The 72089-nt window shown below is 41.0% G+C and overlaps 5 protein-coding genes and 3 pseudogenes across 5 annotated transcripts; 6 read left to right on the top strand and 2 right to left on the bottom strand.

The window, feature by feature from the left end:
- Positions 1-3004: 3004 nt before the first annotated feature.
- LOC101836898 (interferon alpha-12-like) lies at positions 3005-3791 on the top strand. Its single transcript, XM_005074336.2, has one exon. The coding sequence runs from the start codon at positions 3043-3045 to the stop codon at positions 3613-3615; it is 573 nt and encodes a 190-aa protein (XP_005074393.2). The 5' UTR covers positions 3005-3042; the 3' UTR covers positions 3616-3791.
- A 6210-nt stretch (positions 3792-10001) lies between these two features.
- LOC121144098 (interferon alpha-12-like) lies at positions 10002-10786 on the top strand. The gene has a single exon (XM_040757441.1). The coding sequence runs from the start codon at positions 10037-10039 to the stop codon at positions 10607-10609; it is 573 nt and encodes a 190-aa protein (XP_040613375.1). The 5' UTR covers positions 10002-10036; the 3' UTR covers positions 10610-10786.
- A 2626-nt stretch (positions 10787-13412) lies between these two features.
- LOC121144124 lies at positions 13413-17250 on the bottom strand (annotated as a pseudogene).
- Positions 17251-18809: 1559 nt separating this feature from the next.
- LOC121144097 (interferon alpha-12-like) lies at positions 18810-19576 on the top strand. Its single transcript, XM_040757440.1, has one exon. It carries the CDS (start codon positions 18857-18859, stop codon positions 19427-19429), a length of 573 nt encoding a protein of 190 aa, XP_040613374.1. The 5' UTR covers positions 18810-18856; the 3' UTR covers positions 19430-19576.
- A 5204-nt stretch (positions 19577-24780) lies between these two features.
- On the top strand, positions 24781-25353 carry LOC121144096 (annotated as a pseudogene).
- A 2246-nt stretch (positions 25354-27599) lies between these two features.
- LOC101837159 lies at positions 27600-28318 on the top strand (annotated as a pseudogene).
- Positions 28319-35098: 6780 nt separating this feature from the next.
- Positions 35099-35671, bottom strand: LOC121144095 (interferon alpha-12-like). The gene has a single exon (XM_040757439.1). It carries the CDS (start codon positions 35669-35671, stop codon positions 35099-35101), a length of 573 nt encoding a protein of 190 aa, XP_040613373.1.
- A 3214-nt stretch (positions 35672-38885) lies between these two features.
- Positions 38886-39605, top strand: LOC121144094 (interferon alpha-12-like). The gene has a single exon (XM_040757438.1). It carries the CDS (start codon positions 38900-38902, stop codon positions 39470-39472), a length of 573 nt encoding a protein of 190 aa, XP_040613372.1. The 5' UTR covers positions 38886-38899; the 3' UTR covers positions 39473-39605.
- The last annotated feature ends 32484 nt before the right edge of the window (positions 39606-72089 follow it).

Raw genomic sequence — 72089 nt, 5'->3', positions numbered from 1 at the left:
ACTCACCTGTCCTGTAGGTGGAGAATAGGACTTGGATGCTGGCAGTCTCTGGGCATGGACACACTGCCATCTAGTGGAACATGGGAAACCTCTCAGGAATCCTTTGACTAAGGATAACTGAATCTCCCTCTTCCAACAGACATCAGTTGCAAATAGTTCCTCAGCTAGGGGTGGATTTCCTAACATCCTCCCTGCTTTAAACAGCGATTTTGTCTGTCTTGATCATATTCAGACTTTGTACCTGCAGTTACAGTTGCTGTCAACACATACATAAAACTTCTTTATTGAGTCCAAAACTACTGTTTCCTACAGTCATAAACTGTCTCTGGACATTGCGATCTTCCTGAGACCACGTGTGTTATGATCGCTGAACCTGGGAGCCAGGAAATGCAGATTTATCATATTCAGTCACCAATTCTCTGCACATTGACCGTGTCCAGCCATCTACTGCTAGAAGGAGCTTCTCTGAGGACTGAGAGATGCACTCACCCTCAGTGAGAAGCAGTGTGTAATATAAAATTCAGTCATTGTGACACAATCACCATTGCTCTTATTCTTTATAGTCCTGCTCTCTAGCAGCTTCCTGTTTCCATGATCACGTTATATTGATGCTGTTTGGAAGACATTTATTGAGGTTTTGACTGGAATTGCATTGAATATCTAGATTACTATCAAAATTGCCCACAGTTTTTATGTAATATCATTTTATTTCATGGACATTGAACTCTTAATTTGAACATTTCTAACACTGTTGTTATTGCTTCCCAATTTGATGAAATCACTTCCTTTCTTTTGCTTTCATTTCAAGTGACATCACAACTCAAGTCAATACCACAAAGCAATATCAGAATCTTCTCTAAGAAACTGGAAACAAGAAATAAAATTTCAATGCAATGAAAATTCAAAGGAAAGGGCATCCATGATGAAGCCAACATCATAGTAGTAAAATTGTACACATTGGCAGAACTAAAACTATTCTATCTGATAGAATACCTCAAGGCTCTTCACTGTTCAATGGACAAAGGAAGAGTGTTTATGATCGACTTCTAAAGTAAAACTGGACAAATACCTGTACGTGAAATATGGATAATTAATGGCCAGTGTGCTGTCAGTGTGTCTTGTGGTCTGTATTTCCATCTAATAACTCCAGGGACTGTAATCACTCAGTGATTAAGTATCAATCACAAAAGTAGTATTTGGAAAAACAGCAAATACGTATGTCAGGGCAAACCGGAATGTTTGCATATCACTACAGACCACAGAGTCTTCTGCTATTAACGACTTGGTACTCTCATCCATGTCAATGTGGTCACTGCTGAAAAAAAGAAACACTTCTAACTAAGCCATTAAAATCATAGCAGGGATCTTCTAGGATTTATGATGCTGAAAACCAAGCAAACACCACATTATGTATGAGCGCTGAAGTCATCAACGTGGTGAGCATACTCAGCAAGTGGGGACAAAAGGAGGGTTCAGGACATTGTGTCACTGTGCAGTAGAGAGTTTAAGTAGCCCCAAATACCACTGAATGAGTCACAGCACACTTGGAGAAATACCAGCAACCTGAGATCACAGTTTCTAAACTCATACACACCCAGAAAGAACCTGCATTCAGTGTTGGTGTAATTGTTATCTGTCAAAGAATGCTCACTGCAATAATGGTGGACAGAAAGGGAGATGTCTACACTGATCCTGACTTAAGGCATTGTGAAGCACAATCCCATGCCCTACAAAACTGGTTCATGGAGAGAGAAATATCAGAGATGCTCTGTGAACTGCGTAAGTCACAATTGACAATAATACTAAAAATCCCCATATGTCTTTCATTCTGATGAATGCTTTTCTGAAGAACAAAATGGTTAAAGAAACCCACAGGCCCAGACAGTATCCCTTTAAAACTTAACAGCAAAGGAAACAACAGTGCAAAGAGCAAGACTGGAACTTTTAGAACAAAGCTGTATCTGATGAAATTTATGACAGTTTGTATATATAGATGTCTGATGTGTGTGAGTGTGTGTGTGAAAGAGAGAGTGTTGTGAGTGAGTGTGTGTGTGTGTGTGAAGGTGAGTATGAGTGTGCTAGCAAGTTCTTACCATGGCAAGCATGTGGTGTCAGAGGAAACCTTACAGGATCCCAACATGGTCAAGGGATCAACATCAATTTGTCAAACTTCATCAGGAAGCTCTTTACCGATTGTGTCATAATGACCCTCAGACAATCATTAAATAAGCACCTAATATACACTAAAAATAAAAATTAGTCTTTCAATTCTTTCAATTAATTCAATATTCATATAAATTAATGCAACTAGAATAAAGTAATGAAACTTTTATAACTATTAATTTATTTTTATACACAGGTACACTTTATCCTCACTTGTCTCCTCCCAGCCGCTGCACCTCAACTCCCTTTGAACACACTATCCTCTCTCTCCTCACTTTCTATTCAAGAAACAGCAGGCCTCACATGCATATAGCAAAACATGATGCATGATTCATTTTTTAAAACTTAAATAAACATATATGAGATGTTGACATGTACCATTGGATCAATTATTATTAGTATACACTTAGAAAAACAATTTGAAACAAAATTTACAGTACATTTTCAGTAACTATACATAAAAAATACATCTGACCCAGAAATTCAATTCCACCATTAAATTCAAGAGCATTTCAGTACAATTATTACATGAAAGTTTTCATTTTTTACATATGAGTAATTTCACACATGTAAGGGATATCTGTGATAAAAAACAACGATAATTTATAAATAAAATCCAAAGAAGCCTTTCTGAAGGCAGCAGTAAAAGTTGAAGTAATAAGGAAAACAAAAATGATTAAAAAGAATTACAAACATTAGCAGAGATTGACTAAAGAATGTGAAAAGGATGTGGGAAACTAATGGGAGGGCATTCAGAAAATGGAAACTAGGGCTTTCTCTTATTTAAGATAGATGGTCACAGCATGGTCTTCAGAGAACCTGTAGGGGAAGGTCAGGACTACATAGCCAAAGGGACCAGCAGCATCTGCAACATTCACAATGGCCAGGCCCTGTGTTTTGCTGTTGATCCTAGTGGTGATGAGCTACTGGTCAACTTGCTCTCTGGGATGTGACCTGCCTCAGACTCATAACCTCAGGAACAAGAGAGCCTTGACACTCCTGACACAAATGAGGAGACTCTCTCCTCTCTCCTGCCTGAAGGACAGAAAGGACTTTGCATTTCCTCTGGAGAAGGTGGATGTCCAGCATATCCAGAAGGCTCAAGCCATCCCTGTCCTGCAGGAGCTGACCCAGCACGTCCTGATCCTCTTCAGCTCACAGGACTCATCTGTTCCTTGGGAGACAGCCCTCCTAGACACATTCTGCACTGACCTCTACCAGCAACTCAGTGACCTGCAAGCCTGTCTGATGCAGCAGGTGGGGGAGCAGGAACCTGCCCTGAGCCAGGAAGACTCCCTGGTGGCAGTGAGGAAATACTTCCAGAGGATCACTGTGTACCTGAGAGAGAAGAACCACAGCCTCTGTGCCTGGGAGGTGGTCAGAGCAGAAGTCTGGAGAGCCCTGTCTTCCTCAGCCAACTTGCTGGCAAGATTGAGTGAGGAGGAGGAGTAAGTCCTGAGCAAAGTGGAGAGGACTCTCCTGGACTAGGACACTGCACCTCACTGCTCACATTCTGCAGTCTCAAAATTCTCACTCATTTTGTCATGGACTCAATCAACCTGCCTAGATGTTTCAGCAGCTTTGAGCAATGTTCCTATCCACCTGTGAAGTCACTTGTTCTCCATTCAATCGGATTCATTCATTCATTCATTCATTCATTTATTTATGCAATGTAATATATTTTGATATGTTATATATGTAATATGATATTGATTAGTATTTTATATAAAGTATTTCAAAATCAATCTTATTTTATTTGTTAATTTTTTACTTCTTTTCAAATTGTTAATATTTAAACTGGTATTCTGCAGAAAATATTATATACATAATCAGGGTACAAGGTATTCTTTGTTCAGGTGATACTACATCATCTTCAGACAAGTGTATAAACCCATCTCATACTTCTAATACATTGCTTGTAAAATCCTGTCTTTCCATTTCTCATGCTTTATTGCTTCTGTATGTACACTCACCATGCTGTTCAGCAGTGAGCCAGATTGTCCTGTTCCTGTCAAATTGTGAGTCCTCTTTGACCAAGTTACTCTAGTACCTAGCAATCTTCCCTCAACTCTAGGAGTTTGAATATTTACAGAAACAAATATTAGTTGAGTTGTGTACCATGAAAATAGTGCACACTGCAATAACTACCCACCCCATGTACCACTGACAAATGCCCTGAGAAGAGGTTTGGCAATCAACCCATTCATAATAGTCTCAGGAAATATCCCTGAAACAAACTTAGCCAGAGATTTGCAATGTGTATAAAGAGAATGCTTTAGAACCCCACTATTGCCTCCTAGTTTTATGTGCTATCTTCTTATTAAAAATATTTTTCATAGTTGTTGAATATCCAAGTTTTGTACTTTTTTAAGTGAGAAGTTTTATTAGACAGGGAGGGAAGGGGAAGGAAAGAGAAAAGAGATAAAGAGACACAGAGACAGAGAGAGGACAGAAGAGAAGAGGGAGACAGGAAAAGTCCTGTCTGCCCCAGGGGAAGGACAGGAAAGACCAAGTTTTGTACTTTAAAATTTTTAAATCTTTCACAAATAAACATAAAAATGCAAGGAGGCCATTTTGATTGTGATACATTGACTCTCAAAAGCATAATCAGTTTTATATCATATTAATTATATTTCTAAGACTATTTAACTTCAAATTCAAGCATTACTATCATTATTGCTATAGTCTCCCCATTCGAATGACAGGTCATTTTTTTGGTTTCATTTCAAGTGGAATCATACTTTTTGGCTCACACCAACATTAGGAATTGCTTTCTAGGAAAGTAGAAAAGAGGAACAAAACTTAGGAAGTGAAGAAGAATTAGATGGGAATGATGTGATCTTCTGTGTTTTTGTTTGTTTCATTCCCTCTCTCTTTCTTCACTGTGTAATAAAGATGATGAGAGGGTCAAAAAGCAGGCATCCATCATTATAGTACCTCCTCAGTAGTAAAGTTAAATGAAAAAATGATACACAGTTGAAGAACGGAAATCTCTTCTTTCTGACAGAGTAGCCTGAACATCTCTACCACCAACTTTTTCATTTAGACTAAAACACAAGTGGATTGACATCCATCAGGGAAGTTTACCAGGTAACTGATAACCAAGCAAGAGTACACATCAGTGTGTCCTGTATGTTCACCTAGTAATTCATGCATAGCAACCACTCATTAAGTGCTGATACTAAAATACTAGTTGGTTAAAAAGCAAGTATATCAACTAAATTGATGTTAAGACAAACTACATATTTCCATCAATATAGACAACCCAGTTTTTTCTATTAACATCTGGGACTCCTCGACACTCTGATACCTGCTCATGTGAATTATGTCTGAAAACAAAACCCTGTTACATGATCAACTAGAGATAGAAGCAGTACTCTTCTAGGATTTATGAAACTTAAAACAAGAGGATCTGACTTATTGTTTGTGTTCTGATGTCATTCTTGTAAGGCTTCTCTCATGGAGTAAGGTTCAAGAAGGAGGGCAGAGAATGTGATTTCACTGTGCAGCAGAGAGTGTTAATGAATTTGAGAGCTACTGAGTAAGTCCTATGGTACTGGAGAAGTAATACCATCCTGGGTTCAGACTCTGCACACACATACACATCAAGGAGGAACCAGCAGGGAGGATCTGGCTGATTGTCACAGGTTGAAGAACACTGCAGTCTTCACTACAAAGGTGGTGGGTAAAAGGGGGGATGTCTATACTGATCCTCACTTTGAGGGATCAGGGAAGCACAGAAAGGTGGCCCACAGGAATTTGTTATGGAGAGGGAGAAAGTCAGAGAACCCCTTTGGCTATAATAATTAAATAACTCTGTGTGTGTGTGTGTGTGTGTGTGTGTGTGTGTGTGTGTTGCAGCTACAAGGTACAATGCACATGGAAAAGTCAGATGACACAGCTATCTCATCGCTCTTGCTTATTGATGGTAAAATTTACTTCTCTCCTTTATATAGAACGCCTCTGTATGTATAGCTAGCATGCTTTGCACAAAGAAGGCACAGCATCTTGCTTGTGTCACATTGTGGCTTATTCCATTTGACCAATTATTCCCAGACTGCACTGCCCTCTGACTTCTCTGACCTGTGTAACTAACATTTCACACTCAAATTCTAGCACATGAAAAAATTTGGGTTCCAAAGGTGAGTTATAAGATCATAGAACAAGAATAAAATTTGACACACACAAATGAGGACCTTCCTACATTCAGGTGTGAAACAGGAGAAAATAGGGGAATCAGCCCAGTCTTGATGATGGTTCCTATTGGTGTGACAAAGTATCATTTTGGGGTAGATATGTTTTGTTTTAGTTTAAAAATGCACAGAATGTTCCATTCCTGAGAGAAGGTTGGGCAGGAATCTGATGGCAGGGAGTGACGTAGAGGTCATGGAGGAGCCCTGTCCACTGTTTTAATGGCTCATGGTCTGCTCAGCCTGCTTTCTGTGCTGTTCAGGACCAACTGCCCAGGGCTGGGGTCACCTGCAGTGAGCTGGGCACTCATGCAGCATCATCAGTTATTAAAATGATTGAGAGACTTGTCTACAGGGCGATTCTGTAGAGGCATCTTCCCTGATGAGATCCCTTCTTCCCACATGACCCTAGCTGCTGTCAGGCTGACATTAAAATTATCTGCGAATTCCCATCCTCCTCCTGCCTCTTGTGTAATGATCGATGACCTTTGGGAGTCAGGAAAGCAAGATTGATCATGTTCACTCATCTACTGTTAGAAGGAGCTTCTCTGAGAAGGACTGAGAGATTTGCTTACCCTCTATGGGATGTAGAGGGTACTGAAAAAAATCAAGCATTGTGAGACCATGGCCATTGTTCTTATTCTTACTGTGTTTCTATCTAGCAGTTTCTGTCTCCATAGGTGTGTTAAAAATAGATGCTGCTGGAAAGAATGTTATTGAAGTTTTGACTGGAATTGACTTCACTCTTCAGATCACTTTAGAAAATGCACTCCATTTTATGGAATATTATTTCATTTAATGAGCATTGAACTGTTAATTTGAATATTACTAACACTCATTGCTTCTCCATTTGGTTGACATCACTTCCTTTATTTTCTTTAATTTCAAGTGACATCACAACTTCAGTATAATTTCATGTAGTACTGTCAATATCTTCCTTCTATGAAAGTGGAGAAAAGAAATAAAACATTCAGTGCAATGAAGATTCAAAATAAATGACATCCACCATGAAGCTACTATCACAAATTAAAAAATCGAATGAAAAACTATACACATTTGAATTACTGAAACTGTTCAATCTGATAGAATACCATTTGAAAACTGCTCTCCACTGTGAAGTTTTCAAATGGACAAAGACAGAGTGTGTCATGATCCACCACTAAAATGGAACTGGATAAATATCTGTAGATCAAAATTTCTGGATGAATATTGCCAAGCATAGACAATGCTATCAGTGTGTCTTGTGGTCTGTATTTCAACCTAAAAACTTTAAGCACAGAAAAACTCCATTATTAAATATTGATCACAAAAATAATTTCTAGAAAAACAACAAATACTTACCTATTACAAGTGTCCTCAGGACAAACTGGAATGTTTGCACATCACTACAGACCACAGAGTTTTATGCTATTAACATCTGGGGATTCTTTTATTATTATTTTTTATTTTGGTTAGAAATAATATTGTTTCACATGTCAATCCCAGCTCCCTCTCCCTCTCCTCCTCCCCTGCCCTCCCCACCAGGTCCCCCAGCCCCCCACCCAATCTCCACTCTGATCCTCAAAGAGGACGAGTCCCTCCATGGTGGATCTCCCAAGAGTCCTGGCTGAGAGAGCCTCCCATATTGTGGCATGGGCACTCAAAATCTATTTGTACACCAGGGATAAATACTACCCAAGACCCCATAGATTACCTAGGCCTCCTCACTGACACCCACATTCAGGGGATCTAGGTCAGTCCCATGCTTTCCACACAGCCATCAATCTGCAGCCCAAGAGCTTCCCCTTGTTCAGGTCAACTGTTTCTATGGGTTAAACCAGCCCAGAGTTAACTCCTTTGCCCATCAATTCTCTCTTTCTGACACTGGATTCCAGGAGTTCAGTTTAGTGTTTGTCTGTGGGTATCTGTCTCTGCTTTCATCAGTTGCTGAATGAAGGTTCTGTTTCCTAGGGATTCTTGATACTCTGATTTATGGCAATGTGATCACTGCTGAAGACAAAGGAGTTTGTAAGGAAGTCACTAAACTCAGAGCATCGATCATCTAGGCTATAAGATGCTGAAAACCAAGCAAACACCGCATTGCTGAAGTCATCATGATATGACGAGCACACTCAGTGAGTAGATGACAAGAGGAGAGCTGAGAACATTGTGTCACTGTGCAATAGAGAGTTTGAGTGGATCCAAACACCACTGAATAAGTCACAGGATACTTAGAGAAATATCAGCATCTAGAGATCACAGTCTCTGCAAACTCAAACACACCCACACAGAACCTGCATTCAGTGTTGGTGTAACTGTTATCTATCCATGAACACTCAGTGAAAAGCAAGGAAGATGTCTACACTGATCCTGATTGTGAAGGACAATCCCACAGCCTATAAAACTGTTTCATGTAAGTGTGTGTGTGTGTGTGTGTGAGAGAGAGAGAGAGAGAGAGAGAGAGAAAGGAAGGAAAGTGTGTGTGTGTGTGTGTGTGTGTGTGTGTGTGTGTGTATGTGTGTGTGAACGATCTTGCCACAGGAAGCATGTAGAGTGAGATGATACTTTCAGGATTTGGTTTTCCACTCCCAATATGGGTTCCAGGGATCAACATCATCATGTCAACTTTCATCAGGAAGATCTATTGATTCTGCCACAATGACCTCTGGACAATCATTAAATAAATAACTAATATAGACTAAGAACAAAATTTAGTCTCACATAAAAATTAATATTAAGCTAAGTTAAGACAACTATAACAAATGACTCAGCTTTTAAGACTATTTTACATCCACATTGCAATTCCCTCCATTCCTCTTCTCCCAGTCCCCACTCAACTCCCTTCATCCTAACCCTATGTCCAATATTCCTCCCTTTAAGTTCAGAAAATGGCAAGCCACCCATGGCTATAAACAGAACACGACATAGGACTTATATATTTTTATATAATATTTTTAAACTTTTTATACATGTTACTCTCACTTACCTCTGCCTCCCCTCCTTCCCCGGTCCCCCATTTCTCCCAACCCTCCACCCCACTTCATCCCCCTCCACTCCCCAGGGAGGTTAAGGACTTCCATGAGGGATTTTCAGAATCTGTCATATAATTGTGGACAAGGCCTAGACCTTCCCCCATGTGTCCAGGATGAGAGAGCATATATTTTTAAGTTTAATTAGCATATATAAGATTTTGTTCTGTACCATTGTTTCAAATATAATTAAGGTAAACTTAAAAATAATTTGCAACAAAATTTACATTACAATTTAAATAATTGTCTTAAGAAATAAATAGGACCCACAAAATTAAGTTGCTACATGAAATTCCAGAACATTTTAGTACTGTTATTAGATGAAAGTTTTCACCACAGAGTAGTTTCACTCATATAAGGTATACTTGTGCTATGGAAATCAATGAAACTTTCTTGTAGGAATAAAATTTATAGAACTTTTTTTAGGTGAGCAGTGAAAGTGGAAGCAATAATGGAAACAAAAATAAAAATGGCTGGAAAAAGGACAGACACTAGCTGAAAATGACTAAAAGAGAGTAGAAAGTACATGGGAAAGTGATGGGAGGGCATTCAGAAAATGGAAACTAGTTCTTTCTCTTATTTAAGACAATGTACATAGGATGATCTTGAGAGAACTTAGAGGGGAAGGTTGAGTGCCAACAGCCCAGAGGACCAGTAGGATCTGCAGCATCCACAATGGCCAGGATCTGTGCTTTCCTGATGGCCCTGGTGGTGATGAGCTACTGGTCAACCTGCTCTCTGGGATGTGACCTGCCTCAGACTCATAACCTCAGGAACAAGAGAGCTTTGACACTCCTGAAAGAAATGAGGAGACTCTCTCCTCTCTCCTGCCTGAAGGACAGAAAGGACTTTGCATTCCCTCTGGAGAAGGTGGATGCCCAGCACATGCAGAAGGCTCAAGCCATCCCTGTCCTGCAGGAGCTGACCCAGCAGGTCCTGATCCTCTGCAGCTCAAAGGACTCATCTGCTGCTTGGGAGACAGCCCTCCTAGACACATTCTGCACTGACCTCTACCAGCAACTCAGTGACCTGCAAGCCTGTCTGATGCAGCAGGTGGGGGAGCAGGAACCTGCCCTGAGCCAGGAAGACTCCCTGGTGGCAGTGAGGAAATACTTCCAGAGGATCACTGTGTACCTGAGAGAGAAGAACCACAGCCCCTGTGCCTGGGAGGTGGTCAGAGCAGAAGTCTGGAGAGCCCTGTCTTCCTCAGCCAACTTTCTGGCAAGATTGAGTGAGGAGAAGGAGTAAGTCCTGAGCAAAGTGGAGAGAACTTTACTGGACTAGGACAGTACACCCTACTGTTCTGATTCTGCAGTCTCAAAATTCTCACTCATTTTGTCTTGGACTCAATCAGCCTGCCTAGATATTTCAGCAGCTTTGAGCAATGTTCCTGTCCACCTGTGAAGTCACTTGTTCTCCATCCATTCGAAGTTATTTATTTATTAACTATTTATGAATTGTAACATATTTTGTGGTATATATTGATAAGGATTTGTATTTTGTATAAAGTGTTTCTGAACCAATGTTTTTATGTCTCATTATTTCTTTTCATAATTTTTATGTTGAAACTGGCATTCTGCAGTAAATATTATATACATGATAAGGGTACAAACTATTGTGGGTGCATGTGACTTTATATAGGGTTCAAATAAGTAAATAAGCTCATCTCATGCTTCTTATTCATGACTGGTAAAATTCTGTCTTTCTATTTCTCCTGCTTATCTCATGCTCTTGTAGGTACAGTCATCACGCTGTGCAGCAATAAGCCAGAATGTCTCCTTCCTATCAAATTGTGGCCTAGTCCTCCTTGATCAACTATTCCCCAGATTTTACCACCCTCTGATTTCCCTGACTCTGAAACTTAGTATTCTTCTCTCTTTAAACACTGAAGGAAACTAATATCAGCGAAATTATATACCACAGCATAATAACAGTACACTATAATAACTACCCATCCTGTATACCACTGACAAATGCCCTGATAAGAAATCTTGCCATCAAACCATTCATCGTAGCCTTAAAAAACATACCTTGGAATACATCTTGGCAGGGATTTGAAATGTGTAAAAAAAAAAACCAAATCATTTAAAACCCCATTCTTGCCTTCCAATGTCATTGTCATCCTGTTTGTAAAATTGATTTGTATGGTTGCTGAACACACAGTTTTTGTACTGTGAAACACATAGCAATATTTTCACAAATAAATGTAAAAATGCAAAAAAGCCTTTACGTTCTCTACCTCTAAACATTCTTTTAGTAATCAGTTGTAAACTCAGGGAGACAATCCTGAATGGTTTGATTTTATCATACATATACTCATCCATCATCTCTCATCAACACTTTTACCTTAAGTGAGAGGCTGGGGAAAGTAGGATACACACATTAGCTTCCAATGTAAGGTTACCATGATCTTAAGAAAATTATTTGCTTTTCTGCTTAGTTTAACAGTATTTGTAAAGAACAATGCTTTCATGTCAAATCTTGTGTGCAGAATTAAGGTGAAACTGTCACAACAAATATATCCATCTGCGCAGGTAGGCAGCACTGAATTTAACATCCAATTTCCCTCTATTTCAGTGAGACAGACATCATCATGTTAACCTGAGAATGCACTGCAAAAATCTGTCTTAAGTTTTAGACTAGGATATTTTATGCTGAGACTATGATTGAGAGAATCCTTCACATTGTGTCTGATCCAGAGAAAGGATTTGCACATGTTTATAACCACTCAGTGTAAATGTATGAACCCACCAGTCAAATGCATCTGTGAAAATAATCTTTGTATGTGCATAGGGTTTCATACAAATATTGACCCACACACTGCTTCTCACGAACTCCAAAATTCATTTTCTACACGGTGACCAGCCTGGCATCTCTTAGTTTATAGTCAGCTAATGAAAAAAGAAGATTCTCTGATGAAGTTGGGAGATGCAATAATCCATCAGAAGTACACCTGTGATTTGAAGTCAGGTGTTAAAAACCTCCACTATGACTCGTCTTTTCCATTGTGTTTCTGCTATTTACAACTTCCTGTTCCATAACTGTTTTGATACTGACATTGTTGGAGTAGCATTACTGAAATTTTGGTTGTGAGCAAGTTGACTTTGTAGATGACTTTCAAAAACATAATTAGTTTCATATCATATTAATTATATGTCTAAGGACTGTAGGATTTCAAATACAAACATTGCTATCAGTATTGCTATTGTTTCCCCCACTTGAATGACAGGTCACTTTTCTTGGTTTCACTCAAGTGGGATCATATTTTTTGATTCACTGCCACACACCAACATTAAAAATTCCTTTCTAGGAAAGTAGAAAAGAGAAGCAAAACTTTGAAAGTAAAGAAAAAGTATATGAGAATGACATTACCTTCTTGTTTTACTCTCTCTCTCTTCACTGTGAAGTAAATATGATGAAAGGATTAAGTGTTAGGCATCCACCATTATACTACCACCTCAATAGTAAAGTTAAAAGAAAAATGATACACAGTTTAAGAGTGGAAATTTCTTCTTTCTGACAGAGTAACCTGAACATATCTGCCACTCATTTTTGCATTTAGACAAAGGAAGAAGGGAAGGGAAAATTACTAAAATCAAGTTTACCAGATGACTAAAAAACAAGCAAGGGTATGCATCAGTGTGTCCTGTATATTCACCTAATAATTCATGTGTAGCAACCACTCAATGATTAAATGTGGATAGTATTTGGTTAAAGAGGACATAATTCTCAACTAAAAATTATATTCAGACAAACTACATTTCCCCATCAATATAGAAAACCCAATGCTTTTTTATAGTATCTGGGACTCCTTGACACTCTAATACCTGACAAGGTGAATCACATCTGAAAACAAAACCCTGTCACATGATCAACTAGAGATAGAAGCAGTATTCTTCTAGGATTTATGAAACTTAAAACAAGAGGATCTGACTTATTGTTTGTGTTCTGATGTCATTCTTGTAAGGCTTCTCTCATGGAGTAAGGTTCAAGAAGGAGGGCAGAGAATGTGATTTCACTGTGCAGCAGAGAGTGTTAATGAATTTGAGAGCTACTGAGTAAGTCCTATGGTACTGGAGAAGTAATACCATCCTGGGTTCAGACTCTGCACACACATACACATCAAGGAGGAACCAGCAGGGAGGATCTGGCTGATTGTCACAGGTTGAAGAACACTGCAGTCTTCACTACAAAGGTGGTGGGTAAAAGGGGGATGTCTATACTGATCCTCACTTTGAGGGATCAGGGAAGCACAGAAAGGTGGCCCACAGGAATTTGTTATGGAGAGGGAGAAAGTCAGAGAACCCTTTTGGCTGTAATGATTCACCTAGGAGAATAAAAAGAAAGCACACCGTCTGCTTCTCCATTCTGAAGAGAATGTGCTATGAAGGTTCTGTGCAATATCTGCCCAATTATGGAAGCCCAAGGGGCCATGAAGCATCATTTTCCACTTAAAGTAAGCAAGTAAGCTAGATTCTAACTGTTGTCCCTTGAAGAGAAATGCTGATACATGTTAAATGAATTAAATAGCTATCTGTGTGTGCTTTCATGCATGCCACATGTGGGTGCAAGTGTGTGTGTGTGTGTGTGTGTGTGTGTGTGTGTGTTTTGCAGACACAATGCACATGGGGAAGTCAGATGACAATTATCAGGCATCAGTTAATCTCCTTCCATCGTGGTTCCAGGAAGAAAATCAGTTCATATTTCAACCCACCAAACCATTGTGATACTGCAAAATGGAAATCTTTGCATGAACCACTCAAACAAAATGCAGATATGGTATCTAATATATAAATAAAGCCAATTTGAAGAAATTAAATTTTAATTTTGAGATACTTGAAAGATTTTAAAACATACCATTTTACTGGTTTTCTTTTTTTAAAATTATTTCCTCATGTAATACATCCTATACTTCTCCTATCCCCTCCCTCATATTGACTCTCCTCCTTTTCTCTTCAGAAAATGGAAGTCCTTCCAGGGATATCAACCAGAGCAGGGCATAACAAGTTACAATAAGGCTAGGCACAAATCCCCATATGAGGGCTGAGCAAGGCAATGAGGTAAGAGGGAAAAGGTTCCAAGAACAGACAAAAGAATCAGAGACAATACCCATTCCAATTGTTAAGAGTCCTCCCAAAAAACCAAGCTAACAAGAATAACATATTTGCAGAGGAATTTGTAAAGACCCATCAAGGCCCTGCAATTGCCATTACAATCTCTGTGAGCTCCCATGAGACCTGTATAGTTTATTGTGTGTGCTGTCTTCTCCTGTTATCCTTGACCTCTCTGGATCTTACAATCCTTCTTCCCCTTCTTCTGAGGGGTTACCTAGTGTTTTCAACTTCTATTAAAAATTTGAATCTTAATTCACCTAATAATATTAATAAAATGAATATCACCTGAAAATTTTAATCCTAAAATTAAATCTGGAAGCAGTTAATGTAATATTTTGAAATAGTTGCTGAAAATTAATTTAGGAAAGAACTCAAATAGCTTTCATGTCTCCTTGGACAAATTAAAAAGATTGCGAATCATACTTTAGCCACATGTTATAGGTAGGCATGTTAAAAGTATTCAGTTATAGGAGAAACAGTCTTTAATAGAGTATAGAAGTTAAACTTTATTTATATATTTTCATGACTTTTTAGTGTGCCGCATTGGAGAGATTTAAATATTAATATATAATGTATTTACATTTACACTTCAATATACAGATCAATCTTTAAAGGCACAAGTTACCATTGATCTTTTTTTTTTAATTTATAAAACAAAGTCTTTCTAAGTAGCACTGGCTGTCTTGGACCTCACTACACACAAAAGATATTCTCAAGATTCCTCATTTTGCAGTCCTTTTACAAAGTTTCTCATGTCGGGGTGAACCACAACCATGAAATACTTTATTGGTTTTTCATAACTGTAATTTCTGTACTGATATGAATCATAATGTAAATATATAACATGCAGGGGAGGTTCCCGCTGCATCAGACAGGCTTACAGGTCATTGAGCTGCGGGTGGAGGCTAGTGCAGAATGTGTCTAGGAAGGCTGTCTCCCAAGCAGCAGATGAGTCCTTGGAGCTGAAGAGGATCAGGACCTGCTGGGTCAGCTCCTGCAGGACAGGGATGGCTTGAGCCTTCTGGATCTGCTGGGCATCCACCTTCTCCAGAGGGAATGCAAAGTTCTTTCTGTCCTTCAGGCAGGAGAGAGGGGAGAGTCTCCTCATTTGTGTCAGGAGTGTCAAGGCTCTCTTGTTCCTGAGGTTATGAGTCTGAAGCAGGTCACATCCTAGAGAGCAGGTTGATAACTCATCCCCACCAGGACTGTCAATAAGTACAGGCCCTGGCTATTGTGAATTTTCCAGGTGTTGCTTGGTCCTCTAGGTCCTGTGGTCCTGAATTTCTTAATCTTGGTTCCTTCAAGGTCATCTTGTGTGAATATGTCATAAATAGGGAAAACACTAATTTCCATTTTAATGCCTATAACATGTTTCCTAATTCTCTTGTCTTTCTCACATTAATTCTCTGTCTCTGGGCATTTTTTCAATCATTTTTGCTGTTTTATGTTTACAGTTGATATGAGTGTTCATGAGTTTTAAGTCAGATGTCAATGGCCAGTTACTATCTCAGTCACTCCCTCCTTTACTTCTGTGACTGGTTCTCTCATTTAATCTAGGGTTTATCATTGCAGTTAGGTAGACTGACCATGAGGCACTAGAAGCCTGTTGGTGTCTCCTCCCAAATTTAGAGTACAAGCAGGTGCTTCTATGCCGGCTTTTACATGAGTGCTGAGAAACTCAAGCCTGTGCTGACATGACATGACACCACTTCCTTCCTTTCACTTTCAAGTGGCATCACAATTTCAGTTCAATACCACAAAGCAATGTCAGTATCTTCTCTCTAGGAAAGAGGAAAATGGAAATAAAACGTTCAATTCAATGAAAATTCAAAAGAAAGGCCATCCACCATGAAGCTACCATACCAATAGAATAATGAAATGAAAAATTATGCACAATGGATGTACTGAAATTCTTCTATCTGATACCCCAAGGCTCTCCACTATTCAGGTTTCAACTGAACAAAGGCAGAGTGGGTGTCTTTTTATTTTAGTGCTAAAGCAAAAATGGATAAATATCTGAAGGTGAAAATTTCTAGATAACGAATAGCCAATTGGAGGTACTGCTATCAGTGTCTCTTGTGTTTTGTATTTCTACCTAAAAACTTTAGGGGCAGCAAGCAGTCAGTGATTAAACATTGATCACAAAAACATTTTTTGCAAACACAACAAATGCATTTCTATTACAAGTGTCCTCAGGACAAACTGGAATGTTTACATCACTACAGACCTAAGAGTCTTCTGCAATTAACATCTTGGTAACTAGACACTTGATCCATGGTAATGTAGTCACTGCTGAGAACAAAATCCTTTCCAATGAAGCCACTAAAATTAGAGCAGCAATCTTCTAGGATTTTTGATGCTGAAAACAAGCAAACACCATATCATGTGTTAGTGAGTGTTGAAGCCATCAAGATACGGTGAGCACACTCAGCGAGTGGGGACAAGAGGAGGACCAAGGACATTGTGTCACTATACAGCAAAGATGGCAAGTAGACTCAAACACCAATGACTAAGTCACAGGACCCTTGGAGAAATGCTAGCAACTAAAGTTCAGAGTCTCTAAACTCATCCCCACCCAGAAAAATCTGCCTTCTGTGTTTGTGTAATTGTTATCTGTCCACAAACACCACTGATTGTGGACAGAAAGGGAGATGTCTACACTGATGTCGTGACTTTAAATATTTTTAAATTAATTTTATTTAAGTTAAAAACAATCTTACTTTACATATCAATCCCAGTTCCCTCTCCCGCCCATCCTCTCATTACCTCCACCATTTCCCCATCTCACTTCCCATCCATTCCTCAGGGAAGGTGGGGCATTCCACAGAGGAATCATCAAAGTCTGTCACATCATTTGGGGCAGGGCCTAAGCCCTCCCCCATATATCTAGGCTGAGAGATATCCCTCCATAGAGATTGGATCCCAAAACCCATTCATGCACTAGGGATAAATACTGGTTCCATGGCCAGCAGCCCCACAGACTGCACAGGCCTCCTAACTGATGCTCACGCTCAGGGGGCCTGGTTTGGTCATATGCAGATTCTGTGAGATCCCACTTGGTCAGATCAGCTGTTTCTGTGGGTTTCCCCAGCGTGATCTTGACCCTTTTGTTCATCACTCTTCCCTCTCTACAACTGGATTCCAGGAGTTCAGCTCGTGCTTAACTGTGGATCTCTGCTTCTGCTTCCATCAGCTGTTGAATTGAAGGCCATACTTTCAGGGATCATTTCTACAGTTCCTTTAAGGGCAGAAGAAATAACAGGGCAAAGTGTAAAACTGAAACTTTCAGAAGAAAGCTGTACTTGATAAAGTTTATGGCAGTTTATACACATATATGTGTGTGTTTGCATGTGTGTGTAAAGGAGAGAGAAAGAGAAAGCATGTATTGTGTTTGTGCGAGTGTGAGTCTGACACCAAGTTCTTTCCATAGCAAGCATGAGGTATGAGAGGACACCTCACAGAAATCAGTTTTACACACACCACGGGTTCAGGGGATCAATACCAATTTGACAACCTTCATTAGGAAACTATACAGATTGTGCCATAATGACCCATGGACAATCATTAAATAAATACCTAATACACACTGTAAACAAAATTTGATTTTTCATATAATTTAACATTAGTCCAATTTTTGACAACTAGAATAAACTTGCTAAACTTTTAAAACTATATATTTATTTTACATCCAGATTACAGGATCCCCTCACTTATCGCTTGTCAAGTCCTTCCCAGCAACTCCCTTTGAACCCATCCCCAAATCCTACTCTTCCCTTTCTATTTACCAAAAGGCAAGCCTCCCATAGATAGAAACAAGAAATGGCACATAATTCATTTTACTTAAATGAACAGATACATGATTCTGACTTGTACCTTTGCATCAAATATCATTAGTGTACACTTAGAAAACATAATTTGCAACAAAATTTACATTACAATTTCACTAACTATATGAAGAAATAAATACAACCCATAAAATTCCATTGCACCATTAATTTAAAATAACTCTTCAGTAAAGTTTTTAGATGAAAGCTTTCATTCTTTACATATGAGTAATTTCACAAAATGTAAGGTGTATCTGTGCTATAATACTCAGTGATAATCTGTCAATAAAATAAAATCTAGAGAAGCTCTGCTAAGGGAAGCAGTGAAATTAGAGAAATCATGAAAACAAAAATGGCTGAAAAAAAGACAGGCACTAGCAGAGAATGACTAAAAGAAAGTGAAAGGGACATGGGAAAGTAATGGGAGGAAAATTAGAAAATGGAAACTGGTGCTTTCTACTATTTAAGACATGCTCACAGCATGGTCTTCAGAAACGCTAAAGAGGAAGGTTCAGGACCAACAGCCCATAGGACAAGCAGCATCTCCACCATCCCCAATGTCAAGGCCCTGTGCTTTCCTGATGGCCCTGGTGGTGATGAGCTACTGGTCAACCTGCTCTCTGGGATGTGACTTCCCTCAGACTCATAACCTCAGGAACAAGAGAGCCTTGACACTCCTGACACAAATGAGGAGACTCTCCCCTCTCTCCTGCCTGAAGGACAGAAAGGACTTTGCATTCCCTCTGGAGAAGGTGGATGCCCAGCAGATCCAGAAGGCTCAAGCCATCCCTGTCCTGCAGGAGCTGACCCAGCAGGTCCTGATCCTCTTCAGCTCCAAGGACTCATCTGCTGCTTGGGAGACAGCCCTCCTAGACACATTCTGCAGTGGCCTGCACCAGCAGCTCAGTGACCTGCAAGCCTGTCTGATGCAGCAGGTGGGGGAGCAGGAACCTGCCCTGAGCCAGGAAGACTCCCTGGTGGCAGTGAGGAAATACTTCCAGAGGATCACTGTGTACCTGAGAGAGAAGAACCACAGCCCCTGTGCCTGGGAGGTGGTCAGAGCAGAAGTCTGGAGAGCCCTGTCTTCCTCAGCCAACTTGCTGGCAAGATTGAGTGAGGAGGAGGAGTAAGTCCTGATCAAAGTGGAGAGGACTCTCCTGGACTAGGACACTGCACCTCACTGCTCAGATCCTGCTCTGTCAAGGATGTCACTCATTTTGACATCAATCAAATATTTCATCAGTTATGTATTGTATAGACATTATCTTCTAGATTCATGGAGTTTTTATTTATGTGTATAAATATTTATTTAAGTATAAATATTTAAGTATAAAATTTAAGTTGTAATACCATGTGAAAATTACATTTTGCTTAATATAATAAACCTGTATTCTATATATAATAAAATTATTTTTCTATGTCACTAAGTATTACATCAATTTTGTATGTGTCCATTGTTTTTATACTTTCAGTACTCTAAATTTCATTAAAACTGACACATAGAAATTGAACACTATAGGGCACATTTTGTGCTGATTAGTTTTATGTCTTCTAAATGCAAGGTAACCTCATTCGAGTGGAGTGAGTATCCTTTAAGCAATGCCTCCATGTGATGCATAGTCAATAAACCCTATAGGACATTTTGTTAACTAATGCTTGAAGGGGAAAGCCCTGGCCCATTGTGGGAGCGTCCATCCCTGAGCTGATGGTCCTAATCTGTACGAAAGCCGGCTGAGCCATCCATGAGGAGCAAGCAGCACCTTTCCATGGCTTCCACATCAGGTCCTGCCCTTTCTGAGTTTTTGTTCTGCCCTCCTTTGACGATAAACACTGCTGTGGAAGAACGTGTAAGCCAGATTGGTTTAACTAAGTTGTAAGTTGGTACCAAGATTATGGGGGTAACTCTGTGGCAGACCTGACCACATGTTTAGGGAAGGACTGTGCAAAGACTTTGGAGCATTGGGCAAGAAAAGCCCTTGAATGTTCATAGCTTGGTGATCTGTTCCATGGGAGCTTGGAAGATAAGAATGTTGAGAGCAAACACACAGGCAATATAGGCCTAATTGAAAGATTTCAGAGGGAAGTTTGAGAATCTGCTAATGACTCCATCAGAGCCTTTAGCTATGTGATTAAGGAGAGTAAAAAAAGGTCACGTGTGCCCCCCAACAATAAAAAAGAAAGGAAGAAAAGAAGAAAGGAAGGGAGGAAGGAAGGAAGGAAAAAGAGCGAACCAGGTGCCCTCTGGGAGGCGGCCTGACAGGTAACAGGGCCAGCACAAGGAGGCAAGCATGCTCAGCTGCCCAGACTCACTCAGCCTTAGAGGAAACAAACCCGTGTCAGCACCTAGCCACAGGAACAATAAGAACAGATTGCAAAACTGGATTATGATAACAGTTCAGCGGTGATTAATTCACAGACCACAGGGACATTATGGAAGTCAGGACCCGCTAAATGTCCCAAAATTTGTCCCAGTGAACAAGAGAACCGAACATCAAAGGAAAATTGGTTGACCTCATAACCTTGAGAGGATCAAGAACGAGGTGGACAAGCAGGAAAGACACACAGCCTCCTTTCAGGCAAAGACCCCCAGAGGCCGTGAGCCCTGGATGGAAGGACACTTGGAGAAAAAGTCTGACCCTACAAGGAACCTGGGACTGTCAGGCAAAGAGGCCAGAATCAGAGAGGCCACCGCTGCTGGGGACCGCTTCTGGGGACCCAGGGTGGTATAAGAAGGACTTGAGCCACCACCACCCCTCCATTTGACCCATGCAGCATGCATAGTAGACACCAAAGTACCTGTTAGTCTGCTGCTGCAATCTCTTACACAGAGACCGTTCTCAAACACAACACCCTCTCCAGGACACACACGCCAACTTGCCTGGAGTCTGGCCACTCTGGCCGGCTGATGACAGGCAATTCGCAGCCCTTGTCAGCGAGCTCCGGGAGACCAGGCGTGTTGTAGAAAATTGCTACCGCTAGGTGTCGCCCAACAACCCTTTTGATCCCATCGTCCAAGGAACCAACACAGATTGCACAGGCGGCTCCCGCACTCCAGTGGGCTCCCCGCTCAGGAGGATCCTCCCATGCAGGGGTGGGGACACAAATGCACAAAAGGGCTGGGTACTCACCCCCTCGCCCGAGTGGCACAAACGCTGGCTCTTACCATGCTGGGGCTTAGTAAACTCGAGCTGCACTCGGCCGGCCTACCCCCCTCAACTGAAGCAAAAGTATGACGGGAAGCTATGAAAACTGGCAAGTCACTCTTAGAGGGAGGCTCAGGTCAAAGAGTGTCACTGACTATTCGGTTACAAAACTATGTGCAGCCAGGGGCTGGCACAATTAAGGGATGTGAGATTCGGTGAGAGGGAGGGAGGCGGTGATGGAGTTTGTGCCATTTAGAGCCATTCAGGTAGAGTGTAGCTGTGTGTCTCATCCCTGGGCAAACTGTTCCTTTGCACTGTTCCTCATATCTCTTTTTGTGTTAGTGTCCTGCTGTTTTGATTACTATAACTCTGTAGAGTATGCATTCAGGTGTTGTAATAACGCCACAACTGCACTTTGTGCTTCCATGTAATCTGATGATTTTCATTTCTAGTTCTGAGTGCAATGTTGCTAAATTTTCATCGGAACTCCATTAAACATTAGGTCTCTTTTGATATGCAGTCATTTACATGTTATAAACTCTTTTATTTCATGAGGGTAGGATTTCCCGAGTACTATACTGAATGATACTAACATTACTGCTATTGCTTCCCATCTAATAGCAAAAGTCACTTCCTCTCTTTTTGCTTTCGTAACAGTTGATGTCACGACTGGGTTTTGCATTCTAGGAAAGTAGAAACTACAAAAGTAAATAAGTAAGAAAGCAGTTAAGTAAGCAAACAAATAAATGGTAAACGTCATAAAAATTAAACAGAACTGATGCTATCCAATTGTGTCATTTTACTGCATAACTTCATTAGGGAGTAAATACAAGGAAATGCAGGCAGAATCCACCGTTAAGTGAACATCTCCAAAATACAGTAAAATTAAAGTGAAAATTTATGAATAATTTGAGGACATAAATCTCTTCTTCTCTGATCTCTACCATGCAGTTTTGAGTTGAATGGAGATGGGGATGCAAAGACTCTTAATTACTTACTGTATTCAAACTGGATAAACAACTTTAGGTTTGGTACCCACATAACTGTAACCAAATGCTCAGCCATCAGTGTCTTGTAGTTCAATCTAGTCATTTCAAACACTCAAGTACTCAATGATTAAGTGTCCATCATAGAAAAGTATTTGACAGTAATTATCTACTATGAATGAAATTAAGACAAACAAAAAAATCTTCAGTATAGGCAGCTCAAGTTATTGCTGTCAATATTGCTGGGAATACTTAGTACTCTGATCCCTAGAAATGTGAGTCATGACTGAAAACCAAAGCCCTTCACATGAACACACTAAGAGAAGTAACCGTCTAGCATTTAGAATGGTGAAAAACCAAGCAAACACCATATCCAGTATGAGAGCTGAAGTCATCAGGATGTGGTGAGCACACTCTCAAGGGCTGTGGGACAAGAGAAGGATGGAAGGTATTGTGTCACTGTGCAGCAGAGAGTGTGGGTATACTCAAAAGCCACTGAGTGAGTCACATGGTACTTGGAAAATGACATCACATTGGCATTAGACTGTCCACACACAGACCAAGAAGAAACCAGCATTCAGGGTAGGGGTACTTGTTACAGGTTGAAGAACACTGTAGACCTTGGTGCTCAAATGGCAGACAGAAAGGGAGATACCTGCATTAGTCCTGACTTTGAGGAGCAGTGAGGCACAACCCCACGGCCTTCAAGAATCGGTTCCTGAGAGAGAGAATTATTAGCGAAGCTCTGTCTACTGCAATGAGTCACCCATGGGAATAATCGGAAAAAGATCATCTGCATCTTCATTCCGAAGAGCCTTTATGCTATGAAGGCTCTGCTCGGTCTCTATGAAGTAAAGGAAACTCATAGAGGTGAGAGAGCATCATGTCCAGTAAGCAAGGGAAACTACAGGGTGTGGAATGCAGCTAAAAATTCCGTTATTCAGTGTATTTTTTCATACGTGTATGCACTTTGACATCCTACCACAGATCTTTCTCATTGGAACAAAGCTTTCTATTTATATTTAATGTACTTACTGGGAAATTAACATTTTATTTCAAACAATATCCGAGTCTTGTGTTTCAGGCCACAGAAAGAACACACAAATGAATCATTAAAAACACTATGGAGAAAAGTTGTGAAAACGAAAATGTTTGAAATAGTCTTTCTGACTGCTTTGTCATCTCAAATATTTCCATGCGTCTATGGTCACTTTGAAAAGATGCTGGTTCCTACTTCAGAGACATTTCTTTAGGAACAGAGAGCACGTAATTTAACCTCATGATGCTTGTGGATGTTAAATGCATTCATCTATGGGAGCAACAGACTTAACAGAGGACAGGCTTTATACTTCAGCTATTTCTTTGTTTATATATTTCCTATACTGTTAATGTACAATATCTGTAACATTTGTGTGTTTAGCTATAATGTACTCATCTTTACATTTCAATAAATGTAAATGTAATGTGTTTGAGCATTCTTTTCTTTTCTTTTTTACTATTTTGGAAAGTTTCTCTACATGTCTATTGCTGTCCTCGAACAAAACATGTAGACCATGTCTACTTTCAACACAGAAATCAGTGTTCCTCTGTCTCCCAAATGTTAAGAAAAAAGATATGGGTAATTACACCTGACCTGATTTATATTTTTTGTTACTGTGTGTTTGGTGGAAGATATACAGATGTTTGTGTGTTTGCATTTGCGTGTCCATTTTCATACATGTTGAAGAAATGTCAATATCCAGTTGCTAACTCAGTCACTGCCTGCCTTGGTTTCTGTGAGAGGTTCTCTCCCTTAAGCTAGGGATCCACATTGCAGTTAGATTGGGTGAGCTAGGATCTCGAGGGACATGTCTGTGCCACATCCCAATTTTCAGGAGTCCAGGTATGTGCTATAATGACTGAATTTTCAAGGGTGCTATGAAACCAAACTCATAATCATACTTGTGCTGTAAGAGTGTTGATGACTGAGTCATTCATCACATTTTAAGTGAACATTTTTCATGAAATTCTTTTTATTCTTTAAATTAGGTGAGTAAATTTCATATATTAGATGTACTGTATATACTAAAAATAATGAAAATCATTTAGGAGAACTCTAAAATGGTTAGTTGAGGGGAGCAGGAAAAGTTGATACAACAATGAAAACAAAAATGGTTGAGAAAAATGTCCAGACCCAACAAGTGAATGATGCAAATGAAAAGAGAATGGGGAAGTAAGAGTAGACTTCAGAAAATGGAAACTAGTTCTTTCTCTTAATTTAGACACATGTACACAGCATGGTCTTCAGAGACCCTAGATGAATGTTTCAGAACTACACAGCCCAGAGGACCAGGAGCAGCTGCAGCATCCACAATGACTAGACCCTGTGCTTTCCTGATGGCCCTGGTGGTGATGAGCTACTGGTCAACCTACTCTCTGGGATGTGACCTGCCTCAGACTCATAACCTCAGGAACAAGAGAGCCTTGACAATCCTGTCACAAATGAGAAGACTCTCCCCTCTCTCCTGACTGAAGGATAGAAAGGACTTTGCATTCCCTCTGGAGAAGGTGGATGCCCAGCAGATCCAGAAGGCTCAAGCCATCCCTGTCCTGCAGGAACTGACCCAGCAGATCCTGATCCTCTTCAGCTCAAAGGACTCATCTGCTGCTTGGGAGACAGCCCTCTTAGACACATTCTGCAGTGGCCTGCACCAGCAGCTCAGTGACCTGCAAACCTGTCTGATGCAGCAGGTTGGGGAGCAGGAACCTGCCCTGAGCCAGGAAGACTCCCTGATGGCAGTGAGGAAATACTTCCACAGGATCACTGTGTACCTGAGAGAGAAGAACCACAGCCCTTGTGCCTGGGAGGTGGTCAGAGCAGACGTCTGGAGAGCCCTGTCTTCCTCAGCCAACTTGCTGGCAAGATTGAGTGAGGAGGAGGAGTAAATCCTGAGCAAAGTGGAGAGGACTCTCCTGGACTAGGACACTATATCTCACTGCATAAATTCTCCTATAAAACCTGTCATTTATTTTGCATTAATTCAATCAACCTGTCTTGACATTTCAGCAAAACTGAACAAATTTTTTCTATATGTAAAGGCATTTATTCCTGTATCCATTAGGGTGTATTTATGAGTGTATTATTTATTTTAATATTTATATATTTAAGTTAAGTTAAATCTTGTAGTATATCTTTTACTTTCCTTAATGTAGTAAACCATCATATACTGAATTAAATTATTTTGTATTCTACTAAATTTTGCTGAATATAATACTTTTGATTTGTTAAGTCTGTATTTTTTCAAAAAATTTTCCAGGCTTTTCAAATTGATACTCTGCACCATATAAATTATATAAATGAACACAGTGTTGAAAAATTACCCTGGAGACATATGTATTCTACATAGTGTTCAGACAAACCCCAAATCTGTTGCTTACTTCTCTCCAGTATATAGTCTTCTGGATGTGCCACCAGCATGCTGAGCAGTGGAAAGCCAGAGACTCTTGCTCCTGTCACATTGTGACTTAGTCCTCTTTGACCTAATCATCCCCAGAGACCTCCTCCCTCTGGTCTCCTTGACTCTGGTACTTCTCACCTACTCTCAACTCCTGTGAGTTTAACAGTTTGGGGTTCCAAATACTAGTGGGATGACATACAGTGTTTAAAGTTAGATCACAGAAAATTGACTATCCTGCCTGAATACCACAGACAAACGTACCAGGAAAAAGTCAGGAAATCAACCCCATTCGTGATGCCCTCATGAAATATATCTTGAAATAAAGCACACCGGGCAGTGAAATCCTCTAAAAGCCAATCATTCGAAACAGCACTATTCCTTCTCAATTGCATGGATTTTCTCCTCCTCCTCCTCCTCCTCCTCCTCCTCCTCCTCCTCCTCCTTTTTTTTCCTTCTCTGTCTTAGTCCTTCTAGTTGTGCATGGATACAGGGCCATCTCCTGCAGCTTGCCTAGCCCCTCTCAGGGGCCCCAACCCTGATGATAACTGAATATCTCTCTCCCAGCAGCCGCCAGTTCTCATAGTTCCTCAGCGAGAGGTGTATTTGCCTCCTTTTCCCCATTGGGATTTTGTGTGGCGTGGTCTTGTTCATTCAGTCACAGTCTCTCTCAGTTCATTTATGCAGCTGCCCTGTTGGGTCCAAGACCCCTGCTCTGCTGCAGTCATCCACTGCCTCTGGCCTCACAGCTCTTCTGCTCCCTCTTCTACAATGGTCATTGGGGTTGGGAAGTCAGCCCTTTGTTTTCTGCTCATTGATCAGTTGTGGGTCTCTGTGTTTATTGTCATCAATTGCAAGAGGCTTGCGTGGTAAGGGGTAGTAATCCTGCAGTAACACTGTCTTAGATGTATAGCTGTCATTTGAATTCATGTATTTTGACACTACAAATACAACACTGTTTTTATTCTTTTGTATCTTCATGTTTTCATATGTATTTTAAAAGTGATCTTCTGGGAGATACATAACTTAAATTTTGATTTTGATTCTGTGATGGTTTGAATAGGAATGGTCCCATAAACTCGTGTGTTTGAATGCTTGGCCATAGGGAGTGGCACTATTAGGTTTTGTTGGAGTAGGTGTGGCCTTGCTGTAGGAAATGTGTCACTATGGAGGTGGGCTTTGAGATCTTACATACTCGAGCTAGGCCTAGTATGCCAGTCTCCTTCTGCTGCCTATGGATTAAGGTGTAGAATCCTCAGCTCCTTCTCCATTACCATGTCTGCCTGCATGCTGCCATGTTTCCTACCATGGTGGTAATGGACTACTCATCTGAGACTGTGAGCTAGCCCCAGTTAAAGGCTTTCCTTTTTAAGAGTTGCTGTGGTCATGGTTTCTCTTCACAGCAATAGAAACCCTAACTAAGACAGGGACCATGCTCCTTCAAACAACCACAAATCACATCATATGTGTAAAATACGTATTGAAGTAGCCGATTATATAATTGTCAAGAAATAAAAATGGATAAGGTTAACATAGTTCATGTTATATTGTATTTTCAGGTTTATAGGAAGAAAAACATAAAACTGTATTATTCATGCAATTCTATTTATACAAACCACTACAAAAATAATGTATGGTCACTCACAAAAAGAAAATGTTAGTCAGGGGCTACTCCTGGGCTAACTGGGTATGCTACATGTGGTGTTATACTGTGCACCTTTTGAACTGTGCCTGGCCATGGATACCCAGGCAGCAGGACCATACAGCTTCCTATGGTGCATGACTGAGGCAGCCTGCTATCTGCAGGGCTCCCCAGATCCCCAGAGCCTGAGTCCTGGGGACCAGAGAAAAGGAGAAGCAGGATGTGGTGTGTGACCTGGCAACTGGCACCATGACCTTGTTCAGTGGAGCCTCGTGCTCTTCTTCCCATTAAGCATGGTCCTGGCCATGCTGCCCCTCCTGCTGCAGATCCAGTAGAATGTCACACAATGCCCCAATGAGGTAATCTCCAACATCTCCTCTGCCTGGGGGTGGCCTCGTGCCGCACGGCAGCCACTGTTGTTGGCCTACTGTACCCTTGTAGTGACAGTCACCTGGAAGAACCACATAAGTGAGCCAGCATCATGCACTCTATTGTAGTGTTCGTTGGCATCAACCATACCCATGCTAAACTGGATTATGCAAATAATGTTCAGCTGTTCTTGACTTTAACAACCCTGTCTTTGGGCCTGTGGTGTGTTTGATTGTTCTCAAAAAGTGGCCTTGGGCTTGTCATTGCCATTGCCTTCTTAACTATGCTGATCACCCAGTTTCTTGGGAGTCATGGTGTCTACCAGTACACATCCCCAGATTTCCTCTGTTCCTTCTTGGCTCCCATGTGTATTGTTTTGTCAGGAGTGAGAAACATAGGGCAACAGTTATCTGTGTGTGTTCCGGAAAAGTTTCACAGTGACTGAGCTTCAGGGCATGATTCAGAGCAGCAACAGGATGCGGAGACACTGGTCCCGGTGTGATGAAACTATCTTTTCCATTAATGTTCCATTTAGACCGCGCTGACGATGATAAATGACTCCTGAAGAAGTGTTCACACAGTCTAGACTAGCACATGGAGGCAAGAACTACTTACCTAAGTCTTCCCTTGCTCACCCACCCTCACACCTGTCTGCACTGGAACATTCCATTCCAGGCTATATGTGAGAGTGGGGGACCAGCTTCCTGGGCATTATATTTCATTCATCGATGAAAGCAAATTGCCATCTTTCAAAGCCTTGAATCAAAATGAATCACCAACCTACAGTCTTGTGTCAGTGCCCAAAGGAGAGAGGTTGAGAGTCCTTAACAGACATGAAGTATGTGTAGTGAGACTACTCACTCAGAATTAAAATAGAGGGCTGTGTAAGGGGAGGACAGCAGGGAGTTGAAGGGAGGTGGCATTTCCAGTTGACCCTTGTGCAGCCCCACCTCTAGGTCACACGCAGGTGGGCACTCACATGTGTGTCTCATCAGTGTGGGAACTATGCTTTTTAACTGCTAGGGGTTTGTGGACTGTCTTACAGAGAGCCAAGGACAGCGCAAAGTCATGACTCTGCATCTTGATGCTGGACTTTTCTCCTCAATTTAGTGAATTTTTGTTCATGGTCTGGATCATCTAAGAGTGAGTAGCATTCTGTGCTGTTTTGGTCACCATGAGCCGAAATGGTTTCTGTCACTCCAGGGCGGAGAGGACTTTTCCACAGTCCTATGGAGCTTGCAATCTGTGATCACCTTGTAAAAGGTTGAGTGCACATCACTGCATTAAGCATGCAGTGTCCTGTATGTGTTAATGACATTAGACCACATGGGACCTAATTTGCAAGTATTGGGTCTTCAAGTGCATTATGTACGAGACCAATCTGAGCCTTGTATTTTCTTCAATATTTATTTCTTTTTTTTTTTTTTTACTGCATGAAGTGCTCCAGAGAAGGATTCTCGGGTCATTTCAGAGCTGTGACTATGGAGGCAAGCTCAGCAATACTTGTGTCAACTGTGAGATTCCCTCAGTCACACCTTGCCCTGTGCCCTAGTCCTTGACATATTCCAGTTTTGTGAATTAGGCAATTTTTACTTACAAAATTACTGTTTTTGTATTCTATAATGTAAGTGTTTTTGGTTTGCTTTGAATTCTGTGAAATTGACTCAACAAAGCAGAAGTTGGTCCCCAGGCAGGACAGAAGATAGGTACTTGTGTGGTTTGAGTTCATTCATGTGGTAAGGCCCATTGGGGTTATGCTTATTTTGTTTTGAGGAGAATGTGTAGAGTAAATTGGATTTCTGAAATAACATTGATTAGGAGAAAATGGGTTATTCTGGACTTTGGAACAATCCTTGAAATGTCTTGAAAATGAAAACATATGGTTGGTCCTTCGAAGGTATTCTTCAACTAAACTTCAGTGTCTTAAGAAAACACAAGTGAATTTGGTGATGTACTCGTATCTCTAGTCCCTACTATGTATCTGTGACCATGTCCAAGCGGGCGTGGTCAGAGGTGCAGGTGCCTAAGATCTCTCATTATAGTACTTGATAGTATATGAGTTATTTTTCTCTTAAACTGGAAACGAATCTGTTAGAAATAATATAGTCAAAAATGTGAATCTGAAATATGTTTGTGAAAATAGTTTATTGTAGATACACTGAATCAAAGGGATTGAATTTGTAAAATTGGTAATTAGTACCATCCACACTCAGTGTCTCAGATAGCAAACCCAGTGAGGTTCACATCCATGCCAAATTTGCAGCATTGTTCTCTTTTTCCTTTTTTAAAATTTCAATTAAAGTTTCAAAATTCTAAAAAGTTACACATAAAAGATACAGAAGAAGAAAAATTACTGAATATCATAACATGCCTTTTGAAGCAATAAAATTATAGAAGTATGGTTGGCAACAGGGTGGTTCTATAATTAATGACATGGGTAGAGATATGAATACGAATTTTTATTGTACACATGGTAATGAGGACAGGAAATAGAGATTTTTTTTTAATTTCTTTTTTTTTATTAATATTTTTTTATTTTCCATTTTAAATTTAGATAAGAAACAAGGTTGCTTCACAAGTCAGTACGAGGTCCCTCTCCCTTTTTCTCCCCTCCTCCCGTGCCCTCCCCCCCATACCCCCCCCCGTTATCCCCTCATTCCCCCAGGGAGGGTGAGGCCCTCCATGGGGGTGTCCATAGTCTGTCAGGAAATAGAGATTTTTATTTGCAGGTATTATATATAGACTGAAAATCCATTTTATACCTGAGTAGAGTGGATACAGGCTTAAGTCTCCTTGCTTTATAAGTAACATTTACACGTAACATTTTTAAAATTTTAGAAACAATCTTATTTTACATATCAATTCCCACATTCCTTCCCACTCCCATCCTCCCATGCCCCCCACTGACACCTTCAACTCACCCTTCTACCCACTCCACAAGCATAGTGAGGCCTTCCACCGGGGATCATCAAAGTCTGTCACACCATTTGGGGGAGGGCCTAGGCCACCTTCCGTGTATCTGGACTGCAATAGTATCCATCCATAGGGAATGGGCTTCCAAAGCCCATTGGTGTACTCTTCTACCCTTCTAGTTTTCCTGCCTCTTTCCCCTTCCCCCCTCCCCATGCTCCCAATTTGCTCAGGGGTTCCTATCCCCTTCCCCTTCTTACAGGGACCATGTTTTCTCTCTTGTCGTCCTTCCTCCTTGTTTCCTAGTTTCTGTGATGGTGTGGATTGTAGGCTGGTAGTCCTTTGCTCGATGTCTAATATCCATATATGAGTGAGTACCATACTTGTCTTTCTGTGACTGGGTTACCTCACTCAGGATGGTTTCTTCCAGTTCCATCCATTTGCCTGTAAATTTCAAGATTCCATTGTTTTTTTTCCTCTGAGTAATACTACTTTGTGTAAATGTACCACATTTTCTCCATCCATTCTTTGGTCGAGGGGCATCTAGGTTGCTTGCAGGTTCTGGTTATTACAAACAACACTATTAGGAACATAGTTGAACATATGTCCTTGTTGTATGAATGTGCATTCTTTGGGTATATGCCCAAGAGTGAAACTGCTGGATCTTGAGGTAGAGTGATTCCCATTTTCCTGGTAAATTGCCATACTGATTTCCAAAGTTGCTGCACAAGTTTGCACTCCCATCAGGAATGGAGGAGTGTTCCCCTTTCTGTACATCTTCTCTAGCATAGACTGTCATTGGTGTTTTTGATTTTAGCCATTCTGACCTGTGTAAGATGGTATCTCAGAGTTGTGTTGATTTACATTTCCCTGATAGCTAAGGATTTTGAGCACTTTCTTAAGTGTATTTTAGCCATTTTAGATTCCTCTATTGAGAATTGTCTATTTAGTACTGTACCCCAATTTTTAATTAGATTTTCTTGGTATTTTGGTGGCTAGCTTCTTGAGTTCTTTGTATATTTTGGAAATCAGCCCTCTGTCAGATGTGGGGTAGATGAAGATATTTTCCCATTCTGTGAAATGCCATTTTGTCTTGTTGTATGTGTCTTTTGCCTTGTAGAAGCTTCTCAGTTTCAGGGGGTCCCATTTACTAATTGTCAATCTCAGTGACTAGCTACTGGTGTTACTTTCAGGAAGCAGTTTCCTGTACCAATTCATTCAAGGGAATCTCCCACTTTCTCTTGTAAGAGGTTCAGTGTAGCTGGATTTATGTTGAGGTCTTTGATCCATTTGAACTTAAGTTATGTGCATGGTGATAGACAATCTCTCTGCAGTCTTCTAAATGCCAGCATCCAGTTATACCAACACCATTTGTTGAAGATGCTGTCTTTTTTCCATTGTATACTTTTAGTTTCTTTATCAAAGATTAGGTGTTCGTACATGTATGATTTAATATCAGGATGTTCAATTCGATTCCATTGGTCTACTTGTCTATTTTTGTGCTAATACCAAGCTGTTTTCAGGACTATATCTCTCTAAAAGAGCTTGAAGTCAGGGATGGTGATGCCTCTGGACGTTGCTTTGTGGAACAGGATTGTTTTGGCTATCTTGGGTCTTTAGTTTTTCCATATAAAGTTTAGAAGTGTTCTTTCAAGGTCTATGAAGAAATGTGCTGGGATTTTCATGGTGATTGCATTGAGTATGTAATGACATTTGGCAAGATTGCCATTTTTACTACATTGATGTTACCAATCCAAGAACATGGGAGTTCCTTCCATTTTCTGGTGTCTTCTTTAATTTCTTTCTTTAAAGATTCAAAGCTCTTGAGATACAGGTCTTTCACTTGCCTGGTTAGGATTACCCCAAGGTATTTTATGTTGTTTGTGGTAACTGTAAAGGGTGATGTTTCTCTGATTTCTTTCTCAGCCCTTTTATCATCTGTATATAGTAGGGATAATGATTTTTTTGAGTTGATCTTGTATCCTGCCACTTTGCTGAAGGTATTTATCAGATGTAGGAGTTCCCTGGTAGAATTTTGGGGTCACTTATGTAAACTATCATATCTGCAAACAGTGAAAGTTTGCCCTCTTCCTTTCCAATTCGTATCCCCTTGATCTCCTTTTGTTGTCTTATTACTCTAGCCTAGAGCTTCAAGTACAATATTGAAGAGGTATGGAGAGAGGGGACAGCCTTGTCTTGTTCCTGATTTTAGAAGAATCGCCTTGAATTTCTCTCCATTTATTTGATGTTGGCTGTTGGTTTGCTGTATATAGCTTTTATTATGTTTACGTATGTTCCTGTTATCCCTGATCTCTCCAAGACCTTTATCATGAAGGAGTGTTGGATTTTGTTAAAGGCTTTTTCAGCATCTAGTGAGATGATCATGTGATTTTTGTTTCTCAGCTTGTTTACATGGAGGATTACATTGATGGATTTTTGTATGTTGAACCATCCCTGCATCCCTAGGATGAAACTTACTTGATCATGGTGAATGATTTTTCTGATGTGTTCTTGGATCTGATTTGCCAGTATTTTATTGAGTATTTTTGCACCACTGTTCATGAGGTATATTGTTCTGAATTTCTGTTTCTTAGCTGTGTCTTTATGTGGCTTGGGTTTCAAGGTTATTGAAGCCTTGTAAAAAGAGTTTGGCAAAGACCCTTCTGCTTCTGTTGAGTGGAATATGTTGAGGAGAATTGGTATAAGCTGATCTTTGAACTTCTGATAGAATTCTGCTCTGATCCCATCTGGACCTGGGCCTTTTTTGGTTGGGAGACTATTGATGACTACTTCTATTTCATAAGGAACTATAGGTCTATTTAAATTGTTTATCTGTTCTTGATTTAATTTTGGCAGGTGATATCTATCCAGAAAATTGTCTATTCCCTTGAAATTTTTGAATTTTGTGGAGTACAGGTTTTCAAAACATAACCTAATGATTCTCTGGATTTCTTCAGTGTCCATTGTTATGTTCCCCTTTTCATTTCTGATTTTGCTAATTTGTATGTTCTCTCTCTGCCTTTTAGTTAGTTTGAATAAAGTTTTGTCTATCTTAATGATTCTCTTGAAGAACAAACTCTTTGTTTTATTGATTCTTAATATTGTTTTCTTTCTTTCTACTTTATTGATTTCAGCCTTCAATGTGATTATTTCCTGGCATCTATTCCTCTTGTGTGAGTTTGCTCCTTTTTGTTATAGAGCATTCAGTTGTGCTGTTAATTCTCCAGTGTGATTATTCTCCAGTTTCTTCATGTGGGCACTTAGTGCTATGATTTTCCTCTTAGCACTACTTTCAAAGTATCCTATAAGTTTGGGTATGTTGTGTCTTCATTCTCATTGAATTCTAGGAAGTTTTACATTTCTTTTTTTAAATTTTCCTTGACCCAGGAATGGTGTGATTATACATTGTTCAATTTTCATGAATTTGTAGGCTTCCTGGAGTTTGTGTTGTTGTTGAATTCTAACTTTGAACCATGGTGATCCCATAGAATAAAGGGGTTTATTCCAATGTTTTTGTATCTGTTGAAGTTTGCTATGTTGCCAAGTAGGTGGTCAATTTTAGAGAAGGTTCCATGTAGAGCTGAGAAGAAGGTATATTCTTTTCTATTTGGATGGAATGTTCTATAGATGTCTGTTAAACCCAATTGGGTCATAACTTACTTGTTTCTTTGTTAAGTTTCGATCTGGTGGTACTGTCTACTGGTGAGAGTGGGGTGTTCAAGTCTCCCACTATAACTGTGTGAGGTTTTATGTGTGATTTGAGTTGTAGTAATGTTTCTTTTACAAATATGAGTGCCCTTGTATTTGGGACATAGATGTTTAGAATTTAGACTTCATCTTGATTGGTTTTTCCTGAGATGAATATGAAATGATCTTCTTCATCTCTTTTCATTAATATTAGTTTGAAGTCTAATTTGCTAGATATTAGGATTGTTACACAAACTTGTTTCTTGGGTACACTTGATTGGAAAATCTTTTCACAACAATAAAAATTTTTGAAGGATGAAAAAGTCAAAGCAGATTCATTTTTGCAATCATTTATAAACAGTAAATAAAGTGCTTCCATATATACTTGCTACCTCAAAGAAAATAAAACTGCATCAAATTATGATGGAGTGTTAAGTCACACAATAAATAAATAAATACATAAATAAACAAACAACTTTGAATGGATGGAGAACAAATATCTTACAGATAGATACAGTATTGCTCATTGAGTTTGTGCTAAAATAATTAAGAATCTTGAGACTGCAGAATCTGAGCAGCAAGGTGCATTGTCCTAGTCCAGGAGGGCCCTCTCCACTTTGATCAGGACTTACTCCTCCTTCTCACTCAATCTTGCCAGCAAGTTGGCTGAGGAAGACAGGGCTCTCCAGACTTCTGCTCTGACCACCTCCCAGGCACAGGGGCTGTGGTTCTTCTCTCTCAGGTACACAGTGATCCTCTGGAAGTATTTCCTCACTGCCACCAGGGAGTCTTCCTGGCTCAGGGCAGGTTCCTGCTCCCCCACCTGCTGCATCAGACAGGCTTGCAGGTCACTGAGCTGCTGGTGGAGGCCAGTGCAGAATGTGTCTAGGAGGGCTGTCTCCCAAGCAGCAGATGAGTCCTTGGAGCTGAAGAGGATGAGGACCTGCTGGGTCAGCTCCTGCAGGACAGGGATGGCTTGAGCCTTCTGCATGTGCTGGGCATCCACCTTCTCCAGAGGGAATGCAAAGTCCTTTCTGTCCTTCAGGCAGGAGAGAGGAGAGAGTCTCCTCATTTCTTTCAGGAGTGTCAAGGCTCTCTTGTTCCTGAAGTTATGAGTCTGAGGCAGGTCACATCCCAGACAGCAGGTTGACCAGTAGCTCATCACCACGAGGGCCATCAGGAAAGCACAGGGTTTAGTCATTGTGGATGTTGCAGATGCTGCTGGTCCTCTGGGCTGTGTGGTCCTGATCTTTCCCCTCTATGTTCTCTGAAGACCATGCTGTGCCCATCTACCTTTAACAGGGGAAACTCTAGTTTCCATTTTCTAAATCCCCTCCCCTTTTCCACAATTCTGTTTTCACTTTGTATCCCATCCATTCTCTGCTTGTGTTTGGGCATTTATCTCACCCATTTTTGTTTTCATTACTGCTTCCTCTTTCACTGCTCTCCTAAAGAAATCTGCATCAGAGGTTTTCTTTCCCTAAATGAAATTGCCATTAACTAAGAACCACACATATAATTCAACTTTTGAAATTTATACATATACTGTAAAGACAAAATTATTCTAAAATTGCAATAAAAAGATATTGAAATTCAGTTTATAAATACATTTTCTACAGTTATTTATATAAAGTCCACAATTTTAAGTTATAATTTAAGATTTGATGCATATTAATTGTTTCTAAATTTAAAGGTCAATGTAATGGTATACTTTAAATTTTTCCAGTGTTTAAATGGTTCAAATTATGCTCTTCAAATTCCTCCATTAACTTAATATTAACATATATGTATGTTTAATTTAATAATCATTGTATATTAGCTACTTATTCAATGATTCATGTCATAATGAGGTCTCGATGCGTAAATCCTTGCTGTATGAGCTGGAGGAGCTGAGTTTGATTCCTGGAACTCATGGTTGAAGTAGAGCTGAGTCTTTGACCTTTGACCACCAGGTAACCGTTGTGGCAATCTTGAGGCTTCACACACACACACACACACACACACACACACATGCATGCACAAATATATATATACACTCCCACACCTATGCACACATACATACACTCCCACTCCAGCATATATATACACACACACAGCATCACACATAGAAATACACATTCATAGACATTCACATAAACACATGCACACATAACACTCACATTCCCGCATACGTAAGTATGCATTCCCATACACAAACGCACTCACATGCACATTTACACTTTCACACACATACACACACCAACACAAACACACATATATGCATACACATACACACTCATACACTGGTGCACAAACACATATACACTCACATAATGCTCTCTCTCTCTCTCTCTCTCACACACACACACACACACACACACAAACAATGCTCACAAACATAACCCCAATCATACACAAGACTAATAAGAAGTAAACATCTCAAACTAAAATTCCTGTGAGGGTTTTTTTCTTATTGAAGTGGGGAGATCCACTTCTAATCAGGATCTTTAAGAGGGAAAGGCACACATTTTATCTGGATCTTTGAGCGGGACCACTCACCTTTAACCCAGATCTTTTGAGGTATGCAGACCCACCTCTATGCTGAGGCACACCTTCTGCTGGAAGCCCATAGAAGACATGACAGAAGGAAGGAAGATTTAGATCTTTGCTGGCTTACTCTCACCTCAATAGCAAGTCCATTCCTTCATTGGCATTAGAGCCTACTTCTTTTGGACTCCAGCATGTTAGGAAGACCAGGTAAGAGATCCAGTCTCATAGGGTGAATAAGTCCATAAATATAAGGATTTAAAGTTGTGTAACAAATGAAATTTTTGGTTTTGAGATGTTATTACTCTTATTACTCTGGTATATTACTAGGAGTGTGCATATATGTTTATGAGCATTATGAATAGGTGTGTATGTAAGAGAGAGCTTGTGTGTGTATGTGTGTATGCATTAGTGTATTATGGGTGTTATATAGGTGTGTGTGCATATGTGTATGAATATAGGTGTGTGTTTGGCTCTCTGGGTTGTGAACATGTACGAAAGTGTAAATGTGTATGCAACTGCCTTTGTGTGTGGGAATGTGTGTTTATGTGTTTGTTTATGTGAATGTGTATTTCTGTGTATGTGTGTGTGTATGCTGGAGTGTGTATGTAGGTATGGGTGTGTGTATGTATATGTGTGTTTGTGTGTGTGTGTGTGTGTGTGAGTAATTGTGTGTGCAGCCTCAAGAGTGCCACAGCATGGATGTGGTGGGCAAAGGACAGACTACAGGCCTCAGCTCCTCCAGGTCGGACAGCAAGCCTTTACACATTGGCATCTCATGATGACATAAATCATTGAATAAGTAGCTAATATACAATGATTATTAAAATTAAACATACATACAAGTTAATATAAAAGTTAGTGAAGGTAGTAATTTCAGCCCATTAAACACTGGAAAAATATGAAGTGTACTATTGCATTGACATTTCTTATTTAAAAAACTATTTTTCATTTTACATAACAACCCCATTCCCCCTACCTTCCCTTCCACCGTCCCTCTGCCTCCTCCCTTCCCACTCCCATCCACTCCTCAGAGGGGTAAAGCTTTCCTTAGGGAGTCCACAAAGTCTAGCATACCAAGTTGAGACAGAACCAAGCCCCTCATTCTGTTCAAGGTTAAGGAAGGTTTCCCACTATAGGGGATAGGCTCCAACAGCCAGTTCATGCCCTTGGGTTAGGTCCTGGTGCCACTCCAGCACCCCCAACAGATCAAGTCACATAGCTGTCACCCAGATTCAGAGGGTCCAGTTAGGTCCCATACAGGTTCTTCAGGAATCAGTCCATAGGGTATGAGCTTCCACTAGCTTGGGTCAGCTGCCTCTATGATTTTCCCCATCATGGTCTTGAGCCCCCTTGTTCATAATATCTCTCCTCCCTCTCTTCAAATGAACTCCAGGATCTCAGCCCAAGTGCTTGGCCCATTACATTGACATTTTTAATTTTGAAACAATCAATATGCATCACACCTTAGATTATGTTTTAAAATTATGCATTTGATATAACAGAAATTAAATAATAAACTAAATTTCAATATCTTTAAAATTTTTAGAACAAATTTTTCTTTACATTATGTTCAAAAGTTGAATTACATGTGTGGTTTCTAGTTAATGACAATTTCATTTAGGGAAAGAAAACCTCTGATGCAGATTTCTTTAGGAGAGCAGTGAAAGAGAAAGCAGTAATGAAAACAAAAATGGGTGAGAAAAATGCCCAGACACAAGCAGAGAATGGATGGAAAAAAGTGAAAACAGAATTGGGGAGAAGGGGAGGGCATTCAGAAAATGGAAACTATAGAGTTTCCCCTATTAAAGGTAGATGGGCACAGCATGGTCTTCAGAGAATCTAGAGGGGGCAGATCAGGACCACATAGCCCAGAGGACCAGCAGCATCTGCAGCATCCACAATGACTAAACCCTGTGCTTTCCTGATGGCCCTCGTGGTGATGAGCTACTGGTCAACCTGCTGTCTGGGATGTGACCTGCCTCAGACTCATAACTTCAGGAACAAGAGAGCCTTGACACTCCTGAAAGAAATGAGGAGACTCTCCCCTCTCTCCTGCCTGAAGGACAGAAAGGACTTTGCATTCCCTCTGGAGAAGGTGGATGCCCAGCACATGCAGAAGGTTCAAGCCATCCCTGTCCTGCAGGAGCTGACCCAGCAGGTCCTGATCCTCTTCAGCTCCAAGGACTCATCTGCTGCTTGGGAGACAGCCCTCCTAGACACATTCTGCACTGGCCTCCACCAGCAGCTCAGTGACCTGCAAGCCTGTCTGATGCAGCAGGTGGGGGAGCAGGAACCTGCCCTGAGCCAGGAAGACTCCCTGGTGGCAGTGAGGAAATACTTCCAGAGGATCACTGTGTACCTGAGAGAGAAGAACCACAGCCCCTGTGCCTGGGAGGTGGTCAGAGCAGAAATCTGGAGAGCCCTGTCTTCCTCAGCCAACTTGATGGCAAGATTGAGTGAGGAGGAGGAGTAAGTCCTGAGCAAAGTGGAGAGGACTCTCCTGGACTAGGACATTGCACCTTGCTGCTCAGATTCTGCAGTCTCAAGATTCTTAATTATTTTGTCACAAACCCAATAAGGAATACTGTGTCTATATGTAAGACATTTCTTTTCCATCCATTCAAAGTTGTTTGTTTGTTTATGTATTTATTTATTGTTGCGATTTAACAATCCATCATAATTTGATATTTTATATTTTCTTTGAGGTAGCAAGTATATATGAAAAGACTTTATTTTCTGTGTTCTATAAATGATTGCAAAATGAATCTGCTTTGCCTTTTTTATTCTTTACAGGTTTTCAAAATTTTTAATATCTGTATATAAAGGCATTTGCTCCTGCATCAATCCAGTAATTTCTATGCATATAGAGTTTTATTTATTTTACTATTTATATAATTTAAGTCTTTTAAGCTATATCTAACAGTTATATATTGTCTTTTCTGTAGCAAGCCATAATTTGCAATTTTATTATTTTATATTCAATAAATTTTGCTATATAAAACACTTCTGATTTATTAATTGTATATTTTTTCCATTTTTCCAATGTTTTTTCAGTTTATACCCTACACCATAAGCATCACACAAATGCCCCAAAATCATACAGGTTACATGTGTGCACTGCTTATGTTTAGACAAACCCTAACTATGTTTCTTACTTCTCTCCAGTATATAGTCTTCTGGATGTGCAGCCAGCATGCTGAGCAGTGGAAAGCCAGAGACTCTTGCTCCTGTCACATTGTGACTTAGTCCTCTTTGACCTAATATTCTAATAGTCCTCAGTTAATCCTTCCTCAGGCCTGGTTGACCTCTGCTACCTCTCATCTACTCCCAACTACTAAGAGTTTAATAGCTCTGGGTTCTAAATATAAGTGAGATCATGTACAGTGATTTAAAAAGATCACAGAAAAATGGTTAGCCTGCCTAAATAACACAAACGTACCAGGGAGAAATTAGGAAATCAACCTCATGCATAGTGGCTTCATGAAACATCTCTTGGAAATAATCCCACCTGGGAAGTGAAACATTCTAAAATTAATCCTTTGAGACACTACTGTGCCCTCTCAATTTCACTGCATTTTCTCCTCCTCATCCTCCTACTCTTCCTCCTCCTCCATTTCATCCTTCTTTTCTTGGAGCTTCTAGTTATGCGTGGATACACCGCCATCTGCTGGAGCTTAGGTAGTGCCATTTAGGGGCCCCAACCCTGAAGACTAGTTAATCTCTTTCTTAGCAGCTGCCAGTTCTCATAGTTCCTCAGCGAGAGGTGTATTTGCCTCCTTTTCCCAATTGGGATTTTGTGTGGCTTGGTCTTGTTCATTCAGTCACAGTCTCTCTCAGTTCATTTATGCAGCTGCCCTGTTGGGTCCAAGACCCCTGCTCATTGATCAGTTGTGCATCTCTGTGTTTATTTGCACTGACTGCAAGAGACCTCTGTGGTAAGGCATAGTAACCCTGTCTTAAACATACAGCTGTAATTTGAAATCAGATGTGGTGCACTAGCAATACAATGTTGTTTTTTTCCTTTGGTATCTTCATGAATCCATATGTATTATAAAAGTGATAGTTCTGGGAGAAACATTATTGAAAGTTTGATTTGGATTGCATTGAACCTGAACATCCTTTGGAAATACAGTCACTGTCATAACATTATTGTATTTAATCAGCACAGATCTTCTCCACTGAATCATGGTAGCTACTGCTGCTGTCTCACTTGGGTGACTCACCAGTTCCCTTCTTAGCTTTCATTTCCAGAGACATCCCAGTTTTTGGTTCATTGCCACAAAGCAACATCGGAGCTTTCTTTCTAAGAAAGTAGGAAAGAGAAATTAAACAGATGAGGATCCTTCAACCATCAAACCAACACTTCAAGGAAAGATAGAAATAGTAAATGGAACAGTGTAGACCGTTGAAACACTGAAGGTCTTTTCTGTCTGTCAGAATAGGCTGAATATTCCTACAATTAGACACATTGGAACTGAAGATCAATCACTGAATTCAATATTCAATAAGCAATACTTTAGATAGTGATCAGTAACCTAGACTGAAATTGAAAGTGGGAGTATTTATAAACATATATAGTATGCATTATGTACTGTATACAAGTAATACATACCATATATAACGAACATATGTGTGCATACAGCTTTCTTTCTGATATATTTCCAGTACCTCCCTGCTTTCTTACCTATCCAAGAGCATAGGAGATCTTTCCATTTTCTGGTATCATCTTTAATTTCTTTCTTTAAAGACTTAAAGTTCTTGCTAAACAGGTCTTTCACTTCTTTGGTTAGCATTACCCCAAGATATTTTATGTTGTTTGTGGCTATTATAAAGAATGATGTTTCTCTAATTTCTTTCTCAGCCCATTTCTTGTCTGTATGTAGTAGGGCTACTGATTTTTTGAGTTAATCTTGTATCCTGCCATTTTGCTGAAAGTGTTTATCAGCTGTAGGAGTTCCCTGGTAGAATTTTTTGGGTCACTTGTATAAACTATCATGTCATCTGCAAATAGCGAATGTTTGACTTCTTCCTTTCCAGTTTGTATCCCTTTGATCTCCTTTTGTTGTCTTATTGCTCTAAATAGTTCCCTTACAATATTGAGAGATATGGAAAGAGTGGACAACATTGTCTTGTTCCTGATTTTGGAGGAATTGTACTGAGTTTCTCTCCATTTAGTTTGATGTTGGCTGTCAGTTTGCTGTATATTGCTTTTATTATGTTTAGTTATGTTCCTCTTATTCCTGATCTCTCCAAGACCTTTATCATGGAGTGGTGTTGGATTTTATCAAAGGGTTTTTCAGCATCTAGTGAGGAAAGTATGTGATTTTTCTTTTGCAGTTTGTTTATATGGTGGATTACATTGATGGATTTTCGTATGTTCAATTATCCTTGCATCCCTGGGATGAATTCTACTTGAGCATGGTGGTTGATTTTTCTCATGTGTTCTTGTATTTGATTTGCCAATATTTTAAAATTCAATGTTCATGAGGCAGATTGATCTGTAGTTCTCTTTCTTAGTTGTAGCTTTCTGTGGCTTCGATACCAAGGTAATTGTAGACTCCTAGGAAGCATGTGACAATGATCCTTCTGCTTCTATTGTGTGGAACATTTTGAGGAGTATTAGTATTAGCTCTTGTTTGAATTTCTAGAAGAATTCTGCACTGAAACTATCTGGGCCTGAGCTTTATTTGCTTGAGAGACTTTTGATGACTGCTTCTATTTCATTATGGGTTATAGGTCTGTTTAGATTGCTTATCTGTTCTTGATTTAATTTTGATAATTGATATCTATCCAGGAAATTGTCCATTTCCTTTAGATTTTTGAATTTTTGTAGAGTAAAGGTTTTCCCAATATGACCTGATTATTCTCTGTATTTCTTCAGTGTCCGTTGTTATGTCCCCCTTTTCATTTCTGATTTTGTTAATTTGCATGATCATACTTTGCCATTTGGTAAGTTTTGATAAAGGTTTGCCTATCTTGTTGATTTTCTCAAAGAACCAACTCTCTGTTACATTGATTCTTTGTATTAATTTCCTAATTTCTACTTTATTGATCTCAGCCCCCAATTTGATTATTTCCTGGCACCTAGTCTGCCAGGGTGAGTTTGCTTCCTTTTGTTCTAGAGCTTTTAATTGTGCTGATAATTCTCCAGAGTGACTATTCTCCAGTTTCTTCATGTGGGCACTTAGTGCTATGAACTTTCCTCTTAGCACTGCTTTCAAAGTGTCCCATAAGTTTGTGTATGTTGTGTCTTCATTCTCATTGAATTCTAGGAAGTCTTTAATTTCTTTTTTTATTTCTTCTTTGACCCAGGAGTGATGCAATTGTGCATTATTCAATTTCCATGAGTTTGAAGGGTCTCTGCTATTTGTGTTATTGTTGAATTCTAACTTTAATGCATGGTGGTCTGATAAGATACATGGAATTATTCCAATTTTTTGTACCTGTTGAGGTTTGCTATGTTGCCAAGTATGTGTCGATTTTTGAGAAGGTTCCATGTGGAGCTGAGAAGAAGGTATATTCTTTTGTGTTTGGAAGGAGTGTTCTATAGATGTCTGTTAAACCCAATTGGGTCATTCTATTAAGTCCTTCGTATCCTTGTTAAGTTTCTGTCTTGTGGCCCTATCTAGTGGTGAGAGTGGGTGTTGAAGCCTCCCACTATACATGTGTGAGGTTTTATATGTGCTTTGAGTTTTAGTAATGTTTCTTTTACGAACATGGATGGCTTTGTATTTGGAGCATAGATGTTCAGAATTGAGACTTCATCTTGGTGAATTTCTCCTGTGATGAGTATGAAGTGACCTCTTTCATCTCTTTTGATTGATTTTTGTTTAAAGTCTAACTTGTTAGATATTAGGATTACTATCCCTACTTGTTTCTTGGGTCCATTTGATTGGAAAATCTTTTCCCAACCCTTAACTCTTAGGTAATATCTGTCTTCGAAGCTGAGGTGTGTTTCTTGTATGTAGCAGAAGGATGAACTCTGTCTTCGAATCCATTATATCAGCCTGTGTCTTTTTTTCCTTTTTTTTTTTTGGTTTTTATGAGACAGGGTTTCTCTGTATTGTTTTCGAGGCTGTCTGTCCAGCCCAGCCTCGAACTCACAGAGATCCGCCTGCCTCTGCCTCCCGAGTGCTGGGATTAAAGGCATGCGCCACCACCGCCCGGCTTAGCCTGTGTCTTTTTATGGACGAATTAAGACCATTAATATTCAGAGAAATTAATGACCATTGATTGCTCATTCTTGTTTGTTTTGAAATGGTGATTGGTGGTGGAATTGTATGTGAATTTCCACCCCATTTTCTATTGCCTGTTGGTAAAGTGGGATTATCTTTTGCCTATGTTTTCTGGTTGTAGTTAACTTCCTTGGGTTGGAGTTTTCCTTCCAGAACTTTCTGTAGGGCTGGGTCAGTGGATATGTATTGTTTAATCTGGTTTTGTCATGGGATATCTTGTTTTCTCCATCTATAAAGATTGAAATTTTTGCTGGGAATAGCAGTCTGGGCTGGCATCCATGGTCTGTTAGTGTTGGTAGACTATCCAGGACCTTCTGGCTTTTAGAGCTTCCATGGAGAAGTCAGGTGTAATATACATTACTTGGCCTTTTTCCTCAGCTGCTCTTAATATTCTTTCTTTATTCTGTATGTTTGGGGGCTTGATTATTATGTGTTCAGGTGACTTTTGTGGTCCACTCTATTTGATGTTCTGTAAGCTTCTTGTACCTTCATTTGCATGTCTTTCTTTAGGTTGGGAAAGTTTTCTTCTATGATTTTGTTGAATATGCTTTCTGCACCTTTGAGTTGGGTTTCTTCACCTTCTTCCATACCTATTATTCTTAGGTTTAGTTTTTCATGGTGTCCCATATTTCCTGTATTCTGTTGGTTATGCTTGCATCTGTAGTACCTGACCATTTGCCCAGATTTTCTATTTCCAGCTTTCCTTCGGACTGTGTGTTTTTTTTATTGTCTCTATTTCAGCTTTCAACACTTGTACTGTTTGTATTGTTTCTTGATAATTTTGCTTTGTCTTTTCCTCCATTTCTTGCATTTTTTGGTTTGTTTTTTCTTCCATTTCTTTAAGGGATTTTTTTCATTTCCTCTTTGAGGACCTCTATCATTTTCATGAAGTTGTTTTTAATGTCATTCTTATTTGTATTGGAATGTTCAAGTCTTGCTGGTGTAGAGTCTCTAGATTCTGATGGTGTCATATTGGTTTTTCTGTTGCTGAGTGTTTTTATATTGTCTCCTTCCCGTCCCTTCTTCCAGTGGCTGCAGAAAGAGCCTCTTCTTCTCCTGGTGGGTACAGGACCAGAGTTCCCTTCTGGTGGGTGCAAACAAGTCCAATAATCTGGTAGCTCTCCTCTTCCTAGTCCTGTGGGCAGAGAAATAGACTAGGATGCTGGGCTGCACTTGCTACCAACAGGATGGGAGCCACAGTGGCAGTTCCCAGGCACAGGAACATGGCCCAGAAAGAGGACCCAGTTTGCCTAGTCCTGTGGGTGGATAGGGAAACTAGGATGCTGGGGTGTGTTGGCTCCCACCGGGATGGGAACTCCAGTGGCAACTCTCAGACACAGGAATGTGGCCTGGAAACAAACCCCAGTTTTCTTCTCTCTGTTCTTTTGCTTTTAAAATCCCTTTTAAGCTTTTTTTTTTTTTTTTTTTTTTTGTTGTTGTTGTTGTTTTTACGAGACAGGGTTTCTCTGTATTGTTTTGGAGACTGTCAGTCCAGCCTGGCCTCGAACTCACAGAGATCCGCCTGCCTCTGCCTCCCGAGTGCTGGGATTACCTTGTTAAGCTTTTGTTAAGTGAAAATTTGTGTCCCAAGTCCAGGTGCCATATGTACCGTGCATTCTTCCCACCAGCCACCTGAGTCCCGCTGCTGTCTCAGCCCCCAAATAACACAGGAGCGGCTATATTAATTATGAAGCTGTTGGCTGTTTGCTATGGCTTCTCATTGGCTACCTCTGACTTAATTATTAACCCATAATTACTAATCTATATATTTTACATAATAATAATATTTATTATTAAATCAATCTCTTTGTCTTACCGAGAACACAGCCTCATGTGTCCTCTCTTCCCAAGATCACATGGCAACTCTCTACTCTTGACTACCTTTCCCATAATCCTCCTTGACTCCTAGTCCCACCTATCTTTCATCCCTATTGGCCAACAGTGCTTTATTCATCAACTAATAAGAGAGACATATTTACAGAATGACATTTCCCATCACTCCAACATTACAGAGGAACTTTGGGTGACTGACTAGGCAGCAAGATGTCTCTGTCAATTCTTGAGTTTACATATTATCCTTCTGTGGTCTTTGAAGACTGTGGTTATAGTTTTCCTTATTATGATAATAGATATGTGACATATAAAACTTTAGACTCACAAAAAGAATAGATGATATAATATTTTCTTTAAATCTTGCTAAATGTTAATGGACTAAATATTATAATTATATTTCTTACTTGATAACTGTTTTGTTATATATAATTTTACTATGTTAAAATTAAAACCCTTCTTTTCATTTAGACAGAAAAGAGAAGATGATAGGGGAAGTCCCTATGTGTATATGTTTCTCTTATTGGTTCATGAATAAAACACTGTGGCCAATGAGGCAGGAGGATAGGTGGAGCTACCAGATGAGGAGAATTCTGGGATATGTAGGCAGAGAGGAGTCACCATGTAGTGGAGGAAGGAGTAACAGGTCTGGACCCTTCTCTAGTAAGGCCATGTGGAAATTCTTAAATTAATAGAGATGGGTTAATAATTAAGGCAGAGCTAGCCAATAAGAAGCCCTAGTAATTGGCCAACAGATTTATAGTTAATATAAGTCTTTGTGTGTTTATTAGGGACTCAAGGGTGACGGGACCCTAATGGGCCAAAAACCTCACTTTATAAGTTCTCACCAATTCTCAAACTGCTGTCTGTCATTGGTGTGACTGGAGAATGAAAAGCCTCTCTGAGACTTTGCTTCTGTCTTATGTACTTCTCTAATATTGGGATAATTCTCTTTTAGAGTGATTCACTCTTGTGTAGATCTGGGTGGTCTTGGTCTCTCAGAGATCCATCTATCTCTTAATCATGAGTCCTAGGATTAAAGGTATGAGCTACCACCTCCTAGCTTCTGGCTGCTGGGATTAAAGGTGTGTGCCTGGCTTCTATGGCCTGAGGCTGACTTTGCTTTCTGAATTCTCAGGCAAGCTTTAATAAACCGCAAACAATATCTCACCACACTCTCCTAATTTAACATCAGGGGATCTTTAAAATCCAGGACAACTTTAATTATGAGTTTTAGAAGAGATTTCCTACTAGGTAACAGGATATTCAGAAATCCCTGAGAAATAATCACAGACAGTCCTTGAAGCTGAAAACAATTGTGTTTTCTCATGCAAGCATGAAATTATATTTCTAGCTGATACTGTAAATGAAACAAAAATTGTGAACATTGTTAAAGCATCACAGTTTCATGGAGGGAGAACCTTTTGGAAGGCCTTTTTATTAAATGGTGCTCACAATTTGATGTCACAGATTCTCAGGCTATGTTAAAAATGATTTTAAGTGAAAACTTCAAAATAATCTAATTTTTGCTCATATTTTTGGTCTCGTAGGGAATTTGAGAAGCATGCAATAATGTTTGCATTCTTAGGTCACCATATGATCCAGAAGGAATATTAAAAAAGAAACTTTCTTGATGTCAATTTACTCCTATTTGCCTTTCTTATTTATCCCACGCCCGTATATATTGCTATTCTCAAAATTTTTGTTATGTTGCAGAAAAATACAAACTTTAAAAATGAAGTTTTAGTGATCACAAATGTAAAGGAATCCAGGTTGTTTGGGTGTAAAGAGAAGCCTTTTCCTTGAGAGAAGCCTTCCTGCCAGCCTGATTCCAGAGCCGCATCAGTCCCAAATAACACACAGGAGGCTATATTAATTATGAAGCTGTTGGCCTTGCTTGTTTCTTACTGGCTACCTCCGACTTAAGTATTTACCCCATAATTGTTATTCTAAGTATTTCTCTTACTGGAGCAAAGTTTCCAGGCTTCTGACCCCTATGGTGGTTGCATCTTGACTCCCTGTGTCCTCCTGGACTCCTAGTCCCACCTATCTTGGTTCCCTATTGGCCATAGTGCTTTACTGACATATACACAGGACTTCCCCAACATTTGGGTTTTCAGTGCCCAATCAGACTGAAATGATGGGAAAAACGTCTCCATTTTTTTATTTATAGGACAAGATGAATGATTTTTATTTTTCTAATACTGTAAGCATATCACTGATGGATGTGTAATTTACCGGGCATCACCAGTGAAAGAAAACATCTATACTCTCAGTAAGGGACAGCTCATACAACTAGTTATCAACAAAACTTTAAGTCAAATGTAAAATACAGTTCAAAGGTTGCACTGCCTTGATTGCTGCATTTTAATTTTTCTTCTTTGTATGCCTGTAGATGTGTAATGAACTCCTACAAACATGAGCTTCCCCATACCCTCTCTTCTTTAAAAGTATGTGGCTACACAATGTCTGTTTTTGTTGTTTTTGCTGTTGAAGCTGGTGGCTCACAGTAAATCATTAGTTGGGTCCACCCAACAGTAACCTGAAGCAGGTCACAAAGAAGATACCACATGAAGCAGAGAGGACAGCTGACTATGGTTAACTCTCCCTCTCATAGTTCAACATCTAATGTGTGGGACTCTCCCCATGCAACTGGGTTGGCTTCCATTCAGACCTAAGTTGAGAGTTCTGAGCTTCAGATGCCAAGTTTGATTTTGAGATAGCTCATGTTCATCAATTGACCTTTTAAAGAATGTTTCCTAATTCTGTCCTTTCAGAAGCTGTAGACTGGTAATGCCTTGAGATGGAGAAACATCTGGAGAAAAGTGTAGAACACATGTGATTCTCAGTGGCCAGGTAGCACTATCTTCCCTCCTTTGCCCTTAGAACCCAAGATTCATTCCCACAGCATGAGTTTCATGTCTGCATAAGATGGGCATCCCATGTGGATTTTCCTTTTCTCCCTATAGCTTCCTGCCTATTCATTCAGAGCTGCTTTCTGGTTTTGGTTTCTTCTTGATGGTTTCCTAAAGAGCAGAATGCCACAAAGAAGAAGTTAAACCAAAAGCTTAGCTTATGCAAGACATCTGCCTGAGAGCTCTGCTAAAGTTTGTTTCATACATGTACACATACTGTGAAGTTTATGTGGTTTAATCATGTGTATCTCTTCAAATGATATTTCTTCATTGGGTAATACTGAAAACCCATTCTTGGAGTTTTAAAAATGGACAGTCCATGTTGGTCATTTGTAGGCAAATAATATACACACATTGTCCTCTCTTTCCTAGTCCAACTGTAACATTCCTTATCAGTCCCTACCTCCCACAACCCTCAACCTTTGATAACCAATTTTTTGTAAACCTACCTACCACCTTTGCGATTACATAGCATCTTTTCTATATGGCTCCTTCTAATTTTAGCTTGTGTCTATATTTTCAAATCAAACGTATTACATTCAAAAGTTCTTTAACTGTTTCCGTATTACCACAGTTCCCTGGGAATCTGTAGATGTATCATATTGTGCTTCATAAGGCAAAGTTATTGGCTTGCTATGCATTCATGGAATTATGGAATTGAGAAACTGTAGCAGTTGGCTGGATTTGGTGTGGAGGGATGTTGACCTGCCTGCTCACCAACCTCCCTCATCAGGGCCAGACTTGAATCCTTTAATTCTGCTAAGAAACATCTATTCCACATAACAAGGAGCCCAGGACCATGGGGAGCAATGACCCAGTGAATACACAGACCTTGGAGAAAGATCACACAAATTCAGATGATGTTAACCAGTATTCTGGACTTCACAACCAGTATTCAGAACCAATGACTGAGGCTGTACCTTGACTGTTCTTATTTTCTGATTCCCAAAATGCAGTAGTGAGGACTCAAAGAGAGATCTCTGCATACACAGGTCAAGCCCTGGTGAAGCAGTTAAAGATGTAGGAGCCCATCTTCCCCCTCTCCTGCACTTGAAGACTACGCATAGTACCAGACATACATTTGCACTGAAAACCAAAGTGTCCTCTAGAAAGTGGAAGGAGATGAAATAACCGGCAGCAGTCTAGGAATGTGGAAGGAAAGTGGAGCTGCCTAAACATTTCTAGAACATTTAAGGGTTGCAGCAGTGCCAATGGGCTATATGGAGTCAAGTTTTAAACATTTTCAACTTTAAAAAGGATATGACTTAAGAGGCTTCTGAGAGCATAGTACCATTCCAGGGAAAAGACACAAACAGTCAGTGTCCCCAGCAGACTTAGACAGACCACAGAAGCCTGTAGAATATTTGAAAGGAGCTATTTAGCTGAATCCAGCTAGTATCCTTTGCAAACACATGTTTTGTTTTGTTTTCCCTAAAACACAACAACAGGTCATCACAGTGTAAAGAAATTCATTCATGGGGCCTAGGCAACCCAGGGAAACAGATTCCATCCACAATTGAGTTTCTTTAAAATACAAGTGCTGGCCAGGCAGTGCTAGTGACACTCAGGCCTTTAATTCCAGCACTCAGGAGGAAGAGGCAGGCAGATCTCTGAATTCCTGGACAGGCAGGGCTATTTCCTAGAAATACCTGCTCTCTCAAAAACAAAAACAAAAACAAAACCACTTCGAAACAATATGCCTACACTTAGAGCCACAGGTCTAGCAAGAGGTGGCTCAGGGCCTTTCCAAGCAAGACAAACACAGTGCATGGACTGGAAAGTCACAGTTGGTGTTAGCAGCAAAGACTTGTGATGTTCATTGACTTAGTCGAAAAGATCATTTGGCTTGCTTAGATCTCATTTCTTCCTTCTGCTTGATGCATTCTTTTCAGAATAGACATATTTAAATGTGTCATCATTCCTGAGGAATAGATTCCATGCAACAAAGAACATGAAACCTTTATAAACAAATTACAAACATCTGTCATTAATGACTGGCATACAGTTAATTATGAAGAGGATGGCAGTTAATTACGAACCTGGTGATGATACAGTCCAAGAGTATGAATGAAAAATGTCTTTCTGCTCATTCATTCACTCATTAATTTATTTTAATCAGGGTCCCATGCTGACCATGCTGAACTCAGAATCTCTAGTAGCAGAGGATGGCCTTGAACTTCTGATTCTCATGCCTCTCCCTTCAGAGCACTGCCATTATAGGTTTTTGCTACCACACTCAGTTTACATGGTGTTAGTTCTTGGAGCCTTGGGTTCATGTACGTAGGTGAAGACCCTACCAAGTCAGTTGTACCCCAGCCTCCCATTCTTCCTTGTCCTCTTCACTAATGCTGAGGATGGAGCCAGTACATCAAGGAATTGTTCATCCATTGAACCAAACCTTTCAGTCCAAACCTCTACTCTTCTTTCTTTTATTCTTATCTATTTCCAGCACTAGGGACTCAAGTGAGGATCTCAAACATGCTAGCCAAAATGCTCTCCCTTTGAGCAATATGCGCATGTCATTTGTTGTTTTTAATGTTTTAGGGTAGGGTCTTGCAAAGTTGCCTCAGAGAGATATGAACTTGCAATTGGCCTGCTCCACCCTCCTGGGTAGCTGATCAGGTCCAGCCTGTCTTCTGTCTTAGAAGAAGGAAACTTCACTCTGGTGGAACCCATCAGAGTCATCATGAGCTCCAGTCCGTGATACCCTAGGAAGCAAACAGACTCATCACTGACAGCCCCAAGGCACCATGCCAGCTTCTCAGGCATCTATCACATACCATTGTGTGGCCCAATCAGGATGACCCATGCCACGTGTAAGCTTTGATCCTGTCATCTGGTACCATGAGAAAATCTCCATGTGACACAGTCCATGTGTGCCATTCGTATTTGTCAGAATGATGAGAGGACAGAACTCAGACATGACAGTCTTGTTACAGATTCGCTAAATGTCTGTAAAACCAGGATGACTGCCTGTACTGTGGCTGAGAGCAGATCTGAAGCCGGGACCTCCTTGGCTACCTTCATGCACAGTGTCTTCCATCGTGGTGGTTTTACTATGAATGGACCCCATAGGTTCACAAACTTAAAGGCATGGAGAGTAGCACTATATGAAAGGATTAGGAGGTGGGGCCTTGTTGGACGAAGTGTGTCACTGGGGGCTGGCTTTGAGTTTTCAAACTCCCAAGCCAGGTCCAGAGTCTCTCTTCCTCCTGCCTTTAGATCCAGGCACGGAATTCCTAGCTCCTTCTTCAGCACCATGTCTGCCTGTGATTCGCCACACTCCCTGCCATGATAGTGGACTGAATCTCTGAAACTGTAAGCTAGTCCTAACTAAATGCTTTCTATAAGAGTTGCTGTGAGCCAGGCGGTGGTGGCACACACCTTTAATCCCAGCACTCGGGAGGCAGAGGCAGGCGGATCTGTGTGAGTTTGAGGCCAGGCTGGACCAACAGCCTCCAAAACAATACAGAGAAACTCTGTCTCGTAAAACCAAAAAAAAAAAAAGAGTTGCTGTGGCCATGGTGTCTCTTCACAGCAACAGAACACTGAACACTGACTGTGACATCCGTCTTAGTCGTGTTACAAGGGTTTTACGCACTGATGGCATTTGATTGGGTGAACTGAGAAAGAGGACACAAGATCTTTCATGTGTTTGAATTACAGCTCTGTGGGAGGCCAGAAAAGGAGTTGTCATCCTCTGCAATAAGAGGAGTGGACAGGTTTTCCCAGCAGAGGGTTTCCTGTGGACTCAGCAAGCCCTAAAGAAAAGTAGTCAGAGTGCACCTGACTCCAGCACCCTCATGGAATTTCTTAGATGTGGTAAACTCACAGGAAAACCCAAGGGTTGAAATTCAGTTGACTCCCAGAAGCCAGATGTGCTGATACTTCATTTAGCACATACTGGGGGAAGGGAGAGGGTATATAACGGAATTTTAGAATCATTTTCAAATATTCCCTAATGACCTTTAAAAAAGTATTTTGTCTCATTTCTTACCGACAGAAAGTAAGCCAGTATAATCCACTTACACCTCGTCTCCTGGTGCCCTAGAAAACCACAAACAGCAGTTTCCCCGCATTGAAAACAGCCTTCAGCTCTGCTGTTACCCTGTTCTCCACTCTGCTAACTTCACACCATGGGTTTTCCTGGGTTCAGACGTCTCATGTGAGTTCCTGTTCTTTGTTTCATTTAAGGGCTCTTGCGGACAAGCATTATCTCAACACTTAGAGCTTTGACCTAAACCTACAGACAGATTTTTCTCTCCAACCAGTCATCCAAACAAGTGCTATTCAAATAACTTGACAGAAAGGATTTAGTGACTAGTCTCAAAGACCTTACAGCAGTTTATGGCTCACAATTATGCTCTTAATTGGCTTAATAAGCACGGCCTAGTAACTGTGTATAATCTGTAACCTTCTTGCATGGATTATTTCCCATCCATTCATTCACCTGCCTTTGTGCACCTCAGCAATGGTGTCCCATTTTCACCTCGATGTGTTCCTTGGAGGTTTGCCCACTGAGTATTCTCTCCTCTTTAGGACAAAAAGTCAACTTCCTTCCGCTTTATGGTGACTGAGGTTTCAACATGCACATTTTGGCTTCAAAACCACCATGGAGTTTTGCTTTCTAGAGAAATAGAAAAAAAAATGAAATAAAAAGTAAATGAGAGTCATAGAGAAAATATTCTATTCCTTAGTCTTTATTTTAATTCCCACTTCATCATGGGGTAGGATGCAACAAAGGATAACTCCCATCATTAAGCTACCATAACATTTTTAAAGGGTAGAAAAATTAAAATTAAAAGGTCAGCATAATTGAAGTATGAAAGGCTACGTCTTCTTGATAGACAGGCCTGTCTGTATTGGCTGGAGATACATGCAGTTAGACACAGAGATGATGGTGTGGGGTTAGGGGGTGAGATGTCAGTAGCATCAGGCTGCTAGATAGACATTAATGGGTGAAGACTCAGCTGTACATGGAATTCACTGTCATCAATATGACCTGTACCGACATCAAAGAATTTTCAAGTAAAATTATTGATGATAAAAATAGTGATTAGATCCAGAGGTATTTTTCTAGTAAAAAATACCATTATGTCAATTTGGAAAATTTTCCCATCTATATAGCAAAAACCAAACAGGTTAATTTGCTGTTATCATCTGAGGTGGGTTTTTTTTGGCAGCTTCTTGTCTTGCAGCATGGGTCACTGTTGAAGACAAAGACCTTTCACACAGATTAAAAACCCTCTGTGATTGAATACACTGGAAGCCTAAGCAAACAGTACCCCGAGTGCATGAGCTCTGAAGTCATAGGACAGTGTTTGTGCTCTCTGGGTAGGAGGTGGGAGGAAGGATGCTGAGGACTGCTGTCACTGCACATCAGAAGGCGTTAGAAGATGACAGACTCTGCGTGAGCCACATGGTGGGGGATGGGGAAGCAGCATTGCCTTAGCACTAGAATAGTCACACTCAGACACAACTGGAAAGAACCCACACTCACGTTGGTTAAAGCTGGGAGAACATTAGGCCTCAGTATGAAAAACAAAGGCAGAGAAGGCAGCATCTGTATTGACTGTGACCTTGAGAGGCCAAGGACAGACTACTCCATGGCCTTCAGTAATTTTTTCCTGGAGGAGGGGAACTTCAGAGAAGTAATGAATTCCCTCCAAGAAACAACACAACCACACCCTGCTATTGATGCTCAAAGCTTCTCGCCATGAGTGGTCCAGCAAGTCACTGAGTAGCTGCAGAAACCCACAGAGCTGGAGGGGCATCACTCTGCGTGTAAAGAGAGGGTGGAAAAATGGAGATGCAGACTGTAGTAAAAGCCTGTGCCTATACAGGACCAATATTAAATATGCAAAAAGTCTCTCTCTCCCCCTCTCTCTCTCCGTGTGTGTGTGTATGTAAATACGTGGTTACATTCATATGCACAATTCGGCATAATCGTTGTAATGATAATTTCCATCTGGAATGGAATATCTGGATTACTGGGAACGTTCATCTTCATTGCAAAATTTTAGGCTTGTGCTCTCAGGTCATATGGAGAACATGCCAATAAAAATAAGGAAGTAAACTGTAGAGAAATGTTCAGTAATGAGAATTGTGTCTACAGCATAAGACATACACTCACAGGCTGTCTTCACAGAAACCAGAGTCCAAGGTTCACCCAACCTCAACTGAGTTAGGCCAGTAGCACCCTCATTTCCCCCCACGGCCCTCCTACTCCCCCTACTGGTCGCCCTGGTAACATGCAGCTACGTCCTGTTGGATCTCTGGGCTGTGAGCTGCCTCAGAACTCTCCAAGCTTAGAAGGAAGACATTTTTGCTCCTGGGCTACTTGAGAAGTCTCCTCTTCCTTTTACAGGAATGACACAAGGGACTTCCGATTCCCGCGGAGGATGGTGGGGGTCCAGGTCATGTATTTCTAGTGGGTCTCATCCTCAGTCTCTTCCTCACAGTCAGCTCATCAGATGCCTGGACTGCAGCGTCCTGGACAAACACCATGCTGAGCTTCCTCCTTCAACAACTGGAGGACCCGCAGGGTGTTTAGTGGAAGTGATGGGAGGGGGGGCAGTCTGATCTACAGATGCCCTTGAGATACTTCAAGGGAATCCATCTCTACCAGAAAGAGAAGAAACACAGTGACTGCCTAGGAGATTGTTGGCATGGAAATCACTCTCCTGGTTTCCTTCTCTGGAAGAAGACTGTTGTGTATGGACCTGGGTCCTCTGGAAACTGTTCTTCTTGGGGGCTTTGATACCTCAGACTTGGACATCTACCTGTGTTATTTCAAGTGACTCTTATTTATACTTTGGTCATATTTGATTTATATGAATTTAGGAAATACTTCAATAATGTCAAACATATATAAAAGAAATATGTTCACATCTAGGGACAGTAATTTGTCAGAGATTATTTATTGATATTCTATTTTATTCAACTATCATCAATTTATTTATTTTCTCAGCTTTCTTCGTGTGTGTTTTAAGATTTAAACATTTCCATGTAACAGCAAACATATTGTCACATTTATTAACATGTATAAGAATTTAATTATAGTACTTAGCATTTTGTTTCATTTAATTCAGAGATTTAAAAACGTCTTATATTATGGTTTATTGAAAGCAAAATCAAAACTTATTCTGTGAACCAAGATAAGAAGAAATGTTGGGATTTATGACTGTTACATAGGTGTACCAACTGTGGAGCTCTTTGTGGGGTTGATTTCAAGAAGTAAAAGTGGGAAAGCAAACTGTTCTTGCTGTTTTGACTTCTCAGTGTTAAGGGGATGAGACAAAATGGTAGTCATGGTCTTTTAATTACCATTAATGATACAGAGAGAAGGGAGACTGATGGTGTCACAGTAGATGGCTTAGGTATGAATTACACTCAGAATGACTTAAATAGCCAACTAAATTTCCTTTCTAAGTTTCTTTGGAGAACATAAAGTGTACTCCTGAAAATTAAAAATATGTGCCTGATAAAAAATCCTGGAAAAGAACTGCAAAGAACTATTCAAATGCAACACCATAAGATATAGGAGAATACACAAGCATAGAAGACCAAGATAGGGAAGCAATACCCAGGATGAGAAAAATATTTGTTGAAGAAATGAAAATTATGAGAAAGACTAAAATAGAAATGCTGCAACTGACAAACTTCATGAGTCAATTAAGTCCAGCCAAGGGTCTTAATGAGACAAAGAAAAAAACTACACAAGAATTTCTAACCTGGCCAGGCATTGGTGGTGCACTCCTTTAATCCAAGCACTCAGGAGGCAGAGGCAGGCCGATCTCTGTGAGTTCGAGACCAGCCTGGTCTACAAGAGCTAGTTCCAGGACAGCTTCCAAAGCCACAGAGAAACCCTGCCTCAAAAAAAAAAAAAAAAAGGAATTTCTAACCTGAAGAGATAAGGGAGATCATTACCTGAATATTCAAATTGTGCATATTCCAGAAGACTAAGAGAAAAGCCAAAAGGGAAATCAGTGAAAGGATATTTCCTTCATGTTTGAAACAATAGGGTAATCTAAGTTTGTTCATGATTTCCCAAACCCCTAAATAATAAGGTATTAGAAATAAAACAGCATCGAGGTATTTAAGGTAAACCATTAGACAGATGGCAGACTTCTCAAAACATCCTTACAGGCCAGGAAGAAATAAACACCCTACTAAGTAGGAATACTATGTCCTGTCCTGGCTAGATTTATGTCAATTGACACAAACCATAGTAATCTGAGAGGAATAATCCAAGATTGAGAAAATTCCTCCATAAGGTCATGGACCAGCCTGTAGAACATCTTCTTAATTAGTGATTGATGGAGGGAATGTCCAGCCCATTGTGGCTGGGGTCATCCCTTGACTGGTGGTCCTGGGTTCTATAAGAAAGCAAGCTGAGCAGGTCATAGGGAGTAAACCAGTGAGCAACATCCCTTCACAGCCTTTGCACGGCTCCTACCTCCAGGTTCCTGCCCTGTTTGAGTTCTGGTCCTGACTTCCTTCAGTGATGGGCTACAGTGTGGAAGGGTAAGCCCAATAAAACCTTCCCTTCCCAACTTGCTTTTTGGTCATGGTGTTTCATCACAGCAAGAGAAACCCTAACTAAGACAGACCCCCTAAGCCAGCACTTAGAAAATGAGAAATAAAAATTTCTGAGGCAAACATGAGCTAACAGAAATCATTGACAGTAAATCAGTCTTAAAACCAATTTTGTTTTCTTTTTGATACCCTGGGACTTGGTATGTAGGCCAGGTTAGCTTCTAGCTCACTGGGAGAGATCGTCCCAAGTGTTGAGATTAAAGGTCTGCACCACCATCCCGACCCTAAAGTAAGTATTTAACAGATTCATCCACCTGTAAATAGAAGGACGATGGTTACCATCATAAAACACAGAAAGGAGTGCAAAATATCAGTCAAGAGGTACACAAATGAAAAAAGCAGGTGTTCTTCACTTTAGAAAACCACAAATGCACAACTACAAACTCAAAGGGTGATGAAAAGGAAGGCATGATTTATAGAACAACCAGGAATCAATATTTAGCTCTGTCTGATTTTGTGAACACTGTGTCATAAACAATCATGAATCAGGCGATGCTGTTTGTTGAGCCAAGTCGACAGCTCATAAAGGACCCAGTTGTTCTGGCTAAATGATCCATCCCACCTGGTAGAAAGGAGCCGATTGCCATGGCCATAGCAATAGAGCTTACTATCATGGAATCCCTTACCTTTCTTGTGAAACAGATCCACATGCACGTCTTGGGAACTAGCGAACAAGTGAGGATGTGAGGAGCTTGTGAAATAAAAGTTTGCCTATATTTTTGTGTTTTTCTTTCCTCCTTCTTAGATGCTTTCTATTTTTAAATTAAAATAATTTGGATGAAACAAAATCTTCCATAAAAATATTTAGAATGTAGGAGTAACTTCTCGCTTATGAGCAACAACCTTTAAAACAAGTTATTAAATCCTGCAAGCAGAAGGTACAGAGTTGACTGGATGAATTAACACATCAAACCTGGTACTGTGAAGTGATTGCTGCACTACCAGGAATACCCATGTCTGACATCAGCTGTTATGAAATCTGGGCACTGCATGTCCCTTATGGTAATCCCAGTGCCTGGTTGCTGCAGCTGCTGCTGATTTGCTGACCAGGCTGTCTAGCCAAACCAGCAAGCCCCTCTAAGGTAGAGCTGAAAAAGAGGAGGTGGGGGGGGATGCGTATAAGGAAGATGTCTGACATCAACCATCCCATATGCATGTAAACTGCATGCAATCCCCTGACGTTACCTGGCTTTTAAATCTTTAACTGCCATTGAACTGAATCAAGATGGTAGCCCCTAGATGGTAACACTTCTCTTTCTAGGCATTCTAGCATCTGCCAAGATGATTTGCCTTTGAAGGAAGGGACAGAGGAATGATGTCTGGGCATTCTGGACTCTCATGTGAGGATATCCTAGCTCTTTTTTACTCCATCTACCAGGGCGGTGTTAATAGCTCCATCACCACAGCTGACCACTTATGTATTATTCTGCCCTTGTGACATGGCTCTCAGAAGGGAAGCCCAAGATGGCACTATGCTGTGTTCTGAAGAAAAAGCAGCCACCCAAGGGGCCAGCCTTACTTCAAGGAGCCAGCCAATCAACAGACTAGATTGCTAATGTTTTCTACACCCCATCCGTCTTTCCTGTCTTTCTCCCTCCCTTCCTACTCTTCCCTGTTTATTCTCTTCTCCAGAAGAACACAGATTGACCTGGTTTGCTGCAGGATCTTCAGCCTCTTCATAACGATGCCTGTCTTCCTCTCTCCTTGTGTAGTCGAACTTCAGCCAAGATGGCCTCATCTCCTCCTTCACTGCGGCTGTTAGGGAAATTCCAACCAGGAGGTCTCAAGCTGGCATTTGGAGAAAGGGAGAAACTCCAGGTAGAACCAAGCTCATGCTTTGTAAAGATCCACCAAGTCCCCTGATAGCTTTGACAGGCTAGGCAACAGTGTGACCACCGAAGGTGCTCTCAAGCCCACCGAAAGGATTGTTTTTTGTTAACCTCAGTGCGACAGATGTTTGCAGGAACAAACAGCTGCAGGTAGTAATGAAAGCATAACAAACATTTGAAGATAGGAATGAAAAACATCCTTTTCTTAGCAAACAGGGTCGGTAGTGTGACCTTTGACCACATAGCTATGATAATCGTTCCTTAAGGCAGTTTCTTGCTTTGTTGTCTGAAGATAAGGAATGAAGGTTTAACTCTAACTTATTCTGTCTTTTACTTAATCCTACAGTTTCTAGGTCAGGGTTTCTACAGAGCAGTAATATGATTTTTACTAGGTGTATATATAAGAAATGTGTGATATACACATACATATACATTTCTCCCATACTATGATTCCCTCTTCTATGTGTTTCCTTAACCTTTTTCCTGCCACCTCAACACTAGTCAGATATGGGATGTCTTTCTGTGTGATGCAAATATGTTTGCTTTTATTGGTTGATGAATAAAGCTGTTTTGATCAAGGGCCAGACAAAATATAGCTAGGCAGGAAATCCTAAAAAAGATGCTGACAGAGGGAAAGCCGAGTCAGGGAGACACCATGTAGTCATCAAAGGAGTAACATGCCAGAGCATTACTTGTAAGCCACGGCCTTGTGGCAATACATTGATTAACAGAAATGGGTTAATTTGTAAGAGAGAGCTACTCAGTAATGGGTCTGAGCCATTGACAAAGCAAATATACTTTAATATTAAGCCTTAGAGTGTTATTTCTTAAGTGGCTGTGGGGACCTAGCCAGCAGGAGAGAAACTGGTCCAGTGGGACCAATCTAGACAGAGAAAAATTTCAAACTACACTGGACAGTAGTGTTCCTAATTCTTTACTGTTGTAACTGTAACCATCTAAAGTAATTAGCATATTGCACACTATTAAGTGCCCCTTTGCTTCCTACAACTCCCAGTGCTTAAGAGATGGTTAAGCTTTGATTTCACTATTAATCTGTGCTTGCTGTGGGCTTACAATACTCTGGTTGCAGAGAGCACTAGGAATCTGCTCTTGGGTCCAAACTGTAAGAATGGACTGTTAGGATATAGATGAAGCTTTGCAGAGGTTCCTCTTACAGTCATCACTGGGATGTAGTGAAGCCCAAGTCACGTCTCAGCGGGAGAGGGAGTCTATGCCAAAGAGTGCTGCGTCCATTTCCCCACTCCCTTCGTTGCCTTGCAAAGGAGATTTCTGGTCTGTGTGGAAATCAGAGAGCCAAGCTGCAAGCTCCTGCTATGAATCTCCTAATCCTAAAATGGCATGACAAGAGCCTCCTTGTTTTGTCCATTGGACCCCGATTTCCCTTCAGAGACTCTGTTATGCTCTTTGGTGCCGGGGCCTTGCCCTAGATTGCTTCTGTGTTGCTTTGATAAATCTTTGGCCAAAGCAACTTAGGGGGGAGTGGCTGTTCCACCATAGAGGGAAGTCAGGGCAGGACTCAGGGAGGGAATCTGGAGACAGAAACTAAACCAGAATCCATGGAGGAACACAGCTTAATGGCTTGCTCAGCTTCCTCTTTTAATATAACCCTGGCCCAAATGCCCGAGTGGTATCACCCACAGTAAGCTGGACCCTCCCACATCAAGAACATGCTCTGTGGCCATGCCCACTGGCCAGTCGATTGGAGGTTGCCCAACAATTTGTCAGTTGATGACCTCTCTTCCTAGATGACTGGAGTTTGTGCTAACTGGACAAAAACTTACCATCACAGACCGGAAATCTCCTTTGCAAGGCACCGTTTTCACTGCCCAAGTTAGTAGCTTGGTGGAGTCCTCAGGTGAGGCATTATCCTGCCTGACTGGGTTAGTATTCTAGTGACCTGGGTATGCCAGCTGGTTTGGCTCCTTCCTTCCCTCACTCAAACTGATCACATCTGATTCAAACTAAAGATCATCACCCAGAAGGTCTTGCAGGCTGAGGGCTGGTACAGAGGCAGAGGCAGCTCTCTCTGTACCTCTCAGAAACATCCTCTTTGCACCTCTGTGTGTTGTAGCATTACTCCCTCCCCCCACCCCCACAGCAGGGTTTTTTAAATAACACTCTGCCCTTTTTTCCCCAGGGGGTGAGTTGCTTCCCTATTTTCATTTTCATGATATCTGGAATTACATTGGTTTTCTATTTGCCCACAACCTACTGGAGTTTTTCTTTCTATGAAAGCTGAAATAAAAAGTTCTGTCTTGAAAATTATAAAGAAAAATGGTCCAACCCCTTTGCCTCTCATTAACCCCCTGCAGCCTGCATCAACCTCAGGATGACATAGAAAATGATACAAGATCAGTATGACATGCCTTACTTTGGTTACTGTTACTTAAATTTAAAAAGAAAAAAAACACGATTGAAGGAAAGGATCGTGCTTGCTTTCATCCATTAATCATTCATTCTTACTTGTTTTTTGCATGTTAGTCTGGGTGCCCTTTATTGTTAGAATGAGTCCCAGAGAGACAAACAAGCCAAAGAGAACCAATCATCTGGAATTGATGAACAACTGAGGGCCATTAGTTTCTCTAATAGAAAATTAAGTTTTAAAAATGGATGTTGAAACTTAGAACTTTTGTTTCCAGTATTTTAATTTACTTGTCATCCTGAGTCAAACACAAATGAGCTAGAGTCAAGTTAAATCCAGTGATTTTTGTTCAACCAAGCTCACCAGCACAGGAACTGATTATATGAGGATATTTTAAAAATCCTTTGTGTGTTGTGTTGTGTGCGTGTGTGTGTGTGTGTGTGTGTGTGTGTGTTTGTAAAGCCTGCTACACCTTACCCTATACCAATATACTTTTGTAATATAAACTTCTAATGAGAGACACTGTTACCTATGTGCCTAGTTCACAAACTCAAGTGATAAAATTGTTCAATCATTAACTAAAAGAATCCGACCACAAAGCAAAAATTATCTATTGAATGTAGAGATTGCAAAGGGGTGGTTCTTTTACCTACTCAGACAAAACAAGTGTTCCCTATCACCATCTGAAGGTTGTTGACATTTTTGACAGCCGGGGTCATATCAAAGTTTACCAGGAAGGTCAGGCTCCTCCAGACAAGCACTACAGGGTCAGAGACAAAGATCTAGAGAGTATTATTTTTCCAACAAAGAATCGAGTCTCTTTCAGCGAAACAGAGAATTGCTAGATGTGATAAATGCCTTGGGAAGTGGACTTTGATGGAGCTAAGATTACTGTGGAAGTAAAGTATCCACAGCCATAAGCATCTGAAATGGGCGTGGGTTGGTTCTAGGATTACTGGGTCAGGGGGAACAGCATAGTAGACCTCACTCAGTGTACAGATGGGCAGAGGGTGAGGTATCAATCCCAGACTTTTGGCCCCCTTGAGCCGCAGTCACATGGCCCTAACAAATGAGTTTAAGGAAAAGAAACCTCCAGCAAAGTCCATTGAGCAGTCATTCACTGCAGGATCAGATGTGACTGAAACAGTGAACAAGAAGGTCATCCCGGTGAGCTTTCTTGACACAGATGGTATGTTAAATTCCTAGACATGTCAGAGGCTGCGGTGAGAGGATTCCTGCAAGCTCTAGGCCAACTGGAAATGCTGAGTGAGACCTTGATTAAAACAAAACAAAAGAGCAACCACCCAACAACAACAGTATAAACCTCTAAACAAATAAGAAACCCACAAGGTGAGAATTTCTAGGTAAAAATGGAGGTGAGAATAAGGACCCAAAAGCCTTTCATAGGGCAAGACTCATTTGGAATACAAGTGATTCAGTGTGTGAAAGTGTGCTTGTGCTCTCTTTCTCTTTCTCTCTCTCTCTCTCTCTCTCTCTCTGTCTCTCTCTCTGTCTCTCTCTCTCTCACACACACACATACACATACACACACACTTGGCCTCAAGTTCATTATACTTCTTATTGATTAATAAATATCCATTTGAAATGACATAACTGTAATCTACTGGGAATATTAGCTTTAATAATACAATCCTGAATGGATGTCATTGTCTCAGCTATATGAAAAAAAACCCACAAATGTAAACAAAGTTTAGATAAATGTTCAGAAAGTGCAAATTATGTGTTCCCTGTTTTAGAGCCATGCATGCACAGACTGTCTTCAGAAAACATAGACTCCAAGTTCACCCCATCTAAACACACACACACACACACACACACACACACACACACACACACACACACACACACACCCTGCCACTCAGCCAGCCCCGCAGTATCATATTCCCCCATGGCCCTCCTGCTCCCCCTCCCAGCCGCCTTGGTTTGTTGGCTCGCTTAGCTGTGACCTGCCTCAGAACTCTAGTGTGCTTAGCCTGAAGACATTAGTGCTCCTAGGCCAAAAGACCGTTTCCCCGTTTCTAGTGTATGAAGGACAGAAGGGAACTTCCAATATCCTCAAACAGTGAGTGACAGCCAGATTCAGAAATCCCATGGTGGAAGGAGGGAACCAACTCCTGCAGAATGCAGAATGCCATATGTGTGCCGTGATGCATGTGTTGGCTCACTCGCATACACAAACAAGTCAACGGAACAACAATTCAGAATGAAGGATGGATGGGGCTCCTGGAGGAGAAAGTGCGTCAGTGTCTCCCGCATGTTATTTCCCTGCCTTTCCTGGATGTATTCTACAGTGAGCTCTCTACAAGCTATGGTCTCAGCACACTGAAGTGTCACAGGCTGCCCTATCTCAAGCTCGAAGTGCGCTGAAGCCCAGGCCAAGCCCTGGGAGGAGGCAAACACGCCATTCCTCTGCCAGAGTGATCTGCGTAGTGTGCACGTCCCGGCGTGGGCGTTCTCCCACGGTGCGGACAAATACCCCGGTCCCGGAGTCACACGCGTACCTCTCCTCTGCACCAGCCCTTCTCCCGAATGAACCCACTTATTCCCCTGCCACGGCGTTTCCCTGCCTCCACGCCCAGCCCATCCGTGCAGGCGTTTCGTTTGCTTCCTTGTGTAATTCTGACTTGAGTTTCTATGGAGAGTGACAAAACACAGAGAGAAAGCGAAAGACTTGCTGTACCGAGCAAGTTAGTGCTTCTTTGTGCCAGCGCGCATCGGGAGCAACAACGTCCTGGGGGCAGGAGGAATGCCCCGCTGCCGTGACGTCATCGAAGCGGAAAGCGAAAGGAAACCGAGTGGTCGCTGAGCGGCTCAGTTGAGCGGCGCGTACGAGAGCGCCCTCTGCTGGCTTCTCTTATCCACACCCGAGGAGGCGGCACAAGCAGCAAGAGTCAGGTTTTGGCTCCAAAAGGCACAAGAGGTCCTTTCTTAACAAAAACTGACCCAGCGCCGGATCATTCACCGTTCTCTGACATTATATTGTTGCTGGAAAGAGCAAGTCTCCAGCTTCAGGCAGCATATGTTTTCTCTGGGCAGAGAGCAGCTGTAGGGAGAAAGGGAAGAATGGGATTTTGTGCCTCCTGCCTGCTGTGAGGTCACACCTGCTGACACCATCCTCTATCTACTCCACCGGACAGACCTGGAGAGACTTAGGCTAGGGGTGGGGGTGGGGCGCAGAGGGAACATCCATGTTCCTTCGTTGAGTTCCTGCTTTGACTTTATTCGGTGTTGGACTGTAGCCTATAAGCCAAAAAAACCTTCCTTCCTCCAAGTTGCTTTGGTCTGGCCTCATCCCAGTGACAGGGAAGTAAACTAGCATAGTGTGTCTTTTACATCACTCCCTGAAGGTAGGGTCGTAATATTTGAAAGGTGTAGCAGAGCACAACACACGTATGCTACATATGCTACTTGTGCACATATGCACATGCATACATGAAATGCTCATCTAGGTGTAACCCTACTAACCTTTGGTTCAGCTTTACACTTCCAACGTGAAAGGGTTTTCCTGGCTGGTTCTGCATTGTCACATTGACCTGCACACCTCTGTAGCCATATCACTCGCAACACCCAGAAGATACACTGAAGGACAGGAAAAGCCGGAGTGGGAGTCGTCAGGGCACAGTGCCTCCTCCTGGCTGGCTCTGCTGTGGTTCTGGAGCTTACCCACCTCACTCACATGCTATCTGCTAAGGAAGAAGATGAGGAGAGACTTGTGCATTCCCTGTGGGGTGCTTGAAAGGGATCACTGTGCTGTGACAGCTGAAGGGTGCTGCATGTGACCCTGGTCACAGCTAGCTAACCCTTCTCCATTCAGTAAAACCCTGTGCCAATTGGACCCAACAGGCACAGGAAAATAGATGGCAGAGTTAGAGTTGCAGCAGTAACTCTAATCTACACATAGCACACACACACACACACACACACACACACACACACACACGTGCGCACGCATGAATGCACCTGTGTGCAGCAGCTCACTGCACTGTGCTTTGTCTTCTAGGGGCGGACTATACCAGGTGCATGTTACACATTTGCTCAGTAAGGGAAAGGGAGTTTAAGGGCCAGAAGCATGTCAGAACTTGAAACTTAACAAAGTGGGCATGTTCAGTTGGGGGTGGTAGCCCATATCTTCAATCCCATCGCTCAGGGGGGAGGTAGAGGCAAGTAGATCTCTGAGAGTTGAAGGCCAGCCCTATGTACACATCGAAGTTCACAGCAAGCCAGGGCTACAGACTTGAGAGAGAGAGAGAGAGAGAGAGAGAGAGAGAGAGAGAGAGAGAGAGAGAGAGAGAGAGAGAGAGGAGACCTGGCAAACTAAGCTTAGATGCAGTGGGTATTAGACCATGGCCTGCACCTTTAAGATGCTGGTCACTCTAAGAGAGCAGATCTCATAGCCTGAAGAATTTAGGCATTGCTCCCCTGTAGCTCTCCAGGACAGAGAGCTAAGAACCCATCTTTGTTGTGCTCTAATATCGGCTAATTTTGGAGCCTGGCTCCTCCATGCTCTCTGTCATGTATGCTATGTTGAATAAGCTAGCATGGCGTGAAATGTCTCACATGTCCCCTGAAAGGACATAAAAGTCAGATATTTTCCTCTGTGGGGGGATTTCTCTGGAGTGTCTTCTGGGCTTCTCTCCCCCTTCTGTCCTCCTCTTTATCACCCCTGTCATTCCTCTCATTACCCCTCTTTTTCTACGGTTATACTTTAAGTGATCCCTCTTAATGAACTCTCCCCTTTCCCTTTAAGCCTCCATCATGCTTATTTCTAATATATGATATATCCTTAGTTCCTAATGTTCTCCCATCTCAATGCCTGGTCATAGTCTTTGGACCCTTTCTTATAAACCCCACCACTGGAGGGCAATCATATATTAGATCCTTTCCCAGACCAGCCAACAGCCATGCTCTTCCTGTTTCTGTGTCTAACACTGGGTTCTCTGACAAACAGAATAAATAGAAGATTCCAAGCTTGTTTCATAAATTCTGCTGGTTGGATAGGGTGCGACTCTCCTAGACTTTTCTGTGAAGATGGTGGTAGACTGGGAGATTGTAGCTCCACTTCCAGATGTAGGGTCAAGTAGTCTGTGACTGGCGGGGTCTTTAGTAGCTGGGATATTTGGGAGCACATCTGGGTTAAGAGACAGGGACTTGGAAGAGATTCTCTAGAACTGAACTTCCAAACTGACTGCGATGAGCTGCCTTCAAGGAAGGAGGCTTTTCCCAAAGGAATGCTCATAGTGGGACTCATTTTTTCTCCCTCATTAGAAAGCCTATGACAAATTAAGAAAAGAGAAAAAAGATTGACACTTGACAAAATGCAATAAAATGATGTTTACCAAGCCAAGCACTTGAATTCCACAAGTTGCTTCTTCAACTGAAAACCAAAGCCCGATGTCAACAAACAATGGTAAATTCAAGATATGTAACTTAGCCATCACAATTATTCTAAGCACCATATTTATGCTTTATAGAAAAGGATGTTTTCAGTATGTGTACAATTATTTCATTTTGTAAAAATAAATGAAACTTCTTAAAAGTTACATATGCAGCCAGGCGTTGGTGGCGCATGCCTTTAATCCCAGCCCTTGGGAGGCAGAGGCAGGCAGATTTCTGTGAGTTCAAGGCCAGCCTGGTCTACAGAGTGAGTTCCAGGACAGCCTCCAAAACAATACAGAGAAACCCTGTCTCAAAAAACAAACAAAAAAAAACAAAAACAAAAAAGTTACATATGCTACACACATGCACGCACACACACGCACACACATGCGCACACACTCACACGCACACACACACACACACACACACACACACACACCTCAGGAAGAGGACCCATCCCACAGGAGCAAAGTCTCTACCACTTCCCCTTAGGATAAAGTGGCTTCCTCAGGTTGGTCTTGATTCATATAAAGCATGGATATTTCATTATTAATGGTGATTTTTAAAAAACTTTGGTTTTGGTTCTTTTGAGACAGGGTTTCACTATAGAACCCAAGGTTGCCTGGAATTTAAAATCCTCCTGCATCAGCTTCCCTAGTGCTGGGATTACAGGAGTGCGTCACCATGCTCATCAGAAATGCAGTTGTTATTGAATCCCAGAAGGTGTAGAAATATAGAAAGGGCATGGCAGAAACAGTAGTGTAAGCTTAAGCGTCTCATAACAAAGGATTTGTGTGGGAATTATAGACTGTAGATCCTTTGAGAGTTTTAAAACTTAACATTCACAATGAATTAGAGCACTTTCCCTGATGACTACATTATCATTTAAAGAATAGATTGATTACATTGAATATACTATGTCTGATGTTATAGTTAGTATTTTTTTCAATTCAACACAAGTTAAAGTCATCCTGGAAGAGTTAACCTCGATTGATAAAATGCCTGCATCAGATTGACCTGTAGGCAAGTCTGTGCAGGATTTTCTTGATTAATGATTGCTATGGGAAGGGCTGGTCCACTATGAGCAGCGCCATGACTATATAAGAAAGCAAACTGAGGAGGCTGGAGATATGGTTTGCTGCTCTTACAGAGGTCCTGGGTCTCATTCCCAGCATCTATACAGCAGCTCATAACTGTGTGTAATGCCAGTTCCAGGGGATCAGAGCCCTCTTCTGACTTCTGGAAGTACCAGGTATACATATGGTGAACATACATACATGCAGGCAAAACACACAAGAAAGGAAGAATGGGAGGGAGGGAGGGAGGGAGGGAGAGAAGGAGGGAGGGGTTGAGCAAGCCATGGAAAGTAAGCCAGTAAGCAGCAGTCCTCCATGACCTCTGCTTCAATTCCTGCCTCCAGGTTCCTACCCTGATTTCCCCTTCACAATGGTGTGTCTTGCAAGATGAAATATGCCCTTCACTTCTTAAGTTGGCTTTAGTCAGTGTTTAAAAATCAAATTCAGACGCTTGATTAAAAAGATACAGCAGATGAGTCACTAATGATTACAACCTCCCATTTAAGGTCCTTTTCCCACTCACAAAAGCTGTTGATTAGTTCTGGCTGATAGAACAGATCTGAGGGCACAGACCGGTACAGACTTGGGTAGGTTTTTATTGATACATGCTAGCAACGGGGACTGTGAGCATCGATAAAACAAAACCAGCTATCTGGGGAGCTTCATCCTCTCTACATCCATTCTCCCTGACACCAGGTGTTACTTAAGCTGGTTCCTTGGGTTATATCCATAGCAAGCAGATGGAAACATGTGCAGGATAGTTGCGGTCCAGAATGCACTGTTAAACAGCACATGCTTACAGCTGCATCCATCCCAGGAGGAGGGAGAAATGACCAGGTTTGGAAAACAACCTGCAGAGAGAAAAGGCTGGAGAATGGGTGAACACAGAGCTAATGCCACTAGACTGTTTCAAGGCCGAAGGAGCCTGGATTGAAACGTGTGTGACAATGTGACGTTTTGAGTAAACTGAGTCAGGAAGTCATTGTGTGTCTTTCTCAAGCACTCGTTTGTGCAGATGCTGTATGGAGAGCCCTGAGGACGGTGAAAGGCGCTTCATTGCAGAAACATCTATAAAAAATGTGTAACCTAAAAAGATTGTCATTTGATGGGGGAAGAGTCCTTAAGATTTGAAAATCGGGCTTTTCACTTAAAAAATGACAGAGGTGAGACATTGTCCACTATGAATCCTTAAAATCAGGTTGAAACATTCCAGGCATTTTGAAAGTTTTAAAAAATGTTTTAAATTGAAATAGAGTTATGTCCCTTCCTCCCCATCCCTCCTTCCGGCCCCTCCAGGTACCTCCCTCTAGTCCCTCCCATGCCCCCTTCAAGTTGGTAGCATCTTTTAAAATTACTGTTACATACATATATATGTATATGTGTTATCAACAAACGCATAGACACAGCCCACTGAATCTGCCTTAGTTGCTTGTGTGTATATGGTTGCAGGGATGACCACTTTGCATTGGACACCAATGTGGGACTCATTCCTGAGAGAGGCTAACTCTCCCTCTCCCAGCAGTCATTAGCTGCTGTAGTTCTTTACCTTGGGATGGGACCCCACAAAATTTTCTCCCTTCTACTTTAATGTGTCCATTGCCATTGTTCTGTCTTGTTTTATGCAGCCATTTCTAGGAAAGACTGTTTTACAGCAGACCTCCTCATAGTACGACTCTTACAGTCTTTCTGCCCCCTGCCTGGAGTTCCCTGAGTCATAGATCCTGGAGCTCTGGTATAGATGTAGATGTACCCCACAATTCATTCCTATCTGCATTGTGTTCAGTTGTGATTTTCTGTGGTGTCTCCATTTGTTGTAAGAGAGAGTTTCTTTGATGAAAGGTAGTGACTACACTTAGCCAGAAAGAAAAAAAAAAAACGACTTGCACAGCTTAATGGGCTTAACAATGTAAATGCAAGATTGGGTAATGTTCAAACATTTTCTGCTCTTGTTACTTGACCAAGGTATGTAGATCAAAATTTAATGCTGTTTTTATTTTGCTCATTTGCTTTAAGGGGAAATTTTCACTGCTCATGACTTTAATCCCAGAACTTGGGAGGCAGAGACAGGCTTGTGAATTCAAAACCAGAATGGTATACAAAGCCAGTTCCAGGCTAGTCAAGGCTACACAGTGAGATCCTGGAGAGAGACAGAGAGAGAAGGAGAGGGAGAGACTGAGGGAGAGACAGATTGATATAAGGTAGTGAGTGACTACATCTCTGAGCTGGAACCCATCTGACTGGGGATTCCAATTTTGACCACTAGAGGACAGAGTAACATCAGTCACTAGAATGTGTTTGCACAGCACCAACATTTAGGTAACAAAACAGTTCTAGGTATCCATGTGTCTTAAGCCCCTCTGGCTAATTAAGATAAACCCTGATTATATTAATCTTTAATAAGCACAGTTAAGGTTTCAGGCATTTAAACACCCTTACTGTTTAATAGTACACAGGACAAAGCTAAGTTATTAAAATCCATAACACAAAGAGGGATGCTCTCTCAGCCTGGACTCTTAGGGGAGTGCCTGGACCCTGCCCTGAGTGAAACGACAGATGCTGGATATCCCCTATGTGGAAGGAAGTGGGGATAGTGTGGGAGGCTGGGGGATGGTGGGGAGTGCGGGAGGAGAGGAGGGAGAGGGAACTGAGATTGACTTGTGAAGCAAGCTATTTAAAAATTAAAGTAATAAAAAAACTTTAAAAATCCAAATTGAAAAAACTTTTCTTCAAAAACAATGATATTGGCTAGTCTAGCTAGAAGTGGTATGAACTCAACAGCACTGTTTTACGCTTACCGTTTTAGTATTGACCTGTTCTAGATTATATCTGTATTTTGCTGTTTAAATCAAAAGACAATTTGTTGTTTATTGAGAGACTAGACTAGTGCAGCTAGCCAGTTAACTCACAGCATCTATGAAAAGATCTATGCTTACTGGATTGTGGTGACACATGAGTCACAGACCAGGTGAACATATGAACGTTCTGTTCTCTGCTTTATCTTTTCCATTGCTCAACTTGTTTTTCAACTTTCCTTCCAATAGCAAACCTATATTATTACCATTCTTTCCGCTTTGCTTGTTTTTAAAAATTGGTTTAACCATTGTAGATCTTTTGTATTACAATGATTAAAGAGAAATGTCTATTACAATTTCATTGATAGTTTTGGAAAAGTCGAGTCTTTGATAATGTGAATTTCTGAAGCCATTATTAGTTCTTATTTTGCATATGCCAGAGACTTTTGTTTTCCCTGGGTCTGTTGGTCATTGAGCTGCTATTGACCAGGACATGAAGAAGACGACTGATGCCTGTCTCAGTTTTCTATCACTAGGAACACAACCAGAAGCAAGCAAGGAGGCTCCTCAGAAGAGTCTATTTTGTAGCAAGAAGGAAGATGCATATTCAGATTTTAACCTCAGGCAGGCTATCTGGCTCTACTCCACCACCACCCTACACAGTCTCTTGAGTTGCTTAGCACTCACGTCTGTCCATTCACATGGTTAGGAGCTTCCAGCCACACAGACAATGGTGAACTTGGGAGAACAATACTGCAGCCATATTTTTTCTATTTAAAATACATTCTTATCTCATACCATCCCTCCCTCCACTTCTCCCAGCTCTGCCCAGCTCCTCTCTCCCCCACATCCACTCCCCTTCCATATCCTCTACAGAAGTCAAACTTGACAAAACAAGACACAATAAGACAAGGCAAAAGTCCCCATATCAAGGCTGACCAAGGCAGCCTGATGAGAGGAAAAGAGTCCCAAGAGCAGGCAACAGATGCAGGGCTACACCGAATTGCTGTTAGGAGTCCCACGCAAACACCAAGC

The sequence above is a fragment of the Mesocricetus auratus genome, unplaced genomic scaffold (assembly GCF_017639785.1).
Source record: "Mesocricetus auratus isolate SY011 unplaced genomic scaffold, BCM_Maur_2.0 Super-Scaffold_100014, whole genome shotgun sequence".
Taxonomy (NCBI): Eukaryota; Metazoa; Chordata; class Mammalia; order Rodentia; family Cricetidae; genus Mesocricetus; species Mesocricetus auratus.
The sequence above is the reverse complement of the archived record's forward strand: the minus strand, read 5'-3'. Positions and strand labels throughout refer to the sequence as shown.

Coding starts and splice junctions, on each gene's coding strand:
- LOC101836898 (XM_005074336.2), top strand. CDS start 3,043: ATGGCCAGGCCCTGTGTTTTGCTGTTGATCCTAGTGGTGATGAGCTAC.
- LOC121144095 (XM_040757439.1), bottom strand. CDS start 35,671: ATGACTAAACCCTGTGCTTTCCTGATGGCCCTCGTGGTGATGAGCTAC.
- LOC121144094 (XM_040757438.1), top strand. CDS start 38,900: ATGACTAAACCCTGTGCTTTCCTGATGGCCCTCGTGGTGATGAGCTAC.
- LOC121144097 (XM_040757440.1), top strand. CDS start 18,857: ATGTCAAGGCCCTGTGCTTTCCTGATGGCCCTGGTGGTGATGAGCTAC.
- LOC121144098 (XM_040757441.1), top strand. CDS start 10,037: ATGGCCAGGATCTGTGCTTTCCTGATGGCCCTGGTGGTGATGAGCTAC.